The sequence below is a fragment of the Gymnogyps californianus genome, chromosome 15, assembly GCF_018139145.2.
Source record: "Gymnogyps californianus isolate 813 chromosome 15, ASM1813914v2, whole genome shotgun sequence".
Classification (NCBI taxonomy): domain Eukaryota; kingdom Metazoa; phylum Chordata; class Aves; order Accipitriformes; family Cathartidae; genus Gymnogyps; species Gymnogyps californianus.
This window is the reverse complement of record NC_059485.1, coordinates 16341874-16394524: the sequence shown is the minus strand read 5'-3', so window position 1 is coordinate 16394524 and position 52651 is coordinate 16341874. Positions and strand designations below refer to the sequence as shown.

The 52651-nt window shown below is 42.7% G+C and overlaps 1 protein-coding gene across 1 annotated transcript; it reads right to left on the bottom strand.

Annotated features, from left to right (window-relative positions):
• Positions 1–3530: 3530 nt before the first annotated feature.
• Positions 3531–46654, bottom strand: GSG1L (GSG1 like). The gene is made up of 5 exons (XM_050906200.1): positions 46354–46654; positions 29808–29855; positions 12938–13090; positions 8618–8729; positions 3531–3828 (listed from the first exon to the last, which is right to left on the bottom strand). The coding sequence occupies exons 1-5, from the start codon at positions 46652–46654 to the stop codon at positions 3531–3533; spliced, it is 912 nt and encodes a 303-aa protein (XP_050762157.1).
• Positions 46655–52651: the final 5997 nt, after the last annotated feature.

Here is a 52651-nt window from a genome sequence, read left to right as displayed (position 1 = left end):
GTGAACTACAGAGTCTGTTTTGTCTGGACTTTTCAAAGTATCCCAGGTCTGGGAAGGAAATAATTGTTGAATATAACACCATGAATCTTTGATTTTTCAGCAGCTGTTTAAATGTTTTCCCAGTGATAGAAACAGTAAGATGCTTAGCTGTTGAGAGACAAAGTCTGTGTCTGCGATTGCAGGTAGTCAGAGAATTTGGCTGTCTCTATGTAAGCTGTCGCTGCAACTTGGTTGTGCTTATGTGTGGACTTAGGGCTGGATAACCATAGGCGCTGTTTAAGGTGGAGTCAAACCAGGCTGTGGAGCAGCATTTGGGGTGTACACATATATTCAGGTGATTTTAAAGGTCTTTCCTATGTTCTTCACAGCTGAGGCAGTTCTTAGGATGTGGAGACTGAAGTTAACAAGCAGCAGTAATGCAGACTGTGCGAGGCTGACATGCTAGGGGAGGGGATGGGGTGAGCTGATGGAGGAGGAGGGGGTCAGGACAGCAAGCCATGCATTGATGTGCCTCATCCGCTGCATCTCCTGCACCGGGTGGTGAACATGGTCCGCATTTGTTGAACTAGGAGCTCTCAAGGGAGATTTCAGCTCTTTCATCTGATACGTCTCTAGTAAATCTTCTGTTGTTATATGCAGTTACATGCAATTAAAATTAAGTGAAATACAATGATATTATGTTTGACAAAGTACTTGCAAGATTAGCAGTATTTTACTGTCAGCATTTTTCATAAAGCAAGTTTCTTCTCTGGGAGCCGCGGCCTGTAGAAGAATATTCCAACAAAAACTTTTATCAGGCAAAATGGGGCTAACGCTTTTCTTCCCTGTCTCCCAGAAGATAAACTGCAGCTGTTGGGATTAATGATAAAGCTTTAACTTTCACTAGATATATATTGCTCTTAGAAAACTGCCTATTGCACAAAGTCTATTCAACACGGAGGCTAGATGTGTGCGTACAGTGGGTGCTGGAAGTGTACTGAGGCAAAGGAACATGCAAAGAGGGTAGTGATATGTACAAAGTAACTGGAAGGAAGAAAGGCTGGAGGGTTTTATTTATGAGATATGAAAAGGAACATGGAGGTGTAGGAGTAGGAGGGAATGTGAAGTATCCCTGGCTATATGCACAGGAAGGAAAGTGAATTTAAGTTATTTTCTATTTGTGCAAAGGAAGATCGGAGCTAGGGGAAGTCGTGTGCTCGCTGGGACTGCTGGCACCCACAGCATGTAGCAACACTGTGTTGCTAATTGATGATCCCTGGACCCCCTGCAGTCTCAGAGTATTCCCAGGTCACAGTAGTGAAGCTGATCATGAATATGCTAACTTAAAAAAAAAAATGGATGTAATGCTGCACAGCTTTAAATCTCTGGAATGATCCCATGGTAACACTGTCTCTGGGCTTCTTATTATGTATTCAGATACAACAATTAAAATAATGTGATATAAAAAAAGAAAGTCATAATCATGAAGTTTGGTAACACCACATGCTTGAGCTGTGTTTGCCAAGTGCGTGTGGAGCGGCTTGGAAGATGTGACCAACAAGCGAATTGTTCACACAAATTCAAAATGAGCAAGGAAGCTGGAAAGACAGAACAAAATACACAGTCCAGTCATAATGCAAGTGGTAGAGACAAAGCATTGTCTCAGAGCCACTCTGACCAGTATACAGAGCAGTCACAATGAACTGGCTGTTCTGTATGCGTGTTGCCTAGTATGGAGCTTGTTTTGAATGATACATACAAACTAAGTGTTAAAAAACACATTGGTTTGTACTGGCCAAAGTGGGACTTGTCACTTGCCTTGGGCATATGTGTATTAAATGCCCTGCTAGTTGTGTAGGTAAGTTCAAACCTCCCTTCCAAGAGACCTGAAAAAGCCTTGATGCTGCATTTGGCTTGTTGTCATTCCTTGGGGCCCTTCACCTGTTTGTCTAACATGTTGGGGTAAAGGTGTCTCAGATTACAACTAGTCCAACATGGATTTGATTGTGAAATGTTATGTGGTATTGATTTACATGTATGTAAAAATGGGGGGGAGAGAGACCTGTGTAATATGGTGAGTGCAAGAGGAATCAAAATCAAAGCACACAATACCTATGTGAGATAAAGAGGGTTACTGTCCTCTATGCCATTAATGTTTTTTGCTATTTACTGTTCCAGAAAGGGCAGTAGTGGTACTTTATCAAGTTTCCCTGGCATTTCCCAATGTAACTCAACATACTCTGTTGCTTATAATTTTGCTGGTCTGTCATTTGCAATTCTCACTTCAATAATTTGGCTGTTTTCCCTCGGCTGTTTTCCCTCACTGAGTGTTGATTTCTCCTGAGGCACATGCTGACCACTTCCTCTTCACTGTGTTTGGGGGTTTTTTCTCACACACAGAATTTTTAAAATTCACTGTCATCTCTAAATGCAAAATTAGGAAAATCATGGTTGTTTGAATCATTTCTCTCATCCTTCCAGGCTATCTGAAAGGTACAGTGAAAACTTGGAAGTTGGCAGAGGAATGACTGTAACAACAGAGACTATTAGTTAAGGCTGGGTAACCAAAGCAAAGTAATAAGCATGGAAGTTCTCTAGTTCTTCCTGCTCAGGAGAGCTCCTCACCTCGCTACTGAAATGTCTGATCATTTCAAATCTTCTGTCTCCTCAGAGCTTCCCAACCACTCTCTTCCACCACTGAGAAACTGCCACACTGGTCAGAAGAACAAGAATGAATCCTCCTTATGTTTTCTGTCCCCAAAATATCTTTACATTACTCCCAACAATAGGCTTTCAGTGAGGATTCTCTGTGCTTATCAGCTCCTCATTCCGCGAAGGTACCCCTATGGAGTCCATCACATGCTCCCTGCTGTGTGAGGTCAATATTTGTGTGTTCTTCACATTCTGCAATTTTAAGCAAAGCCTTAACCTTCTCACAAAAGAATGAGAGCAGCAAGTATCCCAGTGCAGCCACCCGGGCCAACTAAGAGTGCATGGGATCAGCAGTGCGGCCAGCGGCCAGTATGCGGTGATGGGCAGAGTGAAGGAGTGTCTCTGGGCCTTCAGGGCTCAGACAGGACGTAGAGTCCATCTAAGACCCTGGTAGCAGTGTGGGTGACACTGTGTGGATGTTTCTGCAGTGCAATATGATGTATGCGCTATATTTGTGTGGAGGAGCTCAGGAGGATGGGTTGTGTGGAGGAGCCTAGGATGGGTTGTAGGCATGTGACTACGGAAGATGGCAACTCAAAAGTGGTCTAGTGGTGGCTGGAAAATGTCTCAGCAGCTGTTAGGGTTATTGGGAGGTGCCTATGACACGTGCTGAGAAAGGATGGCTGTAACATTTGTTATATCCCCACAATTTTACCCTTCCAGAGAGGGAAAATCGGCTTGCATTGGCAGCATAGCTTCTTATGAATTCCTGTGAATCAGATGCATACTGTAAGGACTTGTCAGTCTTGTGTTTTAATGAGTATATAAGAAAAGGCAGGCACTAGGACATCACAAAATTTAAGAAAAAACAAATCAAGGAGGATCTTTTGTGTTTGTCTTTAACACACATCTTCTCCAAGTATCTCAGAGACTTCACCCACATGTGCTGAAATGGATGAGAGCCTGGATTTTCTGAGACTAGCAGAGTCCATGAAAACCTCCACTGATCGAGTGACTGACTGCACTGACCTTTCTCTGAAGTACTTGATGGCTTCCTGGTCTAGGAAGTTCTGCTCTTCTCGAAAGCCCTGCTCAAAGACTTTGCGCTTGTGTCTGAACTCAATGACAGTCTTAGTGTAAGAGTTCAAGGTAGTAACGGAGGCCGCCATGCAGCAGGTGAAAGAGCCCCATGCCAGACTGTGGAGAGAGAAACCAGCAGACAGAGCTGGGTTAAGACAGCAGCTCATGTTATATTTCTGACGCCAAGAGACACACATAGACAGGATGCGACTAGGCAGGTCAGTCAGTGGTGACAAACCCGTTCTCCTCATCTTACCTCAGATGACCTGTGGCACGTGCTCAGGCATGCAGGCAGGATGCTGGGCTAGGGGCTGGGCACAACTTTCATCCCATGGAGGACCGTGTGGCAGAGTGTTAATGTGAACACTTGGTCCACTCTGACAGAAGAGTGGAACGCCTCTTGATTTCCCTTTGCAATGTTTCAGAGCCTTGCAGACAAGTGCTAAAAGCTATAGAGCAGTAATGAACTCCTGGAAGGAGTAATGCCCCAGAGAGCACATCTTTTGGACCAGTGGAAGTTCTCCAGCATCCATGGGAGACTGACTCTGCACAATGCTACTGCAGGGATGGTTTCTATTCTGGTTTTTATGCCTTCATCAGACTACTGTATTTCCTTCTTTCCTGGTTCATGGACGTTTCTAGCATTCCTGGCTTATATCTGGTCTCTGAAAGCCTGACCAGAATAGAAGACAGCCCTTCCATTTTGTGGAGAGATCTAATCTGAGGGCAGTGCCCCAAGCATGCAGGCAGTGCTAGGCAATCTTGGTCAGCCAGTGGCAGGGCACTTGCAAGTACCAACCAGGAGCATGGGGAGACAGAGGGAGAAGGGAAGTGGAAGAAAAAAAGTGACTGCCCCGATGCCAGGCTGGAACAGCAGCAAGTGTTATCCTGGGTCTCCTGGCAAGGAGGGTTCAGCTGGGAGCTGCTCTGCTCCCTGCTCGTGGACTGGGTTTCCCCCCTGGCTGCCTTCTGCCCTCCCTGCACATCTCTCCTCCAGCCTTTACCTCACTGATCTCAAGTTCAGATGCGGCTGGGGGGAACTCATGGCCCCAAGGAGTTTAGATGCTTTTTGAGCATGAAATGGGGCTGCAAAAAAGGCACTGAATTCCTCCTTTTGTCTGCAGAGCTTATCTGCGTTCAGGCTCCCCTTGACTTCACATTCAGCCCATCAGCTCCAGCTACATATAGTTCACAGTGGCTTCCTAACTAACTTGGATTAACTTCATCATCTGTGTCAGCTGCACACTTTACCTGCTCCTTGCTTTCACCTTTTCTATAACCAAATTGAACAATGATATAAACTCTGCAGAACAGAAAGAATACAACCACAGTAGCATTATCTTATAAATACGCATTATCAACAGAGCCCTCAGCATGAGCTGTTTTCCCATTCTGCAAAGGATCTGCAGACAAGGAAATAGTTTCTCATTTCAAATTAGACAAAACTTGAAAAAGAACACATATTCATGAACTGAAAAATCTGGGAAAAAAATGGTTCAAGTAAACAGAAATGGCTCATTTCAATGGTTTCAAAATTCAGTGCATAACAAGTCCTTTAGGGACTCCCATGGCAATGAAGTGTGTGGAGGCAGCCCGTTCCTAGTCAATTTTTAACCCATTTGCCAGATGCAATCAAATGAGAAGGAAGTGTAGTGAACCCTGGGGTGATGAAGTTCCCTTAGGTTTCCCACGGTTGGATGGAGAAGTGGAAAGGAAACTCGTGGTGTGTGTGAGTGTCCAGGCACAGGGAAGCCTGGCAAGTGTCTTCCTCCTACATGGAGTGTGTGGAAAAGCTCCAACAGCTCCAAATATTTCCAGCTGGGCTCCTAAAGAATATCAAGGAAGAAGCCAGCTGAAACCACATGCTTCGCTGTGCCTGGTTGGTGCCTGGGGAATGACATACGGAGAAAAATTTCTCTTGAAAGTTTCTGATAGTTTCTGATTATTAACTCAGAAATGCTGAAAGGTTCAGAGAAGGAAATACAGAATGAAGACTCTCAATGTGACCTCAGGTCTGGCATTTGGTAAATCATAATAATGAGACAATTATGATTGATATGTTTTAGTTTTTATGGACCTTGGTTAAATGTTATTTATTTTTAAGTGTAAAGAGTGGTTCTCCTACCGGTAAGAGTTATATCCTACCTTAGGTGAAGACTGCTTTAACAGCAATGCCCCTCTGTGCCAGCTGTGCCCCAGATGTGGTGAGACTGTACCTATAGTGCCTCTGGTAGCTGAGCTCAGGGCTGTGCTCTCAAGTTCCTCTGTGGCTCAAATAACTCAGGGTTTTGTATTTGTTTTCTTTCTAGAGGGGCCGAGCTTGAACATCCACTGAGCGTCAGAGCCACTGAAACCCTCTGCCTGGAGAATCCCCTGGCCCACTCCTGGCTTGTGCCAGAGCACAGACCAACCTCCAGGCTTTGCTGATGGCTTGGGAATGGGGTAAGATAACAGGGACCAAGCGGTGCATTTTCAACCCTGGGACATCTGAGCAGATCACAAGCAGCCCTTCCTCAGTTTGAGGAGAGGTATTTTTATTATTCCCTTTCAACAGAGGGGAAATAGAGTCACAGAAAAAATAGTTTTCCCGTTGGCACTTGGGAAACGAATGGCAGTCTAGATCTCCACTCGTGCCCTTTGGCTCTTGGCCATGGGGAGGCTGTTCCCTGGCCCCACTTTTCAGTGGTGTTAAATTCTCTGTGCTCTGACAGGTTGTCTAGTAGGATGCTGCAGTAGTACTTTTTACAGAAGGCTGTAAATAATACCCGTGTTTGCACTACTGGTTCAGGGGTATTTAAAGCTCACGCTTCAGGCCATCACCTGAACCCAGATGGAGCAGAAAGAAATTCTTGCATGTGCAGAGTTTCCAAACTCCACCAGGCTGGGTGGACATTTGTTTTTAACCCTTCTTAAAGGAGGTGTTCAAGTCTGGGTGATGCCAGGGGAGGTTGTAGCTTTCTAGTCTGTACAGCAGTGGTGGTTCAGTGTGAGCTGGAAGGAAGCCTTGTTTTTGCTGCGTTTGACTTTCAGACCTTTCTTTGCCAGGTCTGCTACCAGTCACTGGCATGGCATGAGGAACCCCGTGGCCTTCCTCAGGCTGCTGAGCACCACTGCGGGCTGAAAATGCTGCTGCTGTTCACGTCTGTCCCAGGGGAGCTGTGACTGAGCTGATGTTTGCACCTTGCCCAGCGTCCTGCATAGGCAAGTATGTTACCTTGGAAGGTATTAGGGGAGGGAGAGAGATCACCAAATCTGAGAAGCTGCTGTGGGACAGCAATAGCTTGAGCAGAGCTCAGCTTTAACTGGGGTGAACCAACAGTCACTGTATGGAATGAAGCTGAGGTCCCAGTTCAGGAACACGGGAAGAGCTGAGGTTGCTCCCACATATTTGCCTGCTTGTGGGTATCTCCAGCATCCTCCACAGTGAGGCCTAACCCAAGGTCAGTCCCGGTCTTTAAACCAAAGCCTGCTGTGCTCTGGCTCTGGCTGCCTGGGGAGAACTGCAGGCAGGGGATGCAACATCTGCTCTGGGACAAAGCTGTGGTGAGGACAGCAGACAGCGCTGTGAGCTGCCATCGCAGGATGTGATGCTGGGCTCTGAACAGCTCGCTCGCAGCACGGGTAGGATGAGGGGGCCTAGGGAGGGCTCACAATGCCCTGCGGGACCCACGAGCCTCTGATGCCCGTTCTGAGACATGGGGGTTCTTGTCTTGCACGAGGCGAAGGAGAATAATCTAATGAGTGCTTTATCATGCTAGACATTTAACAACATTCTGAATTTTGAGTATTGCAGTAAATTGTAAAAAAGAATACTGAAGACAAATGAATAGATAATATGCCTTATTATTTAAATATATTAATAGTTATACAATTATTATGATATAATTGTTATGAATATTTATATATTATAAATATATGAATGCACTATATAAATTCATCATCATATGCAATAAATATTCATTATTAATACACAAAACAAGCTGTATTTTAAATATAATGCAATTTATATTTTGTAACACGTTACTAAAATGTTAGTAACTCCTCCCATGAAACACAGTATAGTGAGGGGGGGAAGGAAAGACTAATAATTCCCTGCAGTGCTGTGCATAAGAAGTATTTGTATTTATTTATTGGTGTTAGTAAAGGTTGTTGTCTCTGCTTTGAGATGGAATGAAAATAATACACTATATTTAGAAATGAAAAAAAGAAAGTATTTTCCCTAGCCATCCAAAGAGGCTGATGCCCCTAGAGGGATGTGAATGTTGTTTGCAGGTATTTCTGTTCTTCAGTCTCCTATTCTTGTTAAGCTCCTTATAAACTTGCAAGCAGTATAACACAGTTGATGTATCTTGCCCAAATTATTTTTATGTGATTTTTAGAAGATAAATGGGAAAAGTAAAAAAAAAAATAAAAAAAGTCAGTCTCCAAAATGTCATGTCCGTTTTCCCAAGTTTTCTCCCCATGATCCACAGGGAAGGATCATGGTGCCAGGAGGACTACGCCTTCCTCTGCGGTTGTGTTAAAAGTTGCACCACTGTAAGGTTCAACTGAGACATTAATTAAAAACCAAAAAAAACCCCTCAAAAACTGCAAGTCTCTGAAATGCCATGGCAATTATGTACCTAAATTGAACTTTAATGAGAGTGCTCAATCTGTGTTGGTAATTGTGGCTGCTGTTTATTTACAAATGCTATGTACCTGCTGATCTGCACAGCTGCTGCTGCACAGTCACTGATAACTGTCCTCTACACCTCAACAATTGTACGGCCATGTTTTTGCTCCTAGCATTCTGGCAGCTGGAAATTCACATGCCTGTTCCTGGAAATTTGAGATGATACGTACAATCTCCCAACAGACTGATGGAACAACTCAAAAACGAAAAGATATAACTGGTGGTGACACTTACCAGAAGGACCATCCATAGTCCCATGAATGTGGTCGCCAGTCCTCTGGCCCAAGGCTGACTGTCACTTGGAAAACTTGAGTGTACATCATGTGGGCCACCATCCCCAAGAGACCTGAGAAGCAGGGATTATAATAGAAATTTTTGTGCTAATGTTTTTTATAATTCTTGAGATAGCTACTGCTAGAAGTGCTTTGAAAGCTCCAAAAAAGTCTTTGTTGTACTTTTATGCCTCCTATTCTACTGTGGAGGAGGGAGCTGCATGGGCAGAGGAAAGGTGTGACTGAGAGCTCATTATTTAACATCATACTGAATTCTCAATTAAGAGAAGAGTTAAAGAAAGAAAATCGTTGAAGAAAATGTTGCACAATTAGCATCACCACCAACCTTGCTGCTGCAAAACAGGGGTATGCCACCCACAAGTTATCTCACTTAGCCCATTGCAGACAGCCCTCAGGTAAGAGAGTAAGGAGGGAGGCTTCTGTAGGCAATGCAAGATTGAATGTGTTAACGCCAAACAACAATATTTATCTGAACAGTTGCTAAGATTTATAAATTTGAGCACTTATAAAACACTTGGAAGTTACACAAGGAAGTTAAGTGAACTCAGTATTCCTGATGATGTGTGGTGAGGACACCATAGGAATACTTTCGATGGTACCGTGTTGATGATGCTTGCTTTTGTGAGACCATTATATTTTGCTGAGATAACTACAGCTGGGTGAGGATTTAGACAATGCATTAGACACTCTACTCACCGTAATGTTAAAGAACAGGATTGCAGTTAAATGACAGGGTAGCCTCAATTCGCTCTGCCACTTAACTGGCCAGCATAGTTCTTCAGCTTAAGCAGAAAAAACTGCCTGAACTTTACATTTAGGCGTCTCTCTGAGGAAAATCAAACCCCACTTTTCAAGAAGTGGTGGCCAGGAGCAGCTCTGATGCTTGGAGAATTTTCTAGCTACAATAATTTGGGATGTGTGTGCTTTAGTCCCTAGGCAGTGCAGAATGATGCTCCCAGCTGAGCTCATGAAAAGCATGGGTTCAGGCAGTTAGCTAAAGAGTGGGGCAGGATCATCGTATCCCAAATAGACCTTGGACCTACAGATGGCAAAAGGCCCCGTGTGCTGCAACGACAGTTCAAGGCACTTAGAAATACTGACGTTCTGCCACAGTGGGGTACAATGCGGTCCCATACGTTACACTTCGCACCTTAACCGAAGTCACCATTTACTGTTATCTCTGACCGTCTATTTTTTTCCACAGTTGCCCTTCCTCCATGTGGAAGATCCTGATTTTCCCTCCCCAGACCCAAATTTTGGCTCTTCTTCCCTGCTTACTTTCAGAGTCTAAAGCACTTCATTAGTCTCACCAGACATGTGGATGATTCAGAGCAATTCTGGGGGAGGGAAGTCGAGGAATGTCATGTTTGTGTTGTGGGTATGTTAAGCAGGACCTTCAGCAAGACAAATGTCATATTTGATACAAACAGCTGCAGAGGCTGAAAGAAGACATTTTATTACAAGAAGCTGCGGTGATTTGCTCAGCTGCTTCATGTCGGTGTGACACACTGCAAAGTTAGGAGGTGGAAAGAGCAATTCACATCGGAAGAAATGATATTTCAGCAGGGTGGGCGGCCTAATGGGAGCACAGCAAACTGGTACACACCTTGCTTGTTTCTGGCTATATTTAATTTTCAGAATTCACTGGGAGCTTGCTGTACTTTTTAAATCAGTGGCTTTTTCTCCAGCTGACAGTTATGGCATTGATCTTAAAGTTTGGGTTTGCTGTTCCTATGCCTACTGTCAGTAATTTTTCAACCTTAATAAAATATTACAGACTGCCCTGAGACATGTCGTAGTCACTCAGAGCCATCAGGAGGTTTGACATGGCAAGACTAGCTTCAGCAAGGCTGATCTGCTCTGTTGTGTTGTGCAAAACCTTAATGGGGTTTCAGCAACGTTCAGACCTTTCGCTGTGTGGGAGGCCAGGATGACAGTCCACTGGTACAGGTGAGTAGGAGGTCATCAGCAAGTCCTGCTGTAACGCAGGGACCACAGCGAAAACATGGCATTTATTGCTTTATCTGCCTAATGGTGGGGAGGGTCGGGGGCAGACATGTACCTGGCTGTGCTGTCAGTGGCATTATGCCATGTATAAGCTATAGCAAAGAAATACGAGTCTTTCTTTCATTGTGCTGCTTCATGCACTTTTGGTTTGGTTTGTTCCTGATGCCACCCATTGGTTTGGGCTATTTTAGATATGCCTTGCCAAGTTCTTCATGGGGATATCCTATGGTACTTTTTGTTGTACGTTTAATGGTCACATTTTGGATAAAATGAACTGCCTGTAACATAAATCAACAAATGCTATATTTACAAGATCATCTTTTCCTCCAACTGGCTGCTTAAGGCTGGACAAAGAGGACAAAATGCCTGTATGCCCACCTGGGGCCCAGGGCAACAGATGCTTGCAGGTGGAAAATCCTGATAATATGGTGGACTGGAGTGACTGGAGTGGATGGGAGTAGAGAAACACTGACCATTTATGGCTGGCTTGAGATCACTAGCCTTGCAGGACCAGAGCTGTTTCTAGGTGTCAGTAATGGGAGAGCTTAAGGAACGAAATTTGGAAAAGAGAATATATTTTAAAGCATTTTCAGGTACCTTTACTAAAAATATTATTTATGGAATATATCACATTGATTAAAATGCTTTATTATAAATATTACATGAGTGACGTGTGTAAGTTTTTAAATTTGCATAAGGTCAAGAGCGATACCAAAACCACTATGTTGTGGGGTTTTTTTTAATGACTCATAAAAGGTTAAGAAACAGCAATAAGTGGTCACACTGTTAGGATAATTTTTCCTAGCCTTTACATGTTGAGCTATGAGAATATGAAGATCCCATTGCACTTTTAGGAGGGAACTCTAGCATGAATTTAATGAGAGGTGTGTTGCTCCAAGGCAAAGTCCTCTTCGTTCCCTCATTTCTATTAAGCTGTGTCATTATAAATATGCTAAGCTTAAATAAATATGCTTTTCTTCTTTCCTCTGATATCTCTGTCACTGAAAATAACAGCTAGCAGTGTTTTGGGTTTTTTTGCTTCTTCGTATTTTTCTATCCTTTTTCCCTGTAAAATTTTAAAGTTTATATTTGGAACATCATGGCAATGTACTTATAAAGAGGGAAGGACAAAATAAAAATAGAAAGATGTGTAGGAAAGAAAACTTCATAATTCTTACAAAACTTTAAAAATGCAGTTAATGGTGAAGAGAAAGAGAAACAGTATGGAAATAATTGTTTGAATGCTGAAGAATTCCACATAGTTTGATTTTGAAAATTAAACTGACTTTTTTAAAAATCCAAATTACATCCAAAGCTGAAAGATATGTTTTGGCAGTTTTTACCAGATTTTTTTTTTTGTCCTCTCAGCTCTACTTCTGATCTAAGTTTTATACCACCAACTGTATTTCACAATTTGAAGCTATCCCTGAAGATACAAGCTCCTTCACAGAATGTACACTGCCTGTTATAATCTCTTTCAGCTTGAAATACAGTAGAATAAAATGCACTTTTATTGCAAAAGTTCCTTCTGCTGGAGAGGTCCATGCAGCAGTGCTCACAAAAGCCAGCTGTGGCTGGTTGCTTGTATAAATCCTGGGAAGTGGAGTTTTCAGTCAGCACAGAGGTGAAGGGGTACTTAATTACATGGTTAAATTTGATAACTTCTTTTAGAGAAGTGAATTCCTCAAGTTCATATGCTGAAGGGCTCCAAGTACAGACCGACCATGAAAATAGCCTGTAAAAGTTGTTCTGAGAGATGTACATTTCCCCAAATCACTCTTGGGGTTGCTCCTAAGTGCAATTACTAGAACCCTTTTCATTCTCGATTTTGCTAATGAACAAGATGGGCTTCTTTCTTTGGTTTGAAGCATCAAGCCTTCACCTACTTTTAGGATTAACATGGAAAAAAGAATTTTCAACACTATATGTTGTTCATTTTCTGTTGGATAATCAGTGTGATGGTGCTGAAAACGGAGGCTCAGGCTATGGCTATGGCAATGGCCCTGCAGGCTGGGGGAAGGCTCATTACTGTATTGCCGTTGTGAAATCAGGAATACATATTTTCAGTTCTCGCTGGCAAGAGGCAAATTTATCATGTGGTCCTTGTTCCAAAGGAACAAAAAATTGTAGTGAAAAATGTGATAGCTAAATGAGGATAAAAGAGTCTTGTAGCCCCCGGGTTTTATTCTTTCAGAGTTTTAGAATTTTGTTTTGTCGTGGCTCCTCAGGCAAAAGGGAAAGGGAAGGTTCATACCTGAAAGCACAGTGAAGACAGCAGCAAAGGCATTTAACTTGAGCCCATCTATCACACTGCTTGAATGAAAGAGCTCGAGGCACATAAGGCTGAATCCGACGACTAACAGCATGATGTATAACACCTCGGATACTACTGATAACCACAGGACACCTGCAATGCACAAGAGCAGCAACCAGTCACTTATTTGGTAAATACTTTCAAGAGGTTAAAGTTCGTAAAAATTAATTCGGAAATCAGAAATATCTAGGAGTAATTGTGTATTCAGAAAGTTTAAATTTAGCAAACTCTGAAAAATAGAAAAAGTGGTGAATGAAGATGTGAAGAGCAGCAGGGTAGTAAAGATACTGCAGAAAGAACAAGCTGTTGCCTAAGATCCCAGCTTGGCTAAAGAATCTCTTTGGTTATATCTAGAACCTCTTGGCTCCTCTGACCCAAAGCATAGGACACAGAATCTATCTTCCCTCCCTGTGTCATGGTTAAATGAGCAGAATCTAGCACACACGGTGGTGATGGCACATAATACCTTACAGTATATGGGCTGGGGGGAGATGAACAGGCTTGGATACCTCTTTTTCACAAGACTGTTCAAAGAACATGTTTTCGGTCCAGGTTTTAAAATGCTTATCACAGCATAGTGTTGGGGCCTGTTATTAGAAACTTTTTCACAGAGATCAGTGTCCTGCAGAATGACTGTTCTGACTTGGGATGTTTGGATTCACTGCACAGGTCTCTGCCGTTGGGACTAATGCGAAAACTGCCAGAATACCGGTGGGGTGGAGCCAGTTATTTATAACATACTCAGTCGAAGAGCTGCAGATACAAAATTTGGACTGCCTCCTGTTTTCTCAGCCTGTAGGTACAATCCCTCAGAGGAAGGGCAGAGTTGACGTGCCCTGTTTGAACCGCACGTTCTGCAGGACTTTGGGGTTGTGCACAGGTAAGTGGGTCCGTCAGTGTTTGGTAGTGGCCGGCTCAGACTGATTCATCCACTGTAGATGTCACATTTGGAAATTTCAGCACAAAACCTCTAGCAGGATCTGCTGAGTCTTTTAAAGTCACCAGGCCATGGGGTAAATTTGAGAGGATGGTAACAGATGATAATATTGAGTCCCTGCCAAATTTCCAATCGCTGTTTCAGCATGAGAATCTGCTAGAATTCTTCAGTACATTTGCTAACCTCATTGCTAGAGAATTCACCTGGAAACAATGAGCAGTGATGGAAAATTTCAGCCTAAGCAGTTGAAACATGGAAAGTTAAGCATCTGAAGACAATGGCTTATATTAGAAAATGTTAGCTGTAACCATAGAGACTGCTACAGGCTTCACTTATATTAATACATTCTCTCCTCACTGTAAGAACATATGTGTGATAATGCCTGTAGTTGAGCTTATCAAACCAGATATGCAGTCTCACTTTTATCAAATATTTGAGTGTCCTCTTAGTGACCAGGTTGATCCCAGCTCACATTTTGTCTGGGAACTTGTCTTTATAATTGCATCAAATTAATACGTGCTATTCATTGTTGCCACCGTATCTGACCTTTTGAGTTTTTAAACAATACTACAGAGATAGTAATAAATAAACCCTTTAATTTCTCACAGTGACTGTATGTGTAATATTGCATCTATCAACAGCAAACAGCTGTTTATCTCACTCCTATTAGTCAATTTGGTATCAGGGCAACAGGCACACTCTTCCAAAAAGACATACGAGTGAGACACAGCAAGGGTGGTGTTCTGTGACACAGCAGGATTAAGAAGGGATTTTGCCTCATTTTCTCACAAACCAGTTTCTATGACAAGAGAATGATGAAATGGTTTGAGTTGGAAAGAATTACATTATGTAAACCTGATCTATAAACTGACGCAGCAGAGAGCCCTAACTACGAGTTCTAATTCATAAATGTTTCAGCCCAAACTTGAAAAAGTAATTACAACATATCTGCCCAGAAGTTTATTGCCCTATTTCAACTCTTGAGGATACTCACTGCTCGTATCTACACACAAGGGCAGTGCTGTAGTAGTGACTGCAGCTCAAGACTGGCGTGGCTCTGTCCTCTACTTCCTTGGGTGAACAACTGGCTGAAGGGTCAGGCTCAAAGAGTTGTAGTCAATGGGGTAACATCAGGCTGGTGGCCAGTGACTAGTGGTGTTCCTCAGGGCTCAATTTTAGGGCCAGTTCTCTTGAATGTTTTTATGAATGACCTGGACACAGGAGTTGAATGCATGCTAAGAAAGTTTGCTGATGATACTAAATTAGGAGGAGACACTGAGTCCCTCGAGAGTAGAGAGGCCTTAGAGAGAGATCTTGGTAGATTTGAGTGCTGGGAAATCGCCAAATGTATGACATTTAACAAGGACAAATGCTGGATTCTGCTCCTGGGACAGTATAATCCCGGATGTACGTATAGCTGGGGGACAAGAGGCTGGAGTGCAACCCTGCAGAAAGGGATCTGGGGGTTTGGTTGATGGCTTGGGAGTTCAGTTGATGTACATCAGCTGTATACAAGTTTTATCTATTGCCCACCTATGGAACAGTGCTTGAAGCACCTATGTCTCTATGGAGGTTCCAGGTTAACATGTCCAGAAGGCAAGTAAGGGGATACCACTAGAGGCAGCCTTATGCAGATTCAGAGAGACAGGAGGGCTCTGGGAGGTGAGGGTGGAGGGCATGGGGGCACAGCTGGTGTTCGTATCCTGCTGGTGAAGGAGAAAGGAACAGGAGGAAGGAACACCTGACTGTGTGGCTGGTGTCACAGGGAGCGCTTTGGCTTCTCTAACCACAGAGCCCTCTTTGAGGAACAAGGACTGCTGAGAAGAATGGGATCCACCTGGTCAAATGGGACAAGAATGGTTTTACCAATACGACAACCTTGCAAGGAGATCTTCAAACCTGATATGCTGGAGAAAGCTTATTATAATTTGAAGAGCTGTAAGGGCATGGGGGACAGTGAGGAAGTGTCGGGGGCTGGAGCACATGACGTACAAGGTAAGGCAGAGCGAGCTTCACCTTCTCATCCTGTAGAAGAGAAGGTGAAGGTCTTGCTGTCTACGGCTACCTAATGGAAGGATATAGATAACAGAGCCAGACTCTTAGAGCTGAACAGGGGTAGGATAAGACAAAATTTGCAACATCAGAAATTCCAGACCGAGCTAAGCAAAAAGGTGGTCAAACACTGGAAGAGGGGCCCAGTGAGGCTGTGGGATCTCTGTCCTTGGAGACATTCAAATCTCCTGAGCAGCTGGATCTAATGGACATGCTTTCAGCAGGGGCTTGGACTAAAGGCTCCAGAGGCCCTTTCCACCCTAAATCATCCTATGATTTTTTAATTGCACAGTTGCTAATTGCACAGGTCTAATGTGCTGGGGGAGCAGCTGGAGGGAGGAAGTTAGCTGGGGTAGGGATAACTGGAGTAGAAACATAGTTGAACTATGGCTCTGATGAACCACTCAATGAGACATGAGTTTTGCTGTCCTGCGAAACATTTTTCCAATGAGACACAAAGACTGGGTGAGTTTCCCGTGGAAGGCATAGGCAATTCTTTCTTCTTTTTTGGGCCCTGTTCCTATCTGGAAAGGAACTCTATGTCTAACTCTCATGTCCTATTTCATTGTGTACACTGAATATCTGCTCTGTGCCTTTTTAAAATGCATTTAACGTGGGGGAAGGTAAGTCACATGCAGTGTTTGCATAGTTCTGAGTATGTCCTGTCCTGCCTGCTTTGATTTTGAATTTCATCTGAAATAATAACATCCAGAAAATGCAAACTGTATCTGGATTTTGCATCTTCCTGTGGCTGCCAGAACCACAACAGTGAATTCAGGTTATTAATTCCGGAGACAGTGTCTTTCTGTTCTGTGCTGATGGTGAAGTGATCTCCCACTGCTCTTCTCTCAACATGAGATTCATGATGCAGTCACTTGGCATCACTTACTTCCACTTACAATCTCTTACAGCCTCCTTCCTGCAAAGTAGAGAGCTCCTTCTCTTGAGGAGAACTCAGTCATTCCAGGTGACAGGGAAGAAGCTCTCTAGAGGGTTGTTCTCTTTCCCTATCTTCTCTGCTGTCACCTTTTCTGTCTGTCTTATTTCCCACCACCCTGTGTCCTCTGCTCCAGGGATTTGTCTGGCCTAACTCAGCTTTTGTGAAAAATCTTTCCTTCAGAAGAGCCAGTACTTGATTCATTTGGAGACTTCTACCTGGATGGCCTGTATCTGAGGGTCTGTATTCTTATAAATCACCAGCTTTCTCTCATTTTTTGGTCTTCATCCTGTTTATGCTTTTTCCTTGCCTGTTCATCAAACTGACTGTTACATGTGCAGAGAAAGTGCTGTGGGTTTGTGTACAGAGCTCAGCTGGGATGCGCCTGTTATGCCACGGACGTTCCTTGTTAATGCAGAAAGATTTCATGTTCTGACCTGACTCCTCCTCACTATGTGCAGCATTTGTCAGACGGTGTGTCATCCCTGCTCACCTTGTAGGAAATAATGCTGCGACATTGTGGCAGCAATGTGAGACCTCCTAGGAAAGGAGAGTCTTTTACTTTAAAACAAAACTAAGTCAAAACTGATTTCACTTACACTCCTGTACACACATTCTCACAAGCACAAGCATGTGCAAGGAGTCCATCCAGCATGCAAGCACCAAGATGCATGTATTCAGTCAATCTTTCCAGGATTCCCTGAAATAACACAGAGGATGCCAGCTGTCGAGTCATCCTCATGTCTTCTGGGCTTTTTGTAGGTTAGCAAAAATGTGCTAGGTTTGCATGTTCCTTTTTGTCCCGGCTAGGAGCTGACAGTGATCTGTCTTGCTGTTCTGTCACGTCTCTGTCACACACCATGATTTACTTGTTGTCCTGTATCTCCCAACCTGGTGTCTGAGAAGCTGCAGGTAGATGGGCACCAGGATCTTGATGACCCACTAATCTTGGTACCATCAACACCTGCTATTTTAATACACCTTATCCTGCCATTTTTGACTCTGGTGCTTCTACACCAACCAGTCTATCACATCCTCAACAGTGTTGCTGACAATGATAGAGTTACTTTTATGTACTGTGGGCCACTTTGGATCTTTGCTCCTGCCCCACAGATATTATGCTGTATGTCACAGGGGGGATTGTTCTGAGCTGAACACCACAGACTGTGAAGCTGTTCCTGGAGGTAAAGGGGTCACCATCTTCAGGACAACCTCCTTGCGAAGCAAAAGCACTGGAAGTACAGGACCTGGGCTGAGCTGCTCACCTGGAACTTGAGATGGCAAAGCTGTGACTCACTGAAAAATTTCACATAATTCAACTTACATCATAGGACTCCTACCTCAGAAGGAATCATATCACCTTCATATCATCTGATCTTAAGACAGATTGCACTCTATATGATCACCAGCTTTGCCTAAAATGAAAACATAGCCCTGCTGAAAGCACATTTTTCATCTGTGCTTCTGTCATTGTCCAGAGATTCAGATTTTGCAAGAAGATCAGTAAACTAGCTGGGACATTACCAAACTTCTTTGTGTCTCTAAGCTATTGTTATTTCCTCAACAATTTGCTAAGAGATTGTCTTTGTGGAGTTCATGGTGAAAAGCATCAGTGCCACCTCCTCATGGACTTAGCCACTGCATCAGCATTGTTACATGCCAAGGAAATTCATTTTCCAGCAACCCCAAGTGAAGTGAACATACTCTTTATTGTGACTGAAAAGATAACGGTTACCCACATGGTTGCTGAAATTTTAGGAACTCCAGTACGTCATGAACCATCTGACGAGATCAGTCCCTTGCATTTCTGTCAGACAGTGGAGGGCAGCATCAACATTTTGAAAGAAGATTCATAGATACTGAGAGCATTGCAAAGCTGGTGATCATGTTAAGTGCATCTGCCAGAGACAACGTGTTAACAAAAGGATGTTGCAGACAGTTCTGAATGAAGGAAACAAACTAATATTCTTCTGACAGTGAGGTAAAGAAGCTTTACCTCAGCCTGCAATGAGTCTCAGGGCTCAAAAGTTGTTCACAAAACCTGAATTTATTTCAAGTCAGCCCTGATCACCAGTGAAGGCACTGTAAATGAACACGCTATTACCTCTCACCAAGGAGCACTGAGTCAGGAATCTCCAATGCTGAGTTTCCTATGAAATAGGAATTCTGAAAAAAGTCATAGAAATTCTGCTTAGAAGAACTCGAGACATCGTACCACATTTCAGTGAATTCCTGATTAAGGAATCCAAAGAACAGCATGGTTAATGACTTCCAGGAGTTTTGAGCTGATTTTGACTGTTTGATATCTAAGTTAAGAAGTATAAATGTGAGACTGGGGTAACTGCTGTTGTTGTCATAGGTTATTCTGTTGGTATGCATCTGGCCTTTCTCCTTTGGAGTAAGAAACACTAAGGACAATTCACAGTACCCTGAGTGAAAATACATATCAAAACATCAAGTATTCTTTGTTCAAATCCACTGCAATTTCCTGTCACAAAAAGCAACAGTTGCTGACTCCAACTGTTCTGTGAGAGAGCTCTGGTTAAACTGACCTCAAGAATGTCAAGAAATTACTGACACACTCTTCTGTGCTCTTACCCCACAACATGCAAAGATGCTTCTTAGTTGTCTTGTGTTGCATTCCTAAAGCCATTCTCAGGCTCGTTAGCAATTTGGACTGAAATACCAAGAATTTGGATACCATCTGAATGGGATTATGTGCAGGATGATAAAGAAGCATTTGCTGCTGTTTCTGGAACCACAAAGTTCCATAATTTCAATTACTGTTGAGCTTTTGGGATTAATACAGCTGACAAACCAGTTCTAGAGAGTCTAAATACACATCTGTACCTCCTACCACCTACATTCACATGCAGCCATGGATTTTTATGCATACTTGTTGGCAAATTGGAAAAGTTGATTTTTGATGCCAGCTCACTATGCCAACCGTTTCTGATGCCAGATTGTGAGGTCCTATCTCCACATGAAATAACAATATTGAAATCCCCTCCTGGCTGCTTCTCCAGGCTGGTCAGGTCATGAAAATGACTGTCAAAGATCCAATATTAGTACATGTTCTCAAGGCAACACTGAAGAGGTGGCCAACAGAGAAATTGCTGTTAGAGTTCAAAGCATTTTTAATCCATAAACATGAGCTGTTTGCTCGTAAAGGATCTCTTCTGGGAAAATCATATTGCTATTCCTGAAGGAGACTGCTGAGTCACGTTAACTATGTTATATACAGCATAGGCAGGAATTGTGTGCATGAAAATCTTAGTCATGCATTTTGGCTAGTGGCTTGGAAATTATGCCAGCATAAAAAAAACCATAAAGGAATGTATTACCTGCCAAGCCATGTGATGCTGCCTGCTGAAAGCCCCAACATTCCCTGAGCAATGCCCAAGAAGCAATAGTCCAGAGTCTGTATTGATTCCTGAGGGCGCTTTCAGACAGAAAATTAGCTTCCTAATTGGGGTAAACTCATATTCAGAATGCCTCGGTAGGATTTCATCCTACTTAGAAACACCTACTGCCTCAGTCTCTGCTCCCTGCTGAAGATGATCTGTGGTTGCTGCTTACCAGCCCTTCTAATAGCAGAACTGCCCTCCTGGCTGATGAGTTCAAGGATCTGACCAAAGCAGCCTCATTTGAACTGTCACACTGTGCCATGCTGTCCCTGAGCCAGTAATCAGACTGGACAATGGTGCAGGCAGCCAAAGAGATCTTGAAAAGTTTTATACTTGTCACGTTCCTCATAACTCAGTGTTACATATCTGCTCTGATAGTTGGAGTCTGTCTGAGCTACGATGAGACATCATCTCAAGTCACTCCTCTGTCAATATAACCTTGATCTGTCTGAGAAATTCTGATACAAGCAAGTAGAGGCTTTGGGGTTTTTTCTACATCACAGTTCATCATATGACAAAAAACTTCTATATGCTAGAAACAGTGGAGCTGAGCAATGTGTGCTCCTAAATAACTATTGAGATTATCGCATCTGACGGAGATGAAATCCAGAGAACTGCACTCGACGGACAAGCTGGGTGCTGCATTGTTGAGCAGCTGAAGAGACATCAGTGTCCAAGCAACACTGTCCTGGAGACTGTGCATCCTTCTTACCTCCTCATTGGCATTGCTGCTAGCCCCAGACACTGATGCTGTTACGTGAGGAAGAAAGTGCTCCTGTTAGCCCATGGTTCACAGTCGTTGTCCCCAAGATCCCTGAACTGCTAAACAACACAGAGAAACCACAAGAGGCTGTGACAAGTCAACTAGATAGATGTCATCCAACGTGGGAGGAAAAGAACCATGTATGAGGGCAAAACTTGCGTTTGGGTGGTGTGAATTTGCATGGAGGAAGCCATAGTGCAGGTGTTGTTCCTTCTCTGTGCAAAAATATTTCACTATCCTTCTTGGTCTCCATGCATGCTGCAGCAGCCAGTGAGATGGGGAGTTGTTACCCTTGTTCACATTATGAGCAACAAAAAGTTATGCTCACTTGCCTTTGACAGCCTCAGGTCTGTATGTCTTGCTTTAGGAACATAACACTTGCATTGGAGGTGGCGGGGAGAGCACCTGTGTGCTAGATGGGAATGGGTCCTTCTCCTTGGTTTGTTTTTTGATGACGAAACTCTAAAGATAAAGTCCTCTCTGTAAGGTACTGTGTTAGACCTAAACAGTGTGTGAGGGACCCAGAACTTCTTAGTAACTGAAAAATTGGGGGCAGGCCCTTGTTGTCACCCTTCCTGGGAAAGGAAGCAAAAGGGAGCAGAGATGGCTGTGGAAAGAACGACATCAAGGGTCCTCTTGCACTTCCTTATTCCTTATTGAGATCTAATTCTCAGAAAGATGCTGGCCATCCATAGCCTGTGCACCCACATGGTGGTCTGCCACATCAGGGAAAATCTAGTTATTTCTTTAATGCTCAATTCCAGAGCTAGTAGTGTGATGTTGCGAGCACACTGGCAGCTGCAAAACATGTAGTAGGTGCTGGTTTTTATGGTGAGTGCTCCGTAGACCTAATGGGTGTTTGGTTTTCTTGCACTGCTGATTTTTAAGGTGTTCTGTTTTCCTAGGTAGAATGGCATTTCCTCTGCATCTTTGGTCCTGTCTGCTTTGCTCCTCCTGGTCTATATTTGCTGTCCCCATGTTTCTTGACTCTGGCTGTCATTGTTCTGCTTTTCCAGACTTACCCACTATGTTGGAACTGACACCTCGATCTCACTTTAATCTCTCCTCTTCATGTTCAGTGCAAGAGAGAAGAGAGGAAAAAAATATACAAGTGAGTACACATTGAGAAATGTTGTGCATCTTGTTTGGGAAAAGCATTAAAGTAAGCTTGAAAGGGCCATGTAAATCTCATGCTTTCTCTTCCAGTTGCATCCTGATGGTTTTAGTCATTTGCTCATCTCTGCTGCTCCAATACTGGGAATTACAAGCGAGAAATATTGGAGTGATCAATAAAAAATGGTGAAAGGAATAAACATTGAGCATGCTGTTGTGGCTGGCATAGGGACTCAGCTCTGAGCAGTCAGCCCGTCTGTTGGTTAATGCAGTCTCATAATATCAGACCATCTGCCTGCTCCTCTTGTGCTGCAGTGTAAAAAAACTGGGAGAAGGAGACCACAGAGCTATGAGAGACGTTCCTCCAAAACAAAGTAAGCTTCATGATCCTAAAAGCCATGAGATACCTAAAACTACTGTTATTGTAACACAAACAAGACAGTCGAGATAGATAAAGGGCCGGCACCCAGACAAGAGACTGCAGTTCACAAAACATGAGAGACCGTATGATAAATACCCAAAACTGCTTAGGTGAGAGAAGAATGCCTCCAAATGCTGTTTGGATTTTGTTTAGCTTTAGGTCTTCGTTAGGTTCTTTATTTTGAAAGGTGAGGTGGAGCTGTGAATCATAAAATAATTCTCTTCTACATGATGATGTGTTTTCTATGACTTTTTATGGTTCTGACATTGAGCTTTGTTCTGAATTTAATCTTGTGTATGATGCTGAGCAGACTGTGGAATATCTTTGTGCCTATATTCTCTTTTTCCTGGTGTAATAGTAATATAGTGAGTAGAGTAATATGGTGGAAAAGACTATGAAAAATACTCTAAATCAGGACTATCCCATATGCCTTAATAAATCTATTTGGGTTAAATGTTTCCCTTTGAAGACCTACAGTGCAGGGCCTGTGGTGTACTTCCACCCTCAGCACTGGGCTGAGAAATGAATTGTGTTCAGACCTTGTGGCTAGCATTGCCCACAGCAGAGAACCAGTGTTCTCCATGTCTTTGGCATCACCAGCGTGAAAAGCAAGACTGTTGCTTCCTTTCAGGAATTAGGAATTTAGCTTGAATTCTGCTATTAAGCATGGTTTCATCTTTGTGTATCTAATTAGCTTTCAAAAATAACTTCAATGATTCATAATAGATGTGTAAGAAAACACAGATGAAATGTTAGTAACACATTTTTTTTCCTGCATACTTAATCATAACTCTCCTGATACAAGTGCACAGGTACTTGTCTGTGTGGGTATGTATATACCCTATTGCAGATATATTAAGAATAATGCAAGCAGAATACAAAATATTCAAGAAGACAGTAGAGACTGTTTTGGAAAGTGTACAATTCTTGTGGGAGACCCAGTTACATTTCTTTTCACTGGATGCAAGTCTCTAAGTGGTCCTTTTAGAAAATCTATCCTCTTTTTTTCTTCTAAGGAACAGCTACACAGTACACAAAAAAGGGGGTTTGTTTTTTAACTTGGCTGTTACAAGTTTCATTTGTGTCTTTTCCAGCCTGAAATCTGTTCTGTGTTGTCCCTCTCATACAAAAAAGTATTCCCTATCTTTGACCATAACTGTCAAACTCTTCTCTCTATCTTTTTAAATTTTATCATAACTTTTCTGAGCTGGGGCTGGCAGGGGAGGGATGAGAGGTGCACACAGAGTGCTGTGGGTGGGTACATCATGAATACATGTGGTGGCATGGTGACTTTTTTGTTTTGTTCTTTATTTCCTACAATGATCCTAATATTTCTTTTCATCTTTTCTTAATCTCTGCAGAGCAGTGAATTAATGTTTTCATAGAAGTGTCTGTCATCGCTCCAAGAACTCTATCCTGAGGGGTAAAAGCTAATTCAGAACCCATCACTATATACGTAAAGGTAGGATTACTCTTCATGTTCACCACTTTGCATTTATCAACACTGAATATTATCTGCCATTTTCTCTCAGTCACTCAGTGACTGAGAAAGATTTGTGAATAGTTTAGATGCCTGTAGTATATCTAGTATCTTTAAAGTTTCCAAGCTCCTTTTGTCCTTTTAGCTGAACCTTTTAATTTCTTTTAATCAGCTCTTGTTTTTCTTGCGTTCCCTTCTTCACAACTTTTTTTAAAACTTCTATTGCTTCTGCAAGGATGCTGAATCTCTATTAGTCACGGATATAAGGTATCTCTTACTAACATTTTGAACCAAGTTCCCCACACCACTCAGGAATAAGTCAAGAGTTACAAGTTTCCCAACTAATTTCTCCATGCTCATAAAGTTTGCCCAAATTTTAGCCTCTGCATCATACCGAGCATGACATTTTCTCAGTCTATGCATGGCATTTTGAAGTCTGCTCCTACTGTTTTGTTTTATGTCCTCATACCTTCTCTCATATCAAGTTTAACCCTGCTACTGTAAGCCATCCCAATAGGTGATCACTAATATAATTCTGTATTTTTTACCTGAGCATGGAATCCATCCATAGAGATTGTGTTGCTCATTAATGACATTATCTTGTTATTCTGATTCAGCTTTAGTACATGACATCTGCTTTGTCTTTCAGTGTAATCAGTACCAAGACATTATTGTCCCACTAATTATCTTTCTCCCATCAAATTTCTGGTACACCTATTATGTCAATATCCATTAAAATCTAGTTTCTCTTCTCATTAATTGCTGTTGTAGTGCTGGCTTAGAAGCATCTATAGATTTGGCTCAGCTTTCTCTTTTTCCGTGCTGTATTTAGGTGAGACTTTATTTGTTTACTTGCTGTTTGCCATGTGCTATCTTAGTTTTGCCAGCTACTTTTTAGACAATACAGAATTTTTACTGCTTCGTCTCTACAGGATGCATCATCATGAGCTGTGTAGAGGACATGCAGAAGGCATCTCCTATCTCTGCCAGTACAGTCTCTAATTTAAAAAGTCCCCTGTAACATTTTGGACTGTTAAATGCTCACTAGCAATGAGCATTTTCCTCCTGCAAGGTTTTGCCTTGCTTCAACCTCCATAGTCTCTAAAAAGTCTTGTTTATTTTATGCATGTGAATTTCCCTATAAATAAGTAGAAAGTACTGCAATATAGGCAGTTGCTGATGACCTGCTGCTTTGGCATTCATTGTAGGTATTATTCCATAGATATCGCAGCTGAAGCAAGTGAAGTCCTACAGAGCATTAGAATAACTTAGATCAGATTGTACCATACCTGTAAGGAGTTTGTCCTGTGAATTCTGTGCTATGTTGGCGTGGCCATCTCTAGATTTTGAGCCAACATTGACCTTTGAGCCTGTTCCTGAAGCAACTTCCCAACAGAACTCCTCAGGCCAGAGCACCTCATTTCAGTATGTGCTGCAGGCACTCCAGGTGCTTGGACAGTGCCTGAGTCACAGCCCCAGTGAACACCATCCCGAAAACTCTTGGGGGCATCACATTTCCTGCAAACCCTTGCTCTTCCCCAGCAAAGTTCTTCAGCACAAATGCTGCTTCCAACTGATTTCGACTGTATATATCCCAGCCTTCACTTACACAAGGAGTTCGGCTGGTCGTGACTCCTCATCCTCTGGCTCTCACTGTGTCACTGTGGTTGACAGCTGACGTTTATGCATTTATAGAAGGATGCGGGAGTTTGAATCCCCACACAGTTCTAGGCAGGGGGAGGAACAGACCTGTACATGTATATAGCTGTGGTGTTACGCTAGTCAGTGAAGTCATTTATCAGATCATTTGATGGGACATATTGCTACCTTTTGCTTTCCATTGTGGTGCCATGGTTTCCAGACATAATATTTGGCCTTGGTTTCTTCCTTTTGAATGTATCCTCCATGGCCTCTTGGAAGTCCTCTTGGGCACAGATTTGAAGCAATGGGAAGGGGAGCTAGAAGGGGCACCCAAAAGGTGTGATGAGAGGAGGAGAGTAGTGGACTGTGTCCCAGCCTCACTCTTCTGGTTGGGCACTGCAACAGGGAGCTTGACAGAAAGATGTTATAGCAAGGTTTACAACAGCCCAAAGGGAGAGGAAAGGCTGCAAGCTGCATTCAAGAATGGACTAAGTAGCTGAAAACTGAGCGTACTTTTCAGTGTAACACATAAGTGTCCCTCACTGAATAGGTTATCCTTTTCTTCTTCGGACATTAAAATACTCAGCAGGAAAAAAACTTTGATTAAGTTTTGTGGAGAAGATCCCAGGAGCAATTCAGAACTGAAAGATCAGGTCCAGCCTACTGTGGCAATTTCCTTCCAACTCCTTTTGGAAATACTTGCTATCTTACTGCTCACATCTGTAATGAAAACTAGAAAATAGCACACTTTGTGGGACCCAACAACATCTGCTCTGTGAGAGCCCATTAAAAGTCCTGGCCAATGTAACCAGCTATTGCCCTATCATCCTTTATCTATAGTGAATGGAAACTGTTACAAGAAATATTTGTGGACACAGAAAATATTTTTTTCTAGTTATTATCTACTATCACCAAGCTGATTTTGTTAAGCAGATTTGGCACTAACAACCAGCGATAGCTAATAAATTCAATGTTAGGCTTACAAGGTTCTGACAGATTGTTGGCAGCTGCCTTAAATGCAGGGAAGAGCTCTCCTACTCCTGTGGGTTGGAAATGCTTATTTATACCATACTGTGGGTCTGTTTGCCCCAAATTTTGCTGCCTCCTTTTAGTAGATGTCATTGGTGTGATATATGCGAAGGGTATAATAACTGATCAGAGATATAGCATCCAGCTACAGTAGAGATCAGCACAAATGGGTTAAAGATAGGGAGCTCAAGCATAAGCTACGTTACATTTTTACAGTAAGAATAAGAAACATTTTCATTTATGAATGCAAGATTTGTGGTAAGGATGTAGCTAGGCCTCACCATAAATGGTTTTATTTTACTGTGAGTTTCGCTGATTAGCTTTTCTATGCTATGAAGGTTTTAAATATAATGAAGAAGTTTTATACTGACTTGCTATTAATTGGTGATGGACTCTAGAAGAGGCTGGCTGTACCACTAGACTAAGTTTGTTCGTAAGCTTCCTTTTAGCGTGTCTTGAAAGTGGAAGATGATGTGCCTAGAAGTAGGCACAGGCTTCAACAGTCTGTATTTAGCTTAGAAGTTGGTTAGACAGAGGTCTTCTTTGGATCAGGGAAAACCAACTGAAAAGAAAAATTTGGAAAGCCTGAGTGCTGAGTTGCAGTAACGGAGCATGTACTCACAGAGACATTTGAGATAATCAAAACCTTGAACAACCACTTTTTAGTGGTAAGTGATGCTAAGAATATGTACAGAAACTGAATAAGCTGAAGTCTCATTGTGAAGATACGTTTAGTCCAAAAATTCGCAGTTACACCATGGACTGTGAAAACCACAACATGTTTGTATAACTGAAGTCAAATTTTGATATTCACTGCATTTTATCGTATCTCATTTACTTGGAAGAAGAATCAAGAGTCTGTCCCAGCACTGGGTGTAACTGAGTAGTTGACAAGCCTCTGACCATTAAAGTCAATGCTGAGTGAGGGGATGAAGAAATTAAAGGAGTAGGAAGTTCTTTCAAACTGGCAAAGAGCAGATTAAGTCAAAAAGTTAAAGAATTCTGGAGTGAAAGTAAGTCGGGCATCATTGACACATAATTTTCTCTTCACATGTGGTGAAAGTATCTCTAGACAGTAAAAGACTGATGGTGAAAAATTCAGATTAACTATGTTGCAGTGTCCAACTTGATCTACAGTTGTGGAAATTATCCTGTTTTGTTTATGAGTCAGATGGTCAGCACTTTCCATCTCTGACAGAGCATTCTCCTCTCTTTCTGTCAATATGCTTTACAACTCCATGGAAAACTTCAGAAATAGATATAATTTTCTTTATACCACTACACCAAAAGAGCCTTCCTTCCTCAAAAAGGAAGAATAGAATAGTCTAGAAATATACACTGACACCGTGCAACAACTCTAAAATTCTACTGAAAAGAAAATTGCTGACAGCATTTCACACAACCAAAAGAAATACTTGAAGTAAAGCACTGAATGCTGTTTTGGAAAGTGTGTGGGTGATGCAACCAAGCATTATGCACCATAATGAACTTTCACAGAAAATGGATAAAGCACAAAAACATCCCATTGCCTTTATAACAGACACATCGTGCTTGTTTTGAGTCTGTCTCCTGAAGGTGTCATGCAATGCCCACTAGTCCTTGTACTGGGAAAGGCAGTGAACTACCACTCCCCAGGCTGCCTTTTCAGTTCCTCTTACATCTTTATCAATGATGTCCATCATATCTCCTCTCACATGTCTCTCCTTCAGGCTGAAGAGTCTTAGTCTCGTCCTTGTACAGAACCTTCCAGAACTCTGATTATTCTTGCTGCCGTTCTGTGAGCTGGACTAAAAAGGACAAAATACCACACTATATTTTATATAAAGGTGAAGCTTTCAGATGTATACAGTCCTCAGGCGACAGCATACTCTCTGCTCTGTTCTCAAGTCCTTTGCTAATGCTTTCTAACAGATAGTTTGTTTTTTGACCGCTGCTGAGTATTGAGCTAGTAGTTTCATAAGAACGGTTATGCCCGAAGGTCCTATTTGTGTGTGTAAGATTTAACTCAGAGCCCATTAGTGGCAGTAATCCCAGGATTGTTCTTCCCTTATGTGCATAATTTATTTAGGCTTACTTACAATGAATTTCACAGAGACTGTCGCTGTTAGTATTTCTCTCACTGAAATACCCCACTGCTTTATTAATGGTAATTGCCTTTCTCTTTCAATTTGTCCAGCTGATCAGCAATTCAGACAAACTAAGAACAATTGTTCCTTACACCACTTACTGCCTCTCTGTCAGACCTGATGAAGGTACCGTATGCCCAAAAGGTTTTGTGATTGTCTCAAGTGATCTAACAAAAATATATCGCTTCTTTGTACAAATGTGAATTTTCATCTGTCCTTTGGATTCTCCAGAAGCCCATTGTCAGTGTGAAGGACACTGCGAGGCTCGTGCACCTCTTCAGCTGCGGGCAGAGCGCTCTGTCTTGAGGAGGGAGCAGGATGGGCTCAGCTGCCCAGTTTGTTAATTGAACTCTACCCATTTTTTTCCTGATAAATACTATTTTGAAATATGGGTTAAACTGCTATTGAGAATTTACAGCTCCAATACCGGACTAAAGAAAACCTTTGCAGACTGCCTCTGTGCACTTGAATATATTTTTTTTTTCAAGGGTAAATCAAACAAACAAGCATCTAGATGATTCCCTCTCACAAAGAGACTTTTGGTACTGTGACTGCAGTTTTCTGACCATAAGTGTCTTCATGGCCTGAGGAAACCACGTAGCATGTCCTTCCTCACTAGAGGAAGAAGGGAAATGTCTGTATTACAATATAAATCTTTATTTTCTTGAAGAAAAATCAGCTGAATGAAGAGAGAATGCATCAGAGAAATGACAGATCTGCATAAACTGAGTAAACAGCTGTCTTAAACCCTTGGCATTTGTTTCACCTGGCTCTGTGTAATCTGGATGACATGTAGGTCCTTGTGTGCTTAGGAAGTAATGTTTCCCCTGGCACTCAAGTACGACAAGAAACAATACTGATGCAATTTGTAAAATGCGAAGAAGCCTTGACTGTATCGTCTTACCTTTTTCAGAAGCCGGGGCAAGGTCAATAAAACTTCGACATTTTTCACCTTTAAAAGAAAAGGATTATTTTAGGAGACAGAAGTTGATTGGTTTTGCTCTGCCTCCTCTTTCTGACTGGTGTTTCTGCCATCGCTCCCACCTGAGTCTCTACAGGCCCACTGGGTTGTCTCACACAGAGAGCAGACATTTACCTATGCCTCCATCCTGGACCAAACCCGCTATGCTCACAAGGCTGGACTCTCCCTTAGGATTACAGTCCCTTCATCAGGAGTATGCAATACAGTTAGTGAAGAAAAGAGTTCTCTCCGACAGTTGGGTCCCTGCTGGGTCAGTGATGCTCTTTCCCAAGGCCAAGAACTGTGTTGCACTCCAGATGAGTGACACAGTGCAAAACACTGCAGAGGGGTAGTGCTGGGAGGGCACAGGCCTCTTTCACCAACACTTTTGTCCTCCTTCTTCTCATCGTCAGGACAATGCCGGTGCCCCACCAGGGTGTGACCAAACCTCCCAGTGCCAGGAAGCATTGCCACGGGCACAGATGTCTCAACAGATAGCTACGACGCATGTGACTAGGACAGACAAAACCTGAAGCACAAAGCAAGCTAAGCAATTGTATAACATTTAAAAGAAATTGTTAAAAAAGTAGGCAAATGCCTTGCTATGACCATCACAGCCCTGCTTTGTGGCTGCTGCATCCATTTATCATTGTAAATTAAATTTTCTCTGTTTAGGACTCCACCTCTGTTTTTGCAGGCATTCTTGAGAAGCCTATTGCTTCTAAGCAGGAAATGTATATTAAGGGTGGATGTTTTGACCTTTCTTTTTACTTCTTCAGACAACCAGAGATTATAAAATAATTCCTCTGCTCTAGGTGTGTCCATCCACAAAGTGTATGTGTTTCCTTCAATATGATATGTTCCAAGGTGACCAATAGCCTGCCTGCCTCGAGGAATCAGAGCCCAGCATGCCTGCCAGAGGTAATGGAGAAGAATCCATTTTGCCCTTTAAGACTTTAATTGATGCAAAGACAGCTAGAGGAGTAGGTTTTTTTATTAGTTTTGCTCAATTTTAATTGCACAGTCAAAAGACTGATTTAGGAAATGTGAGCCATTAAAAAAGAATAAACAGTGAAATGCTGTAGTGATGTCGAAGTCAGTGTGTAATTTTTTCTTAGTTGTAATTAATTATATGTACAAACCAATATAAAATGTTAATCTTTCTGCTGTCTTTGTTGGTAGGGTTGAGATAAACGTAACCATTCAAATGATAGCTGTGCTGAAATAACAATCTATTATTATAATGCTATTATTACCACTTTTTATTTACTTTTTGCAGTTTTAAACCTATGCTAAATATGCTAAAAAGTGTTGTGCACACAGTCTGTAGTCTGTTTGTTTATGTATAAGTTGCTATAAAAGAAAAGGTTCACTTGACATTGAAATGAACGTTTCAATATCTCCATGGCAGGGGGAAGGATTTCTACTCTGTGAATCCAAGCACCGTCAAGAGGACAGTCAAGAAAAGGAAGCGACACTTGACTTATCAAAGCACCATCTCTGTTTCCAAAGAGGTAGGTAGGGCAGTCTATATCTGAGCAGAAGGAATGTCAGATAAGTAAGTTATTAGGTTTTGGGGCAGACAGACTGAGAGAGAACTGATGGATCACAGAAATCACAGCGTCCCAGAAGCATTGTGTTGATGGGACCCTGCAGGTCTCTTGTGCAGGAGGACATCCTCCCGTTCAGAGCAGGACTATCGCTAACACCTGATCAGGTCAGCTGTGACTTTTCCCAGCCAAATCTTGAAATACTTCAAGGATGGTGATACCCATTATTTAGTGACTCCAAGGATGGAGTTTCTCCCCTGCTCTGGTCCCAGGGCTGCACCACTCTTCTGGAGGAGTGTTTCCTGATACCCAACCTGAACTTTTCTAGCTGCTCTGTCATCTTTGTAGTCATCCTTTCTCTACTTGTAGGGACATGAACAAGCCCAGCTCCCTCAAATTCTTTTCACACATGGTGTGAAGTACTTTAGGCCCCTGACCAAGAAATCCAGAGAAATAGGTGGACTATAAAAGATACTGTGCTGCAAGCAGGAATCATTCTCATCCAGAGACTCTGAGTTTTAGGGCATGAGGTGTGTCAGGAACGCATTGACATAAAATTAAGGGACCGTAGGGAGAGTGACCTTTAGATTTGGACTCGATATAAGCAGATTAAGCAGGATTTTTCATTCTAGCCATATGGATATGTGGTTTGGTTTTGGTTTTGTGGGGTTTTTTTCAGATGTAAGCTATTACTTTTATCACAGTGTTATTTTAACCTGACTTCAAGCTAACTGGCTAGCACTGAGTCATCTCTCACCTGTGGTTGCAATGAATCTGAAGCCATATTACTGGAAACCTTTAACAAATACCTGACTCTCTAGCATGTTATCCCAAAACAGCCAAAGGGGAATGCCATTTGCTGCTACAGAAACTGCACAGGCTGTTCTGAGAGCTGGAGATACATGGTGCCTTTCAGATACATGGCAAGGTACAAAGCCTTTCTGACAGGCAGGGGTACTGAGGAAGCTGATGGTACCATAATGTTTGTCTGCAGGTGCCTTGCCTGCAGGGCGGATGTAGAGAGTGTGATCACAGGCTATTTGGAGGAATGTGTGTCCTCCTCCTTCCTCAAATCAGCTTGCCCAGAACACCATCTCTCTCAGGAGAGCTGGCTGCGGCTGAGGTCTCCAGTTTAAATAATACGGACAGAAAATGCTGGAGTGTGCAGAAAAAGTCCTTTTGGAGCCATAGCACAAAGAATGACTGTAGATTGGAGACAGAGAAAAGCCTAGGAGGAGGTCACTTCACTTTCAATGGCTGATACCTGGATTGTGCCTGGCTTACTGCTAAAGGTTGTGGTAGGAACTGCACAAGCAGTTCCTGATGAAGAACATTTCCCTTCGTTGTTCCTGTTGCTGGAGCACTGGAAACCCCTCCTCCATTTTCAGTGGTAACCACTGGTGGTATTTATAGACCACATTCATACTTCAACGTGCAGACATGCATCTCACCGAGAACTGAAGATGTCAGCAGTGCTTTCACTGTTCCTCTTAGGATTTATTCTAAGTTATTTTTGGGTATCTTGTATAACTGATCTCTTAAGCCCTCTTAAGTTTAATTTTAGACTTGGCAGAGTTTATCCTGCTGTGCTGCCCTTTTCCAGATGCATCTTCTCCTCATAACCAGGCTCCTGGAGAGTCTTTAGAGAATACAGAAAAGGCTGTTTAGACATGCAACAAGACCAGCGTCTAGGATTCACCCCCCTGATAGTCCTGCCTTCACCCAGTTGTGGCAGTGATTCTGACAGAGGAGAAAGCCAAGGAGTGATTCTTGCACATAACTCACATAGAAAGAAGAGGTGTGACCTGGCTTGCATGCTCTCCACTTCCATGCAGGAGCAATGGCTATGTATAGTGCATGTGAAGCTCTCCGGAGCTCAGCAGTGTCAGGAAGCTGCTGGAGGCTGAGGAGAGAGGACTGACCCACCACCTAAACATCAATAAGAGCAAAGCACTTGTTACTGGCTTCTTCTATGGCTTCCCAAGGGTGAGGTAGAAACATCATCTATGCAAGCCCTTGCAAATGCATTCCCTCATAACCAGACTGGCTCTGCACGGGCTCAGCTGTGTCTCTGCTGGGCTTCCTGAGAAGGGGGCATGGGTCATAGGGGCCTGTAGGACTGGGTACCAGCAACAGCCCAAAATTTGTGTGTGTTGTTGTTTCTCTGGGTGCTGGTAAAGGCACAGCTCTCTCTGGGTTGGTCTGTGTGGCCAGGCATATTAGTGTCATGCATGCTTGCACGCGTGTGTGTCTGTGTGTGCGTGCGTGCACATGCATGCACCTGCATCTTGAATACGTGTCTAGCCTGAACTGGGAAGGACACCAGCAGCAAACAGGCAAGGGAAGAGAAATTCCCTGGGCTTTAAAGTCCCCTGGGCTGAGCTTCCCAGGAGCATGCACAGCATTTCCTCAGGCAGGCTCATTGAGACTTTTCCCATTTCATGGCTCTGCAGCTGTGGAAGCTCCCGCAGTGCTGCAGGTCAAATGTTTTCCAGCTCCTCAGTAGTTTCTACTGAAGAAAGCTCAGCTTCGGGCTTCTGCCGTGTTCTTAGGAAACAGTGTACAGGATGACGTGGATTTTATCACTGCGTCAGTGCAAGGGACACAGAGAGAAAGTTGTGGCAGCATAAGGAGATGATCTCTCTGTCTTGCTTCCAGCATGAGGCCCGTGCTCTTTCTTCTCCTTCTGCTGCTCACAACGTGGTGGGAAGTCCTGAATTTCCAGCCCTTCCAAGTCTGTGGCACACACTTGTCATGAAAATTGTCTCATGTCTGCAAAATCAAATCATTTCAGGAAAAAGTAGAAGGCTGTGTGAAAAGCAGGCACTATTCTGGCAGAGCTGCATTCTGGAGAAAGTAAATGAGCTGGTAAGAGTAAGACTGCTGCAGGGGTGGGAAGGAGGCATTGCGGGACACTGCTGACGAGCAGTTGCACGTGGTAGAGGGGTCACCCACGTGTCCTGTCACCTCAGATGATCGGCAGACCAGTCCCCCAGACACCTCCCTTTCCCTAGCACGTGGAGGTAGTGGGGCTGGTCTCTTACCTTCTCCACTGAAGAGTCCTACTTCACAGTGTCACACACACTTTGGACAGCTGGGACTCTGTCCTGAAGGCAAATGCTCGTTCCTCTTACCTTCCTCAGGCAGAGTTCAGAGACATTTGTATCTCCCTAGCCTGAACAATAATTTGAAACCAAAAGCTAAGAAAGAGAAGTGGCTTTTCCAAATCCCTCAAATTCAATCCTGCCAGAAAATTAAGACAAACAGGTCCCATAGAGCCATCAGGTCTGCACGGTATACTGGCTCCAGGGCTCTGGGCTGCTTTCGCCATTATGCTCTACACACTTTGTCGTGGGCACAGCGAAACTGCATTGCGACAGATCAGATGTGCCTAGCTGCAGCTTCCAAAGCGGACGCAGGCTGACCTTTTTCTGTGGGTCTATGGAAGACACTAGGGAGCAGTTAGAGAGCTATATAGGGCAGCTGGAAAGGCAGGTCTAGGTGCACATAGATTGGGTCTAAACTATAGCACACAGATGTACTTCCAAGCTCAAGGTGCACACCGGAATCACCCTGACTTTAAGCCTTTGTGAGACCCACATGTGTTCTACTGTTTCTTCCACCAGTTGTCTAAAATGTATGGTTTGTTTGCTCCTGTCTTCAGGACCCCACACTGCACAACAGTGGTTGGATTTGTCCAGAGTATACCTTGGTAAACTGGTGGTTTAGACTGGAAATCAGGAAGAGGGCAGAAAACACACCAAAAAAAGCATAGGCTTTAAGACAATATTCCAAGTTTATAAGATGGCTGTTGCAATAGCAAGGACCAGAAGTTTATGTCCTGGATCATACTTACTGGTCCTAGATTCCCGAGTTCTTTCCTCTCTGAGCCAGTGATAAATGCCTCATTAATAACCAGGGCAGCAAAATAAAAACAACTTTGAAAAATCCTAGTTTGTATGTCTTCCAACTACATGGTTTCAAAATATTGTAGGTAAATCATTTGACTTAAAAGAAATCTGGTAGTTCTGACTGAAAGAAGGATCTCTGTTACAACTCTGCTTTTCATCTCGCAAAAAAAGAAAAAGCTGTCTGTATTCACTTACTCTGCATAAAATTTTACGAGTTCAAAAGTACAGTTCTGATGGAAATTTAAATGATTAAATTTCATTTAAACAGCGTTCCCTTTTAGTAACACTCTGGCTCCCAGCCTGCGAAAGACAAGGTCCCCTTTTTTCCCAATAGGCCCTAACAAATCTTTATCTCTCCGATTATATCTGGAGTCATGTGATTCTGATGAGATCCCACATAATCTACTGAGAGTAAAATCATTGTATTTGTCTAAAAAAAGATATAACCCTCAAGGGATCCCAGCCTAGACGAGGCTGAGGACTCCAAAACAACTTCAGTGAAATAAAGTGCTACCTTAGGGAAAATACAGGTTAATGAGCTCACTCAAACTGAGTTGTATCAGGTTAATTAACGAGTGAAATATTCCACTTTTGATTAAACTCATCCCAGACAGAGCATTTAAGTGAATTTTTTCTAACGAAAAATCAAGTATTAATCTGCAAAATCAACATTTTCCAGTTGACCATGTTGATTTTGCTGGAGTGATATTTTCTTCTGGAAAATAAATGAGTTCATACAGAATTACACTAAAATATGTACTGAGCTATGAAAAAAATTGTTTTCTCTCACTCTGACAGCTGTCATTCATAGCTGTTGCCCATCAACATTTCTCTTACTTCCAAGTAACATGAGAATTTGTTCAATTTCTCAGCCTCTGCTGAGATAACTCACAATCTTTTTCCCTTTCGGGGTTGTTTTTAAATCTGAATGCTATACTACTGTTCTCTTTCAGCAAACTCAAACTCTTAAAACTTTCTACCTTTTAAAGCAGAAAAGCTTAAAGCTTCCCACTTTTTCATTTCAGGCATGCATTTTTCCTCAATTCACATATTCACAAAGAAATGGTAATAATTCTGTCCGAGAGGTATCATCCACACTGTGGCATTTCCCCTTCGGTTCGTTGAGGCAGCAGATAGCTGTGCAGGGGCAGAGGGTGTGGGCAGAGCAGGGAATGCCCAGCGCGTTTGTGCTAACGGGGACTATGTGCCATGGCAACTGCGTTTTCTGCGCTGAAACTCTCCCTGATGTGAAAAATCTTGCACAGCATCTGAAAGCAAACATCTCCACAGGCTGCTCTCAAATCATGTCTAATTGAAACACAACCAAGTCACAAGACTCATCTGATTATCTTGGTAAGACCTGACAGATGTGTACACACATCTATCATTTGGAGAGCTGGAAAATAGTTCAGATTTCTAAATGATTGGGAGAATCAAGGAAACAATGGTGCTGAGAGAGGCTTTCAATGATTCTGGTGTCAAATTAGACCTGACTTGGTCTGGAAAACATTAAATCAGACAAAGAGTTCTGAGTTGCTTTAAGCATTTCAAACCACGTAATGGGAAGAGGAGGGTTTTCACCTGTTCAGCACACAGGTGACCATCTGCCACACTGTGCTTACTCTGTGCTAATGTAAATATGCCAAAATAAACTAGTTATTGGCGGTCCAGTATCTGTGGGACTATAAGGTCTCCCCAGAAAACTGTGGAAGACTAGAAACGATGCTCTTCACAGAAGATGTAGCTGATATATATACCTCATTGTATGAAGTATGACATGCCTTCTACAATCTCCCGTTTGACTGCATTAGCAGTTCCATTCAGGCTGGTGATTAACAAAGATCAAAGGAGTAAGTAACCAATAAGACCCTAAAGCCCTGGTTGTAGAAGAAATGTGGTTCAATAGCTCCCACTCCTTCCAATTATTAGCTGTGGATCAATGTGAGTTCTCTTTTAACCATGCCAGTGCTTCTCTCCAGATAATGCCCAACCGGAGTATTTGCATTGGATCTGTGCCCTAGCTCCAGAGATACATGAGCAGGGCAGGCAGAGATGAAAGTCACTGACAGCAAAGAAGGAAACTCCTTTTCATGGATGAGATGATTACTCCAGAAAATGAAAACACCAAAAGCTGACGTGTGCCAAAATGGAGGAAAAGAGAGATTCAGGACAGAGCATTACTTTGATGGCATGGCACGTCGCTGTGAACATGAGTCCTGAGGTTTGCAGCTTGAAACATGTGCAAGTGACCGTAGGTAAGAGACAGAGGGATTGCTGGAGGGGAGGGGACCTTGAATGTCAGAGCCTGTACTACATCAACCTGTATTTCTTCTCCACAGTTAAAACCATAACAGTATTTCTTCCCTGGTTTGCCCATCTATCGCTCTCTGTTCCTCTTAGCCATTGCAATTTAGGCTGCCTGTTTCAAAGTGAACTCCAGAAAATTCTCCCACCTTCTCTACCCAAAGATGTTCAGTTGCTTTTTGGGTTGAGGCGTTCTGTTTTTCCAGGCAGGCACACTTGACTAGGAGCATGGAAACTGAGATAACCTTAACCTTTCAGCCATGGACTTTTAAAGGAAGTACACTGCAGTACACTGCAAATGAATATCCAGTTTTTGAAATCAAGTGAAAAAAGTTGTGCTTGCATTTCCTCTTGTGAACCTTATTTCCAAGCTTGTACCTAATAACTTTGCAATGAATTCTCATTTAGTGGTTTTTGTCTGGCCAGGTGATGCACAGCAAAATCAGGCTGAATGACAGTATGATGTGTTTTTTGGTCTCTCCAAATCTAGTGAGTCTAGACATGGTGGAATGGCTCTGCTTCTCAATCAATTTCCTACATTGTAAGCATGGTTTCTGTCCTTTTCCCCACCAAATGCAGCCAAACGCAAGGTGGAACACCTTAAAGTGAATTTTGTTTGCCTGTGACTATTCTACAAGCCATGTTATTCCATAGTAATAACACCTGCTTCTTATTTTTTACTGTCTTCTGTAGTCATTTGTAAGCTAGATCAGCAAAGATTTATATTACCATTTTGTTTACCAACAAGAACACTGAATAACATTACACCAATTCACGACTGACAGAGGATGCTGCTAGAAGCAGCCCTATTCTGCTGTAATATCCGGTAATTCCCCATTTTGAGATCTGTAAGCCAGTTCTGTTAATTCCATGTAAGGAAAGTTTTAAAATCAGGATTGAGTCTGGTGTAATTTAAAAACCATGGGGATACCATGATGATTTATATTCCATCCTGTATTTATTTCTGTAGCCCTGAATGCATCTGTTCATATTTTGCACTAACTGACACCGGGGTAAGCATCTCAGTTCTCTTTGAAATATGGGACCTATGTGTTAGTCTTCCAGCACTTTGAAGTTTATTCCGTTTACAAGGAACTACCAGAACCCCTCAGATGCCTCCTTTAAGGCTGCTGAGTTAAATGGTTGAGGACAGACACATCCAAAGAGAAAGCAACACAGTTTTTGCTCATGAGGTAGAGAGTAACTTATCAAACAAGGAGTGGTTCACTGCCTAGTCCCTTACTTTGCTCTGTTATGCGTCTCAGCCTGCAGGGACTTTATATCCACATTTTATGTATGATAGATGTTCATACAGCTAGTCTGTCTAGCAGGATGAGGAGGACCTAAAATCCAAAATTTCCAGTGCACTGCAGACACAAAATATCCCCAACATCCTATAAAAAACTGAATGTCTATAATAAAGTAATCACCACCACAGAAGCCACAGCTATCATGTACCACAGGAAGAGAGCAAGAGTCATCGTGAGGAACACGAACAGATCTGAAGACTCTTGTTATATAGCTTAAATTCCTATGGCCAGGCCTATCTTATCCTGTAAGCAAAAAAACCAGGGATTTGTTAGGAGGAGTTCACAAGTGCTTTTCTGAAATGGACCCTTCCCCATGTTGTAAAGGCAGGCAAAAATTTGTTACTATCCCTGTTATCTAGCCTGAGGGAGATTTCCCCTCTGATCCCAAATTAGATCATCAGTTTAATGTTCAGTGCATGAGCAGACACACCAATTAGATACTGAGAAGCTGTAATAATGTCAACAGCAGCAAAGCAACCTCCTCACATACTGTCTCCACCCATAGCCAATTTCTGATGCTTTAGAGAAGGCATGAAACCCTCCAGAAAACGTGATAGGCATCAAGTCAGCAACTATTTTTTTCTTGGCTCCCACTGGTGACCAGCAGCAACCCTGAAGCATGGATGTCATGTAATAGAATATAAACACGACGTGAGCAAGGCAGTCACACCAAGATGGCTCCTTTCAGACCTCCTTAAGATACCAACAAATCAGCTATGCAGGACTCACTCTAAGCTTCCTCATGCCAGAAACATTCCTTTCCCCTCGTACAGTTCTTTCTGTGACTTTAAGAAGTATCCATTTCAGCCCATGGATTTCCTTTGCTCACACTGCCCTCCGTGGAGGTGAAGTCTAGAGACGCACTTTCTGGGGACCCATCCTTGGATTTTCACTTTTTTTCTCAATGACAAGTTGCTTAAGTCATATTATTTTCTTGATTTTTATCCATATATATATATAAGGTACCATCACATCCCCTCTAGATCTTCAATTTGTTATACTAAAGAGGACCAGTTTTTCTTTTCTTTTCTTGAAGGAGATTCTCTTTTCCTTAACTACCTTGGAAATCCCACTCTGCATCTATTTCACCTCCCCCTTTTTCTTACCATAACTATGCAGGATGGCATTAACAAAATGCACTGTGCCTTGCACAGTGGTGCTGGTTCTTCCCTAGAATAACATCTTTCCTTTATATCGCAGCACTTTGCAGCTCACAGTCACCCCACAGTCAAATACTGGCCCACAACTTGTTTCTTATCTTTTGCCTGCAATTGATAACTACCTGGGACCTCACAGAATTTTATGCCTTAGCGTTTGATGCTTTTAACCTTTTTTAAATTTTAATACTACTCTCACAACTCTATTGGATCAGCTCACATTTTTAGTTATGCAGAAAAATCTATCCTCTGTAATGCCAATATTCCCAGACTTTGTGTCACAGCATATGTAAGGAGTGCATTTAAAGTAGGATTATTCTCTTCAAATTAAGACTTCTGTGTTAGAAATGGCAAATTCTAAGACAGATTCCTTTTTGGCCAATGAGGACAACACGTAATCCCAGGGCTCAGTTCATCCCAGATGAGGAGGAATTTAATCTCCCCAAGAAGTACTCACTACTCTCTACTGACTGTAATGATGATGTTGATCAGTTTAGGCACAGACATCTACATTTGCTAATGTCCACAGGTTCGCTGTAGAATTCATCTTACCTTCTTTTTTTTACAGATTAGGTGACATGAATTGTATCGCTAGTTCTTCTTCCTAGATCACTAAGCTCAGCAATAATAGAATCAGTCCCAAAACCAAATTTGAGAACAACTAGAAATATCTGATCTCCATTGGGATAATTTCCCTTTTTATATTACTTGCCACAGCCTCCTTGTAAGACTGTTCTTTAGTCAGTTTACAATCTCTCTATTTATCCCCATCATAATAAATAAAATAAAGTAAAATCTGCACCACAGATTCAAGCAAAAAGTCTACCTGCTTCACTATCTTTGTATCGTCATCCAGTGACAGACATTTAGGGAAGAACAAAGGGGTGGGTATAGGGTGATTCTGCTCATGTACTCCCCTTGTGATATCAGTACTGCATCAGTAGTTTGGGGACTTCTCGGTCAGAGGTTGCTCTCAAATTATCATGTTAGTAACACGAATGGATGTTTCCTCCCTGGATCCATGCAATCCCCAGTTTCGGCCTTCAAAACTTTCCCTGGCACGGAGCTCTGTAGGAAGGAGTATTCCTTTTTGTTTGTTATGCCTTATTGTTCTTAAATCACAGACGCAGTCAACGATATGTCTTGTCTGATCTCTGTCATTCCCAGTTGATCCCCATCAATGTGATAGTTCTCTATACATTGTGCCTTCCTTCCAGTCTGAAGAGGCTCAGGCTGTTTAGCATTCCCCAGTGTGGAAGCATGCCTACATCTATCACCACGTTGTTACCATCCTCTCTGCTCTCTGTAGTTCTTCTGTAAAGAATTTTCAGGGGGACATTCCATCAAATGCTTTTTTGTAAATCCATAGAGACTGGGTCTAATGCATTACCCTTATCTAAGAAGTGATTCATCTTGTTAAAAGATTTACCTTTAGTAAAACCCTACCTTTGATAAAACCCATTTGTTGCCATGTACTGAGTGCTTTCTCTGAAAACTGTCCTAAGGTTGCTGGGTCAAGTGGCCTGTATCATTTTTTTCCAGTCTTCTTTGAATACAGCAATGTGCAGATTCTTGCTACTAAATCTGCATTTTCATGTGCCAACTATTTCAACATCCTCAGATGGAGATTATCCAGGCCCCCTGTGTTCAGTTCCTCTGTCGCTGGAAATTTTATCTTTAATATAGAGCTCTACCTCCTCAATTCCTTTTACCACTCTTTCCTTCCTAAACAATTTATAACTAGCAATTTTTACATTCCAGTCATGCGAATAAACCCGCCAGGTTTCAGTCATGCCAATTATATTGTATTTCTCATAATCCAGCAAGAATTCCCAATTCTTCTTGCTTTTAATTATATACTCACAAGGTGCTTCTCCCTGGTCCCTCTCTCTGGACAGCCACCTACCATGAATCACACATGCTTATTATCACCCGGTGGCGGGGGAGAAGGGTGGTGCAGTACCGCTCTGGATTTGTGAAAGTGTATGGCAAGTTCTTGTCTTTATATGTTACAGATTTATTCATTTCTGCAGGATACATCTCTCTTGTTCTCTGGCTCCTTCTCAAATGTGCATTTAATGTCCATATTTACAGCCCATTTTGATGCATCCTTACATACCGTGTAAGTTCCACTCTACCATTTACTCCTTAAAGAGTGCTAAGGAATATGTGGCACAGAGCATACAAAGAGCTGCAGACCCCTTGCCCTCAAAACATCATTCCAAGAACACAAACCAAGCCTATGCATACCCATTCCTGATCTCCCTGACTTGCATGGAGCGTGGTGAGCAACATGGAAAGGCTCGTTGTTTGTTTAATGGGACAGTACTCTTAAAAGGCACCTAGGCAGCTGCTTTTCCCTCTGAATGTGGATGTTATTACTGAGATTGTCTGTTCATTAGCGACTAAAACAAGATCTGAGTTCACGGTTTTTTCTATTAAAATCAAAGCTAACACACTATCGAGCAAAATTGGCTACCTTGTTATTGCTTCCCAGCTCTCAAACTCCTCTGCCTGTTAGGATAAGGTATGCCACCTTACCTACTTCATGTTTTAATTTTTTCATGGCATGTATGTTCTTGAGTCACAGAATCTACCAGCTAGTTTACCACTGCTGCTATTAGCACATCAATTGTCTGGTATCTTGTGAGGTGTGCAGTACTGACATAAGCACAGACCTAGACTGCAGGTGTGAAATAAGATATGCACTCAAAGTCATACTCAGAAAGAAATGAAATGATAGCGAGCTCGGCTCTGAGACACCTGGCCATAGCCAAGGAATTCACGGCCCGGGAGCAGGCACCAAGTGCCCTGTGCAGCGTGTGAGTGCAGGACAGGACTCATGACCAGCACGATCTGCAGAGCTCGTAGGGTAGGCTTTAGCTTCATCCCCTTCTGGAGATTAAAAGTGCATTGCTCTCACAGAAGGTACCTCCACCTGTGTGGGATCCAAAGCATTGAATCCACTCTGAAAAGGAGAGCCTTCATCCCCTTTTTGGTAGACTGGGATTCAGCATACTTTTGAGTCAGAAATTGTGCTAAATAATTACAGGACTCACCCACCAATGAAATATATATGCTCCAGTCCCTCTATTCCCAGAGGGGATTCACAATTATATTTCTCAGGTGCTAAATGCTTTTTGGATTCTTTAGCCGTCCTAGACATGCTGGATAAAAATAAACTCTAGATTCACAAATTATTTCAGAAATAATCACAGCATTCAATCTCTGTTAGAGATGTCAGTGAAAACTAGAAACCTGCAACAAGATGAAGACCTGCTTTGCTAGTCTCTGCACAGAAAGTGGATGGCATGCTTTTTGCACCTCTACCTCTGGAATCTAAATGGACATTTCAGACAAATAGTGGGAGGAGAAGACACTCAAAAACTTGTTTGATTGCAGCCTAAATGTCATTTTAAGGTGTGACTGAGTCCCAGCCCCTCCAGCCAACTGGAAGCCCTGCAATCCTGTCCCTTGCAGTATCAGCCTTCTGGGAACTGGTCCTGTTGTGTCTGCACTACAAGATCTGCTGTGTTGCAGCTGCACCAGAGCAGAAAGTTTTGACAGTACTGTGACTGTAGGGGGAGAGAAATCACAAGCCTGGTGGCTAGATGAAGAATGTGGCTCACAGCTGGGAATGTTAGGAGTCTCTGGAGGGTTTTGACAGCATCACAACCATAGAGAGTGTTAATGGCATTCATGTGTTCCTGGTGGGATTCGTGTTGCTTAACTTCAGGCATCAGCAGTGAGGAATCAGGGATAGGTCAGGAGCTGTAGGAATGGTGCTGACCACGGATTGTGGCCATACGTTCTGCTGACAGAGGTGTGAGGCTACGGAGTGGCTACTGAAAGGACTTTGCCTGGAGGAAGGCTGTTGTTGCAGTCATTTTCAGTATGCTATTGGTAAAGCTTTAAGAAAGGTGTTATTGAAAGTATGGAGTGCATTCAAGCTAGAGATTTTGACTAATTTAATACACTACTATCTGCGTGCTTAGTGGTATTTTCTGGATGTTCTCCTGGCATCCTAGGGTGTTTATTAACAACATGGTGATTATATGACTTGTGATGCCCACAGGACTGTGGTCAGTAAGTGTGCTGTGGACAGTGTGATGACCCTATGGGATGGATTACTCACAGATATATTGAGCGTTGGGGGTGTACGTATAAGCATGATCACAGTGCTGTTGGCTTGGGGCTGGCTGGTGCCTCACTGCACTGGAGCTCAGGTAAAATGATCACCAGTCAGGCTGCAAAAGGCCATGACAACGTGCTGACAGTCTGGTATTACAAACCCATCAGTCTGAATGAAGACCTTTCATGGTTATTTTATGTTGACTCTCTTAGGGACAAATTTAGACCTGTGTCCATTACATTGTTCCTGTCCTTACCAGAAGAAACTACGGTAAATCCTGAATGAAGCAGCTGTCTGTCTAAGCCAATACATCCCTGTAACTGGCTGGATTCTTTCCGAAGGTTGGTCACTCCTTGTCTGTTAACCGAAGAGTACTTTTCACCAAGTTAGTGTTTCAAATAAGAGGAAACACACATGTGGCTGCTGTGGCGGCGTGGGGAGGGAGAAACAACCCCTTCTCTCCTGCTTTCACCATAACTTGCTAAAGCTGGCTTCCAGCTATCTCCTGAAATCACCCACTACAGCACAGCTTTGTTTACCCAGTACAGCATAGATCACTGTATTTCTCTTCTCCCACAGAGAACTCAGTTTTCTGAGTGGGCTAGAGTCACACAGTTACAACTTATCTCACACATAAATCTTGGCTTGGAAAGCTTTCAATATCTGCCAGAAATTTGGGCATGCTTGATTGTTCCAATCCCTGCTAAGACACTCAAAAAGTCGGAGAGTCTTAAGCTGCTCACTCAGGCTGCTGTGGCCTAAGTTTGTTTCCAAATCAGTAAGACAAATCACCTTTTTTCTATATTTTTTGCTAACATCAAGAGGGTTACTTTGGTGCCCTCATTTCAGCATGGAGCTGTTTATTTGCAGTCCCAAGGTTCGAGTTCATGAACTTTCTTTTTCATCCATTAAATTGAGTTTTAATGACCAGCTAATTCTTGAAGCACTAGCCTCAAAAATACCAGTGAGTATACACAGCACCTTGGGATGAAATGGACTGTGAGCTGCTCCCCAAGTTTGCCCCACTTTATGGTACATCCTTACAGAGCAGTTTTACCAGGATCTCATAAACTTCCCATTATCAGGGAGGTCGTGTCCTCAGGGACACAACATGTAGGATGATTAACTGTTCCTCTCTCCCAACAGTGGTGAAGGACCAACTCCCCGGTCTACTCCTTGGGCAATGGCAGGATAGAATGGAAACAGCCCAGCAAGGAGTAACCAGTATCCACGAGGCATCATCATCTCATACTGTGCCACATCTGTAAACTTTATTTTCCAGTCACATAATCTAGAAAAAAGCTCTTTCAAAAGCAGAGTTTGGATGTTAGCTCTACCAGACAGCTCTGGGAGTAGGGACTGTCAGTTTGCATCTGTTGAGACTTAAATCAGTCCCATGGCTGCTACCTTCCATCCACCCTCCAGTGTTTTATTTCTTGGTAAGTGCCAGGGTACAACAGAGGAAATGAATGCACTGATAAGCTGGAGAGGTGTCTTCTCGAGTGGTTCTCAGCAAGTAAATGGCTGAGCAGGGAACAGAAATGAGCTTTCTTGTGCCCAGTTTGCCCTTTAACTGCCATTTCTCTACTCTCCTTCAATAAACATACAATCCAGCCACCAGGAAGGATTTGTAGGTGGTCATTCACTTAAGGGATACCAGAAAAGATGCAATCTAGGCTACAGTGTGATAAAAACTGTGACCTTTGTGCTTTCCCTGTCATTCAGACCACTGTCCTAGGGGTTATTTCAGGGGCAATTACAATTAGATGTCAGAACCTCCTTAACAACTACCATCCGCTGTCTTTTGTGCGCTCCAGGGAGCAGCTCCCAGAAGGGAAGCACTGACCAGTCTCTGGCTGCAGTGCCCATGAAGGTAGCACATACTGCTTATCAGAGGTTCAGCTGGCTTTAGAGCACAGACCCTGCATCCGCCAGCAGGTAAACAAGCAAATCCTTGCTCTTGCTGGAAACAGGTTGCTTTTCAACAAAGAACTGTTAAAATCCTGCCTCTCTCTGCAGGGCAAATCTGCTTTAAGATACAGCACAGAACAGCTTGCCTGTGTGTTTATCGCACTGAACCAAACACAAAGCAACACAAGCTGGAAGGAAGTTGTTTTATACTTACCAGCAGCATTGATATTTTCCTCACAGGAGTACCAGATCCCAGTGTGGAAATACCTGAAAAGGAAGCGGTCATCTCCCGTCTCCCAGCTGTAATGAACCACATTCTGGTTTGTCTCATTTGCAGTCTCATTCCCGCTGTAGTTGAGGCAGTTTGTCTTCTTCTCTTTCCCACAGCTCGGCTTGGGGACCCTCTGTGTGCCCTCACACCAGTGGGTCGTGATAAAAGCTGTTGTAGAGAAGAGGAGAGCCATCAGATTCAGACTCACTGCTAGCAGGGCTCTGCATCTTCGATTTGTCTTCATGGTAAATCCGCCCTCCCTCCCCCTCCTGCTGAGAGAAGTCAAAGGGTTTTGTTTTATTTGGGGGGGGGGGGTTCAAAGCCTCTCACGATTCAGAATCCAGTTTTCCAGGCATCAAAACTCTCAGCTTCTTCCAATCTGTTGTTGTAGCAGTGAAGGAAAAGCTGCAGCCAGACTCCCATTCTTCTCTTCACTTGAAATCCTGCCTTTGTACGTTAAAGGAGCAGCTGCAGGCGCGGGAGTGCGGCCGTCCTCTTGTAGTCGGTGTGCTTCAGCGCGCTGACAGGATCAGAGAGGGTCTGTCTCACAAAGAGCACCAAGAGCAAGTGAACATCTGCTCGGGTACCACACATGATCCCAAGGGGCTCCGCAGCCTCCTCCACTGGGAGACACCTGCAGGCTGCGGGACTCGCTGTCCTCTGCTCCCATAGGATGAGGCAGGAGAAACTCAGCGGGAGGCAGGCGGCAGGGACAGCTGCTGCCTGCTGCCACCGTCCTCGGCAGACCTCGGGGACCACTGCAGCACTGAGTTGGACTGGGGGGAGGCGTCACATCTTAGTCCCAAAAAGAATCATTGTTTGGAGCTGCGAAATACATTTTTTATATACCAGAGGGTAGAGATTTGTCCACGAGGAGGAGGGATGAAGTGGTACTTCAGCTTTTCTGCTCTGAGCTAGTGAGCAGTAAATCAAGGGTTTGATTCTGCTATCAGCATACTGGTGTAATTCTCTGTCTTCAGGGGCTTGCTCTGGCAGTCAGCAAAACCCCAGAGGAATTTGTATTTGCAAGTGTGTAATGAGTAAAACCTACATCTTTCACAATACCAAGTGGAGCCCCTTTCTCAGGCTTTCATTTCCAGACACAGCCCACGCAGATGTTCTGTTTGAAGTGGGTCTGTAGGACATTTTGTAGGTCCTGGTTTGTGCAGACAGAGAGAACTAATTAGAGCAAACCCTGGCCTTTACTCGCCAGATGGCAATGCTGTGAGAGCAGGGAGCACTGCATAATATCCCATTTCCAAAGAGAAGTGTATTGTCCTGTCTTGTTGTTTGGCTGACTCGTAGAGTTTATGACCTCTTTCCACATTGCTCAGAGCTATCTGGTGAACGCTGAGTGCTGTGAGGAGACCAGGGCACCTGATGGTGGTGGTGGTACAATCTGTAAGGCCTTGTATCCAAGCACTGAGGTTGGCCACATTTGTTACACAACACTTCTGTGTCCTTAGTAGATGAATGCAATTTTCTGTGGTGAAGAAGTTGCACATACTTCCTGGGCTTTGGACTGAGTGAGGTTTCCTTCCAGCCTTGTTTGGACTCACTGCAGGGGCTGTGGGGATGGTTGTGGCCTCTCAGAGCAGTCCAGCAGTGGGTTTCCAGCAAGCCCTGGAAACAACCATGCAGCCACACGGGCTCATACTAATAGATGGGACAACGCTCTCATCTCACACCCTGTACTCTGTTAAGTCAGCACATTGACTCAACATGCAAAGCTCATCCTATGCCTTACTGCCTGCAGATATGAAATATGGTGGTGGTTTCTCCAGCTCTTGAATAAAGCCAGGAAAGACCAGATGGAGTTTCTCCTTAGCAAGCCACCACACAAGACTTCAGGGACCCATTCCTGCCTCCCTGATGCCCCCCTCACAGGTAGCCATCGGACTCTGTATTATGCCTCTTGCTGGTGCCTGTCCTGCGTGTCTGTTTCCAATTGTTTGTGAGATTTTCACTATTTATACAGAATCACTTGGCTTTAGCCATTTTGTTATAAATAAACTAGCAAGTTACTAGAAAATGATGCCTTGTGAGAACAATTGTGATGGCAGCTTTGCAAGGTTAGTGAAATAGCTTTGTACTGCAGATACTTCCCTACCTAAGTGGCCTTCATTTTGCCCACTCCTGCCTGTACATGATGACTACTGCCTCCTCAGTGCCAGATTTTTCCAGTGGCCTGTGCTAGTGGAGTGCCTCTGTGCAGTCTTCCTCGTCCTGTTGGAATTGCACCACACCTCTCCATGTTCCAGTCCTTTCAGCATTTCATCTTGCAGCCAAATAATCAGCATTATTTGGTTGGTTTTAATTGCATACAAGAAATACAGATGATAGCTATTTAGAGGACCACAGGATTATTAGTTCAATTATTTTTATGTTGCAGGACATTGCACTTAGAAATGCATTTGTACGTTCCTGTGTTTCTCAGGCTTATCTGCCTGCTTAGAGGAATAAACAATGCAATTTAAACTATGACAGAATGCCTTCACAAGAAACCTAGCGCTCTTCTTCAGGATTATCTTTCAAGTGGCTGTCAGTATGTGAATCATCACACTTTTCCAAGTGTGAAAACAGGTCTTTACAGGTCTTTTCTCACAAATCTTCTCTATCTACTGCTCTGTGGCTTGGGTTTTCTGGTCCCAGCACCAACTTCTGCACACTCTGTTTCTCCCCGTGCCCGTCTCCCTGAGGGGTGGACATCCAAGAGTTTGGTTATCTGTGATAATTTTGTCCTAAATACTTTTTAGATTTTTTTTTTACTCCTAATCCTAACAGATATTTCTATTTCTGTTCCTCCTTATCTTCTTTATTCTTGTTTTTCGGGCTGACAGGGCTGTTGAGAACAGAGATGGTGGCAGTATATATATAAAAAAGCACAATAAAGCAGAAATTTGGGGTTTTTTTGTGATACAGAGCTTTTAGAATCTTAAACATTTAAAAATATTCAGCACAAAGTAAAGTATGCTCGAAGTCAGGGAATTTTTTTAACATGAATTGTTTTCTTTTTCGTAACAGAAGTCATTTTTTTTTCTAATTATTAGACTCCTCTGGCTATATATGTTGGGATTACTTGAAATGAAGGAAACTAGTCTGTGCTATACTCATGCTGTAATGCTCCAACAATTTCTCTGTATATAATCTCTGTCTGTCAGATTTGTTGTGTATAAAAATGGAAAGATCATACATATGTTGCAGAAGGCAGTTCAGATGCCTGGATTAAGTTGTATTTATGTGGTATTATCTTTAATAGTAAAGCAGAAGGGTTTGAATGCTATAGAGAAGTAGTTTTCACATTGTGGCTACAAGAACCTTTAAAATCCTTTTTGCAGCAATAGCTTTTTTCTGATGTTGTGAGAAAAACTACCTTCGTGAGTTATAGCTAAACCCCTTTTCCTTTACTATTTCTTATAGGACCAGTATAAATTATTATTACTCAGTATTTACTCGAGTACAAAAAGAATTTGACCCAGAGGATTTAAAATAATGATAGCATTTGCAAAGGAACCCTTTCAATCAGGCTGTGTTTTTCACTAGTGGGAAACACAAGCAACATTCGCTAAAATGAGAGGAAGCTCTACTTTTGGGTCCTCTGGTGATGATGGGGGGCACGGTGAGCTTAGTCTGGTTGTTTATTTGATACCAGCAGTGTCAACTGCATGGGATTATATGCTGGTTTTAAATCAACATTTAAAAAACCCTATAGCTTTTCTTTAAATTCTCATTTCTTACAGGTCTGTCCTCCTGGGCTTCCTCATGTGTTTGTATTATCTCTCCTGCCACCTTGGGTTGGACCTCTCTTGGTAGCTCATCTTTGCTTTTCCTCAGCACCACAGAGCCACAGAATCTACTTGTTCAATTCATTCGTCTTGCGAATGGTTCAAAATCTCCTTTTCTAGTCAGAATTTTCCTCCTTTGACACCGAGATCTGCATAGCTCAACTTTTTCTTGTTCTCTTACCATGGCAAATATGAATTGTTGGTGTGCCCCAATATACTTTGCCTGTCCCCACTCTGTCCAGCAAAATGACAAATGTTTCCTTACCTCAGTCACATAACAGAATTGACTTTTATATTTGGAGAAGAGGGTTAGGATGGAAATGCTCTACATACTTCCCCCAGATCACTACCATGTATGTTAGTCAACTATGCAGTTTGTCTTCTTTCCATTCCATATGTAGGCTACTTTTTGCTGTTTTCATCTCATTTTTTATTTTTTTCTCAGAACTCTGACCTAAAGTAGTCTGTGTTCAGGCGATGCTTAGCACACAGGCTGAGCTGTACAATCTTGTTCATCTAAGAGATGCTGCTGAGAGACATTACTGATTTTTTTACAGAAATTAAGCCTTCAGCAAATGGACAGTCCCACTAGGGTATATTTGAAGGTGGGCTGAATATTAATACCATATGAAATGCTGGTCTTCAGTTTAACTTTTGACTTGAAGTGTGTCTGTCGTGCACTTTGCCTGTGGGCATTGAGTCAAGCACAAGAAGATTGCTCAGGAAATTCTTCCTGTTCCTAAACTGACCAGGCAAAAAATGGTTTCTGACAGTACCGTAGCAAAGACCTTTAGCAGTCTTGACAGAAAGGAAAGTAGTAAAACAAACTGTTGATTCTCCTGTATGTTTTCCCCATAACAATTTCCTTGGCCCAGCGTCACTGGTCAGTAGAGGAGACATTCCTAACTGTCCTCTTCAGAGCAGCTGGTTTGGATATTTTAATCAGTTGTCAGTGTTGCTCATCCTTGCTTGGACACCAGGATGTGCCATTTGAAGACTATAGGCACTCTTCCTCCTGATAACAAATGGGGTCTCTGCAGCTCTCTGATTTGCAGTCTGTCCCAAACAGAGTTAGATTAATCATCCAGCACCGCGCTCTGTGTAAAAAACAGGTGGTCCATATATTGGTAATAGGACTGGGATGCTAACAAATTTATACTTATCTGGTATCTGCATTTAGTTCTTCCAGCAGCTGGTGGAGAGGAAGGAAGATGAAAAGAAGCGACAGGCCTGAGTCATGTTGTAAATCGTGTCTAGGAGAGCTGACTGGCTCAGTTGCCTGAAAACGCAGTCCAAAACGTCATGGCTGAGCAAGTAAGATATTCCCGGGACTATTCCCAATAGGCCATTTACCTGTGTCCACCTATTCTGGGAGTGAATAAAATGTAATGGTATCCTACTTTTGACCCTGAATTAGAAATTTTTCTGTCTTGAAGTTACAAGAATTATTTCCTCACAATCAAGACGCATACTGTTGGATTGGATTAAGATAAAAGTTTAGTTAATATTTAGTACTTTTGTTAAGGTTAACTTTGCTCAGATACATTTAAGTTATTAGAAGAAGTTACAGGCTCACTTAAGAAGAACTCCAGAAGCAGAACTCACATTCTTTATTGCTACAATTAAGAAGCATTCTTGCACATCAAAGCCTTAATGGCAGCTTGTGAGCCTTTCAATATTTGTAGACTCCTTGGCCTGGCAAAATAGTAGCCCCAAAGCACAGGTAGCCACAATAAACAGCAATGCTGAGAAACGTCAAAGGGCCCATTACACAAACATGCTCTTTTATAACCCAGGCATCTGATTTCCACATTCATATAAAGTTATATATTGTCATATCCCACTGTGCCTTTGGAGGTGCCTAATCCGCTAACTACAGATGAATTCGTTTATATCACTTCCACTTTTTGAAACATAGCTAGGGTTACACTGACACTAGTTGATCACTGACAGTTGATCAAAATCTTTTGAAATCATATAGATCTAAAAAACATTGTATCCTAGCCCTTGTGGCAAAGCAACAAAATTTGAGATGGATTTAATGAAAATTTGACTTCTTCCTCAGAATAGACTCAAACTCTGAAATAGCATTTTAACTCCTCTCAGATATCACCTTGCCCTTCCTTTTTTTTTTTTTTTTTGAAGACATTTTTTCCCTTCTATTATCAATATATTTTTAGGGACAGAAGCTAGAATGTTTAAATGACTGTAGTTTTCAGTTTCTGCCTGGCAAAGGAGTAAACTGTCTACATTTGGTGCCATTTATGTGAAGAATACTGTTGTTTATTTGTATGTCCATGTATTTTATTCCCATAATTAGGATTCATCCATATGCCCAGGCATTGTAAGTAGTAGAATATGATTTGGCAATGAGATTTTAGTTCAAAAAGGGGTGGCCAGGCAGATTTGTTTGAGCAAGGTCTGTACCCTGGGGTTCATGTTTCTGTATATTCTCT

Excerpts from the sequence above, each read along its gene's own strand:
- GSG1L (XM_050906200.1), bottom strand. The coding sequence starts at position 46,654 with ATGAAGACAAATCGAAGATGCAGAGCCCTGCTAGCAGTGAGTCTGAAT. Across the intron at positions 8,730-12,937 it reads TGTCTTCACTGTGCTTTCAG|GTCTCTTGGGGATGGTGGCC; the intron begins GTATGAACCTTC and ends CCTGCTTCTCAG. Across the intron at positions 3,829-8,617 it reads GACTATGGATGGTCCTTCTG|TCTGGCATGGGGCTCTTTCA; the intron begins GTAAGTGTCACC and ends CTCTCTCCACAG.